Raw genomic sequence first — 72,089 nt, 5'->3', positions numbered from 1 at the left:
TATTTCTCCTACTGCTAATGGCTAGAATGTCTAAAAAAATTATCCACAATCCAGCACAAGCATATGGAGACAACTTTAATAATAATAATATAGAACCTTTTCTAATAGTCATGTTATTGAAAAAAAAGGATTTAGCACCGTTGAAGAAGATACCATAAAAGTGACATACACAAAAATAGCAAATGATATTTATAAGAAGGTTTTAACTACAACATAGCAGGAAGGCACACCAAGGAGAGAACTATTTTTCGTCGCATCTAAAATAATCGATACATATGAGCAAAGACTTATGAAATGGGAACAAAAAAAACTTGAACCATGAATAAAATTATCTGACAAACATACTGGAAAAAAGAACGAAATGCTAACTGATACACTATGAGTAAAAACCAATAACTTTCAATATCCAATTATTCTCATACATGCTAAACATAATTGGTGTAGTTTGTGTAATTATAGCAGCTGTAATTTCATTGTATATATGTTAATTCTCTTGTTGCCAAGGTCCATGAATTTGGAGAAATTCCTTATATGAAGTTTTTAAGACCTCACTATTTAGCTTTACACTATTTTCAGTTCAGAATGAATAATGAATGTGATGAACCCCCAGATAAACAATAAAAGTAAAAAATGAACAATAAAAGTGGCATGTAAACAAAAAAAAATATTGACCGCAAACTATAATTGATTGAGTTACAGATTTTCTTCTAGTTAACCTCAAAGCCATGCTCCATAAAGTAATGATCTACCTAAGATCCAACATGGAAGCTATTTCCATGGCTGCTCTAAAATTAATTTACCAGCTCAACAAACTATTGATATATAAGAGCAGTCATAGCTTTTGGTTCATTAATTGCAAACTGCCTAAATAACATAACAATACAAACACATTATTTTAAATCCCTAACTCTCATCTGCTGGGGAGATGAAAAATCAAGTAAAATATTTCTCTCATAGCTACGAGTGGTCTGATTTTATGAGATTCTTTTATGCAAAGAGACAAAGAAAATAGGCTATGTGAATATAGAACAATTGATGCACAACTGAAACAATCATTGTAATGTATATTTGAAAATATAGTCATTCATTTGTCATGCATTAATTCCAAATAAACCATAAAAGAATGTTAGAAAAACAAACAAAAATATTTTAGAAATACAAACGTTGGACAATAAAACATCTAATAATTTGAAAACCAAATATATTAAAAAAAATAAAGGAAAATATAACTAAAAATAGGAACCATCATTTTTTGCTTGTAGAACACCAAAACCAACATAAGGACTCCACATGCCCTATCAGTACAAAGTTCAAACAGTGGAATAAGGACAAATGTGCTAAAATATTTTAGATGTAAAAAATCGCTAATAAAAAGAGCAGACTCATATTAACACAAACAACTCATTAATAAACAAATAACTCTGAAATCTGCTAGAAACTTAGAACAAAATTAACCTATCTTAAAATTAATTGACTAATAAATACAACGCTCTAAACTGATTCATTATTTCCAAGTAGTTATGTATTATGATAATTAAGCAAACGTGTCACATGAACATGAGACCTGAGAATATCGCCTACATGTAAAATCTTCATAACAATAGGAAAACTATAGACTAAAGATTGCCTAGATGATGTATGCAGTTTCAACTTACAAAAGAGCTAATAATTGAATAGACCAGAGATAATAATAATAAGGCATAAAAAGGATCGATCTCATTGCACGTGTCTCATGTTCTTATTTTCAATTTTTGATGCATATTATCATGAGGGTTAGCAAAGAGGTTGAAGACCAACAAACACGAAATTTTAAAATTCATTTTCAAGGAACACCTTTGCACAACCTAAATAACTAATAAACAAACAAATTTTTTTTATTCAAGAGGCTGGTTCAACTGGATCCATCTATTTTAACAATTAACAACACAAAATTCTTCTTTGATCTAACACTTCTATTATCGTACGGGGCAATCGAAATAAATTGCAAACAATAAAAAAATTACAACTCATATCAAACTCATCAAAATCAGAAGTTAAGAAGGCAATGGATGAAAGATTATACCTCGTGATGCACTTTCTTCACGAACCTTTTGCTCCAACCAGCTTTCGAACTCACTCACATAAGAAAATTTAAAAATCAGTACAAAAGAAAGAAATGGAATGATAACAAAGAAAATCTCAATTAAAAAATGGAGGCTAGAAATGAGAAATACTATATGAGAAGTGAACAGGGAATTGGCGTGTCCCTTGATGACAAGTAGAGAAAGAGCCTTTGCCTGAAAAAAATAACAAATACATGAAAGACTAATAAAAAAAAGCAAAGACATAATTCTAATTTAAAGAGTCAAAACTCAAAATAATTAGAAATCTAATTTTAAGAGTCAAAACTCAAAACTTCCCATCTAATTTTGAATTAGACCAATCTTATTATTCTTGGCAACATTCTGTAGATGCCCAACCTTGATAGAGTAGGTCTAGGAGAACTGGGCGAATACTGAGCTCATTATCAGCTCACCCCCAAATTTTACCTCCAGGAAGCTACAGATTCGGGGTTAAGGGGGCTTTGAATTTTTTTTAGTAAAACTTGAGTTGAAGTTTTAAAATGTAGCAGACAACGTAATAAAATCCAAAAAATACTTACACATAAGTATATGGTATGTGAGTTTCTTATTAAAAAAGCATAAAAAATAACAAATGAAAATGTTATACTGCATAATCATACATTTATACTGCACAATCATGTTATATAGTTGTCAATATTATGAAATATTAAAACATGCAACAAAAAAATAGGCATACAAAATGATTAAAAGAAAAAGTAAGATCTAGGAGAGCAAAAATTGTATAACTCCAAAGCTAAATTACATCTTTAAAAGTGCACAAATTTAAAGAGGGAAATAGAATTGAAAAGCTACATACCTGCAAAAATTGTAAAATAATGAATGCGATTAAAGATCCAAGAACTGATAGAGTTTGGTTGCTGAAACGAAAAAATGTATTAATCGTTGGTTTGCAGGTTGGTTAGTCCAAATTCATGGATCTACAGTGAAAGAATGAGCTTACAGGGCAACAACCCAAATGATAAATTCTAAGCATTTGAAACATCTAATTCAGTTCAAGTTGAAAACCCTAGAATCTGCAACTGATGTGAAGATCAATCACTACAAATATCAATATTATAAAGAACAAAAGAAAAGGGAAGGAAACAAATCGAAAAGCAATAGAATTAGAAAAACGGAGAAAGTAAAAAAAACTCACCGGAGGCAAATGAACTCATCATATCCAAGCCTGAAACATGATTAAGGAGAACAAAAAACAACCATAAACTACAGATCATGTATAAAAAAAGAACAGATCTTAAGATGCAAACAAACCAAATCACAAAACAAAAAAGATAGGAAAGTAAAAGATTAGTTTCCCGACATAGCCAAATTTCATTGAGGATAACGAAAAACACCAAATTGGAAAGAATAAGAAATTGAAATAAGAGATGAATAGAAGATGAGGCTGATAGAGAAGAATAATAAGGCGGTAGTCCGAAATAAGGAGGGGAATCTAAAATTTCAAGTAAATAGCTCAAATTTACCTCCGCGTCATCCGTTTGAAACCAGACACCTAACCATACAAAATCATCAAATGTGAAGATCAATCACTACAAAGAGCAGTATTATAAAGAACAAAAGAAAAGAGAAGGAAACAAATCGAAAAGTAATAAAATCAGAAAAACGGAGAGAGTAAAAGAAACTCACCGGAGGCAAATGAACTCATCATATCCGAGCCTAAAAATGATGAAGGAGAACGAAAAACAACTGTAAACTACAAATCACGTATAAAAAAAGGATAGATCTTAAGATGCGAATAAAACCAAATCACAAAATCATTAAACAAAAAAGACAGGAAAGTAAAGATTAGTTACTTGACGGAGCCAAATTCCATTGAGGATAATGAAAAACACCAAATTAGAAAGAAAAATAAATTGAAATAAGAGATGGATTGAAGAGGAGGCTAATAGAAAAAAAGAATAATAAGATGGTAGTCCCAAATGAGGAAGGGAATCGAACGATAGAAGTAACCCTAAAGCAGCCGATGAAAATTACCAAAGTGGACATTAAAGGGATGACATCGTATTATTATGTCCATGGGAAGTACACAAATGAACATTGTAATTATTCTTGGACTCTATAAATAGGTGGGTAAAATAGGAAGACATTGACAAAAAACACTGTGTTGAATCAATTGGAATTGCACTGTCCCTCAAGAGATTCATCTTTATATAAGAATATAAATATCGGGTGAGCATTCTAAAGAGGTAGCATCAAAATCACCAATATTCTTCGAACCCCTCTCTAACAAGCTATTTCTCCTTTTCAAGTCACTTAGAGGATACTAAAAGGAAATACATATTGTCGGACATAAAGTGGTTTCATAAATTTGCTTAATTTAGTATTTAAAAGAAAAAAAATTAAGTATTAATGTTTTTCCTTTAAGTTAAAAATCTTATTTATTTTGATAAATTAAAATATATACCTCAAAATATAAGCTAGACATTAAGAATAAAGTCTTATTTTTTTAAACTAGATTTATATACTTGAAATATTTTTATATGTCATTTTTTGAATAAAAAAAATAAAATTATTTTTGTAACATTCATGGAGCACCAATGGGCTTTTTACCCAATGGTCTGCAGAAGCCCAATGTTTATTATTAATGAAGTCGGCCCACCACTCCACTAGCTCTATATATTAGATGTCAAACCCTAACCCTAAATTTTGCATTCTGTACCTTCTTCTCCATTACCGCTGTTCGTGTAGAGCTTGGGAGCGACAGACACCGCCGCCATGGGTAAAGTTCACGGATCTCTGGCTCGTGCTGGTAAGGTGAGAGGGCAAACTCCCAAAGTGGCTAAGCAAGATAAGAAGAAGAAGCCACGCGGCCGCGCACACAAGAGGATGCAATACAACCGCCGTTTTGTCACAGCAGGTAATGCCCTTTATTCTGATTGATTGCTAGTTTTAGATCCATAACTTAGTTTCATTAGGAGCGAATCAGTTTTTATATTTTCGATTTTTCTGTTACCGATTAGCAAAGGAAATTTGATTCCTGATCCTCTAATTGGATTGTGCCTCTAGACTTCTATATTATAACCAAACAGTACTATATGGTGTAGTCAATCTTCAGCCTTTGGAATGAAGTTAGCGGTTTCTTCTCCGATTGTTACACATTTGTTGAAGTAGGAATAAACGAATCTTACTTAACGGCTGAGGAGGATAATAGACTTTTGTTGGTTTATTTTGGATTTCTCTCTAGTTTTTTCTGATGTAAATCGGAGCTGAGCATAATTTGGATAGTGATGTAAAAATGGGATTGCGCAATGTTTTTCTAATTTTGAATGCTTTGCGTCCAGGTTTTAATTTGAGTTTTGAAAAGTTGCTCATATATGAAATAGAATTTTTGCATTCTTTGAGTGATTTGATTTATAAATAACTTTTGGACAGTTGTTTGATTGTATTCTTTCTCTTGTTTGTGATATGCAGTTGTGGGATTTGGCAAGAAGAGAGGACCCAACTCCTCTGAGAAGTAAACTGTGACAGAATGATAAGTTGTTAGTTAGTTTAGGCGAAGGATTATGTTTTGTGTTTGAATGTTTGAAGAATTCTCATACTATGTCGAGTTTTTATTATATTAAGCCTCAAAACTATTTGTGATGATTCTCATTTTTGTTATTTAGAATTATTCAACTTTTTCCCTTAATTTGTTTTTGTCATGTGTTCCAACTAATACTTCAATGTTTTGCTTGCGTAATGGATTGGCTTTAATCGAATCTCTAACCTTCCTATAAAGGCAAGTTGTACACAAATGTGTTCATGTTTTTCTTTAGGCTTTATCATATTTTGCATCGGAAGATTCGTCTATACATAAAAACATAACATGATTGTTTCTTATTGCATACTTTAGGTAAAGTATTGTGAACATTTAGTTCTTCTAAGGAAGAAAATGTCATTATTACCTCTGATTGTGGCTACTTCACTAATTCAAGAATTTGATCTTTGATCTGGGATATTGATAATTGATTTGATCCTAACTAGCACTATCAGAAAGATTGAAAATTCGATACCAAACTATACCAATGTTCAAATCTACAGATCTATCTGCTTCTGTGGTTCATGGTTGCTATTATTACCTTTCATGCATAGCACATTTAAATGATATTTACAAGTTTGGATTTGCTTATATTCATCAGTCATCATGCATGTTTCCCTATAATGTCTTGGATTCTATCCCATACTCCAGAGGAAAACTAGTAGCTAATGGTGCACCATATGTAAGTGCTTCTTCGGTTACTCTGTTTTCATACATGAGATGCTTCCTCGTTGGGGCGAAAGGACTGCATGCAATGTCCCAACGAAGTACCGATTGAGGAAAAATCTTCTGCTCCCATCAGGCACAGCGGGTATGCTTCTCTAATATTATCTTCAACCAGCATATTGGCAGCAACGCTTTAAGTCACTGGGGAAAAGGGTTCCAAGAAGCATTGTAACATGGACATTGTGTCCACAAGCGTGCATTTTTCCTGTAACTCAAACTTTTCTTTGCTAAACATGGCCAATAATTAGTAATTGAACCTAGAGACTACGTTGACAAACAAATATATTTCATTAGAAAGAACTAAAAATGAAAAATGAAAGAACAAATTTGCTAGAGCATTTATATCTTCTCTTAAATGGGGGTTGTCCGATCCTAACATAGCCAACATCAGTTGCTTACTATTATAGACATTTTGGTTTTATTAAATTTGTAATTACGCTTTTTGTATTGGTGTTAACAACTTTCTTTTTCTTTTTCTCTTCACTCTACATTCTCCACCGTGACTAACAATGGCACTGCCGCTGTCATGGCCAGGAATGCCTATTGTTGGAGTTTAAATTATTAAAGTTGCATGACATAAGCTTGTTAAGACCTATTCGGCTAGATCCCTATCTTTCATAGGAGATCTGAATTCCGACTTCATAATCTAAAACGAGAGAAAGTGCTAAGCTCATAGCGATCAAATTGTTGCTCTTCAACATCCCGTTTCCGATGAAGACTTGGTTGAAGCTTTTCTTGATGGTCACGAGCCAACCCATAGGTCGTTTATTCGTGCTTTTGAAGCACGTTTGAGATCTATTTTCATTTTACGATTTATTGTCTTACTACTTAGTGAGAAACGACAATTAGCTTGGAAAAATGTTACTACCAGTTTTGCCCCTTCTATTAATTGTTCTACTTGGAGTCTTGGTTGACATCGAGAAGGAAATTTTGGCCAATAGTTCACCCGCCCGTAGGCTACATCATCTTCTCCTTTTGATATCAGTTCCTTAACCTGCCATAATTGGAAAGATATACGACACATAGCCTGACAATGCCTTTATCCAAAGTTCAATTGTAACACTCGTAACCATATACGTCATTCCTCTAACCTTGATCCCACTTCAAGCTCCGCCATCTAACTATTGATTTGGGAAATCTCTATGTTCGTTCTGAGTATGATGGTCGGAGGAGGTTATTATACGTAATGACGATTCTATTCCTATTTCTCAAATTGGTCAATCTCAATTTCCAGTATCTCAGTCTTCATTCAAGTTTATTGATGTTCTTCGTGTTCCACAAACAACCAATAATATTTTGTTTATGTCTTCTTTAACTTGCTCTAATTCTATCTCCATTAAATTTTTCGCTAATTTCTTTGTTTTGAGGGATTTGAAGACAAAAAAGGAGATTCACTGAAGAAAGAATAACAATGGCCTCGTATATTTTGTCGCTTACATCGACATTCCCTCACCATGTTAACCTTTAACGTTTCTGTCCATTATGGCATGCTAGTTTTGAGCATGCTAATTTCCTTAATGTTAAAAGAACTCTTTCTATGAATAATATTGCATTTGATAAGAAAAATAAAATTTCAACTTTATATGATTCTTATTGCATTAGCAAGGCTCATCGTTTATCGTATCCCAAGTTCAAGTTTTCAGCTAATGGTGAATTGGATTTAGTTTATTATGATGTATGCACCTATTGCTTCAATTGATAACTATCATACTACATTCTGTTTTATGATCATTATAACAAGTTTTTATAGTTGTATTTTGTTCGATTTAAGTCTGAAGTGTTGAGTGTATTCATAAAATTTCAAACCTTTACAGAAAAATATTTTGGTCAATCAATAAAGTCCTTTCAAGACGATTAGGGAAGCGAATACCAAGCTTTAACTTCTTATTTAATTACCAACAATATTGATCAACAAGTCTCTTGCTTGTACACTCCCGAAAAAATAGGTGTGCCGAGCGTAAACATCTACATGTTAAAATAGGAGTGCCCCTTCTTCATCATTTGCATCTTCCGACTAAATTTTAGATTTATAACTTTGGTTGCCTTATATATATTATATTCTTAATCATTTGCTTGTTCCATTACGGAATGTTCTCCATATGAAAGATTGTTTGATGCTAAATCCGATCATAATTTATTAGGTATATATTTTTTTCTTATGTTATTTTTGATGGGAAAAACGGACTAACAAGGGTAACAACAATAATGCGGAATTAACCTTCGTTATTAATCCTTCCCGACTTGAATGAATCTATGAGGAAACTAATTAGTAGAGCAACAACCAAACACAAATGAAGCAACAACGATAGTAAAATGGCAGCCACACAAACACAAAGAACAAGCACGATTTTTACGTGGAAAACCCCCTCAATGCAAGGAGTAAAAACCACGGGGATCGTAGTCCTCTTAAACCTTCCACTATATCAAATAATAATGGGCAATACACAAGTTTATCCCTAGATAACACTAGAGGCATACACAATCAACATACAATCTTGGAATTTTCCCTCAAGAAGTATGGAATCAATCACAACACAAAAGAAAAGAAGAACCTCAAAGAAGTCACAAATCTGTCTACGATCAGCCCCTGGTACGAATTGGTCTTCCAAACCTCCGAACGACGATCGCTCCAGTGAAAATAAGCGATCAGGTGTTAGGAAGCTCCTGTCCAAATTCCACGACGATCCAACGGTTCAATCTCCAGCTATGGGCAATTTCGTGTGGCTGGGCGAAATGGAAGAAGAATGGATTTTCACTTTCCCCTTTCTTTTGTGGTGGCCGAAAATTAGGTTACCAAAACTCTCTTAAACTTACCCTTATATACTCCTAGGGTTAAAGCATGGGTCTAACCCTAATTGGGCTCCTCATGGGTCAGAAAAACTCAACAAATCTCCCCCTTTCTGACTATGAGGAGGAATCCGCCATCCCGGCGATAGAGCAACACACCTTTAGCTTCTCCCTTGCTAAAGCCTTTGTCAACATATCGGAACCATTATCATCGGTATGAACTTTATCGAGTTCAAACATCCCTTCTTCAAGAGCATCTCTAATCCAATGATACCTCACATCAATATGTTTTGTTTGAGCATGGTAAGTAGAGTTTCTAGCAAGATGAATCGCGCTTTGACTATCACAAAGAATCACATACCGTTGCTGTTTAAAACCAAGCTCTTGCACAAACCTTTTCAGCCATAAAATCTCTTTACATGCTTCCGTTGCTGCTATATACTCTGCATCTATAGTAGAAAGTGCAACACATTTCTGCAATCTTGATTGCCATGACACAGCTCCCCCTGCAAAAGTCATCAAATAACCAGAAGTAGACCTCAGGTTATCCTTATCTCCTGCCATATCAGAATCCGTGTACCCAACAAGCACTGACTTCCCATTTCCAAATGTAAGACCCAATTTGGAAGTACCCCTTAGATATCTGAATATCCACTTAACTGCTTCCCACCCGGATTTGACATATAACGGCTAACAACACCTACTACATGAGCTATATCAGGCCGTGTACACACCATAGCATACATCAAACTTCCTACTGCTGAGGCATATGGAACTCTATCCATCTCTTCCTTCTCTTTATCCGTAGAAGGGCAATCTTTTCCAGTGAGCTTAAAGTTGGTAGTAAGAGGAGAACTTACCACTTTAGCTTTATCCATGTTGAATCTGCAAAGCACCTTTTCAATGTACTTCTCCTGTGACATATGTAATTTCTTGGCAGCTCTATCCCTGCTAATCTTAATGCCAAGAATCTGTTTTGCTGGCCCCAAGTCTTTCATAGAAAAAGACTTGTTTAATTCTTTCTTCAACTGGGCAATTCTTCCAGCATTCTTGCCAACAATTAACATGTCATCAACATAAAGCAACAAAATAACAAAGTCATCAGGGCCAAACCTCTGAACAAAAACACAGTGATCTGAAGTAGTTTTCTGGTAGCCTTGCTCCCCCATAACTGACTCAAACTTCTTGTACCACTGTCTTGGTGCTTGCTTCAAACCATATAGACTTTTCTGAAGTCTACACACATACCCCTCTTTTCCTTTCACCTAAAACCCTTCAGGCTGCTCCATGTAAATCTCCTTATCTAAGTCACCATGGAGAAATGCAGTCTTGACATCCATCTGCTCAACCTCCAAATCAAGACTAGCTGCTAAACCAAGAACAACTCTGATAGATGCCATTTTCACAACTGGAGAAAATATCTCATCAAAGTCAATACCTTTCTTTTGACTGAATCCCTTGACCACCAATCTAGTTTTGTACCGTGGCTGTGAAGAGTTCTCTTCTTGCTTCTTTCTGAACACCCACCTATTCTTCAAAGCTCTCTTGCCCTTAGGCAACTTCACCAACTCAAAAGTATTATTCTCATACAAGGACTTCATCTCATCTTGCATGGCATCAATCCACTCTTTCTTGTGCTCATCTTCCACAGCTTCTGCATAACTCTCGGGTTCTCCCCCATCAGTCAACAACACATACTCATCTGCAGGATACTTGGTGGAAGGATGACGATCTCTGATAGACCGCCTAAGTGGAACAAATGGTGGAACATCTGGTACTGGTAACTCCTCATGGATAATCTCATCCATCTCTTCCTGTTGTGGAGCATCAACATCATCAATACCCTGTTGGTCATCATTCTGAACACCATCTCCTACATCAACATGTCGAGGAGGAACTGGATCCAAGTCAATAAGGCCATCTGTTTGCTAAGGAGCTATCTCAACCCTATCAAGAAGATCATCAATATGTTGAGGAACTAACTCTGCCTTTTCAACATCTTTCAAAGTCTGATCTTACACAAAGATAACATCTTGACTTCTGACAATTTTGTTCTGAATTGGATCATACAACTTGTAACCCAACTCATCTTGTCCATAGCTAATGAACACACACTGCCTAGTCTTCACATCAAGCTTAGATCTTTCATCTTTGGGAATATACACAAAAGCCTTGCATCCAAAGACACGTAAATGATCATAAGAAACATCTTTGCCACTCCATACCCTGTCAGGAACATCAAATTGCAAAGGAACACTAGGTGTAAGATTTAGTACATGTACCACAGTACTCAAAGCTTCACCCCAAAATGATCTAGGCAACCCTGCATGAGACAAAATGCATCTGACTCTTTCAACTAGAGTCTTGTTGGTCCATTCTGCTAAGCCATTCAACTGTGGAGTCTTTGGAGGAGTCTTTTGGTGCCGAATACCCTACTCTCTACAATAAGCATCAAAGGGGCCTATATACTCACCTCCATTATCTGAACGGATACACTTGAGCTTCTTCCCAGTCTGTGTCTCAACTAATGCTTGAAACTGCTTGAAAGCATCTAACACTTGATCTTTTATCTTCAAGGTGTACATCCACATCTTCCTTGAATAATCATCGATGAATGTAACAAAATAGAGAGAACCACCAATTGTCCTAGTTGACATAGGACCACACACATCGGAATGAACCAGATCAAGTATCTTCTCCTTCTTGTGAGGAGGATGACTCTTAAATAAACTCTGGTCTGTTTACCAGCCAAGCAGTCAGAACATTTCTTTAATTGTATATTCTCCAACCTAGATAGCTTCTTCTTCTTTGACAAAATAGACATGCCCTTTTCACTCATATGGACAAGTCTTTTATGCCACAAGTCAACCACATCATAATTCTCCACCGCATTAACAATGCTCTTGGAGATCTTTGGAAGTGCCATGTACAACTTAGAGTGCTTACTGTTGGTCCCTTATAACGTAACAAGTTAGTTCCAAAGGGGGGGGATAGGAACTATTTAAAATTTTGTACGTTGAGGCTGACTTCTTTTTCTTTGAAAAGGGTTTACACAACGCGCTGAGTGATCTTAAGACACTAGCTTAGTCAACTGGTGACTAAGTCAGCTTCTTTCCTTGAGTCAGGAGATAGCACTTGAGTCTATTCCTGAACTCAGATACTCAATGCACACAACTCAGCGTGACCTCTTTACTTAGTCAGTTTTTTTAAGCAAGCAATGTATATATATAAGGAGTTTAAGGTTAGAGAGATGTTACTCAGCAGATTTATCCAGGTTCGGCCTCTATGCCTACGTCCTGTCCTCGGAATACGTTCCGAGCTTTCGAATTCTCTACTGAGCTCTTTAAAGGTAGAGCACCAAACCTTTTACAACTAGAAGCTGAGTATAACAAGAGTACCTTCCTCTATACCTCTACTCACTCCTATTCTACCGCTGAGTACTATAACCGAGTACTCAACCTCTCATTTCTATTTCTAGAATTGATAATAAGATTGTCCTAAACAACAATTGCTAAGACACTTTAGATGATTGGGAATCACTCTAGACTTTTACACAATAATCTAGAAATTGGTGTAAGTATTTGCTTTGCCTTTTCTCATAGAACTTCAAGTGTGAATTTGGTCAGCGTAATGGCTAGTTGAAGATCTGCATCGAATGAAGCAACTGAAAGGCCTATTTATAGTGACACTTGAGGCATTCGGTGATTTTGAATTTCGAAATAACCGTTGGAGGGAAACGGCTTGATGTCGTTGTCACTCAGTACACGCTCAGTGCCGTTGGCCAATCAGATTCTTGCATCTTCTGTCTTCAGTCAGTGATGAGCAGCTTTTGGTCAGTCCAGCAGAATGTCTCTCCTTTTATGGCAAAGTCAACCAGACAGCTTTCTGTGTCTTCTGAACTTTACCCGAAGTGGAAATACTTTGTCTGGAAGTTGCTCTTGCTCAGCTGCTGTCTTGTACTCTTTATCGTTTAACTCAGCAGCTTCGTTCCGAAGTAGTCAAGGAAGGTCTTCTCGATCCTTCTCATGCTGAGCTGCGTTTTATCAACAACGACAGCGTTTTGCTTATACGGGCCGAGTGGTCTTGATCTGTTTTGACTTGGGCCTTTGACTTTCTTTTGGGCCTTTAGCCTTTTAATATTTGTGTCTTATAAACAAGTAACTTAACATTGAACAAACACATTAGTATAATAAATCAAAGCATTTAAACTTAGTGTGTTTAGAATATTTTTAATCATATATTTAAATAATTTTGTCAAATCAAAATCATGTGGAAAGGTGTTTCAACACTTACTTCCTCTTGCCACAACTAAAGAACCTCGAGTGAGCTTCCATTGACAATTACCAAAGCTGTTGTGGTAACCATCATCATCAAGCAAGCCTGTAGAAATCAAATTCATTCTCATATCTGAAACATGTTTCACATTGTGTAAAACCACCTCCATTCCAGTGTCAAACTTCAAACAGACTTCTCCAATACCAACAACCTTTGATTTTCCATTATTACCCATATGAACATCACCATGATCACCTGGTGTGTAGGATGAGTAAAAATCTTTACGTGATGTAACATGACATGTAGCACCACTATCAACAACCCAACTCGAATCATCATAGGCAACATTAATAACATCACAATCACCACAAATCAGAAAATTATCAGTAGTAGCATTTACCTCGGCTTTCTCATTACCCCTATCATCTTTCTTCTGATTGTTTTCAGCACCCTTCTTATTGTCTTTCTTCAGCTGTCTGCAGTATCTTTTGGTATGCCCCTTCTTGCCACAATAGTAGCACTCAACATTGGCAAACTTACCCCTGGAACTGCTGCGATGTTTCCCTCTGTTACTTGGACCTCTGCTCTGACTTCTCCCCTGTCTCTGTGTGACTAAGACATCTGACTGTGAAGAGGAACCTTGTGACTTTCTTCTAATCTCTTCATTCGACATATTTCCCTTAGCCAATTCCATGGAAATAATCCCATCTGGTGCAGAGTTAGACAATGACGTTCTAAACGTCTCCCAAGAGTCTGGTAATGTACCAAGGAGCCATAAAGCCTGTACCTCCTCTTCAAACTTGATCCCCATTCCAGAAAGCTGATTTATGATTCCCTGAAAGGCATTCAAGTGATCTAACAAAGGAGCCCCATCTCGGTACTTCAAATTCATCATCTGCTTTATCAAGAACAACTTGTTATTCCATGTCTTTCGAGCATACAACTGCTCAAACTTGTTCCACAACTCCTGTGCATTTGCTTCTCCACTAATATGATTCAAAACATTATCATCCACCCACTGTCTGATATAACCACAAACCTGACCATGCAAAATAGTCCACTCAGACTCTGACTTACCCTCAGGCCTATCTTTACTGAACACTGGCAGATAATAATCCTTCACATAAAGAAGGTCCTCCATTTTGCCTTTCCAAACATGGTAATTTGAACCATTTAAATTAACCATTCTACTTGTATTAGCCTCCATCATTCAAACAAATCCAACAACAACAATAGCCAAGCTCTGATACCAATTTGATGGGAAAAACGGACTAACAACGGTAACAACAATAATGCGGAATTAACCTTCGTTATTAATCCTTCCCGACTTGAATGAATCTATGAGGAAACTAATTAGTAGAGCAACAACCAAACACAAATGAAGCAACAACGATAGTAAAATGGCAGCCACACAAACACAAAGAACAAGCATGATTTTTACGTGGAAAACCCCCTCAACGCAAGGAGTAAAAACCACGGGGACCGTAGTCCGCTTAAACCTTCCACTATATCAAATAATAATGGGCAATACACAAGTTCATCCCTAGATAACACTAGAGGCATACACAATCAACATACAATCTTAGAATTTTCCTTAAGAAGTATGGAATCAATCACAACACAAAAGAAAAGAAGAACCTCAAAGAAGTCACAAATCTGTCTACGATCTGCCCCTGATACGAACTGGTCTTCCAAGCCGCCGAACGACGATCGCTCTAGTGAAAATAAGCGAACAGGTGTTAGGAAGCTCCTGTCCAAATTTCACGACGATCCAACGGTTTAATCTTCGGTTATGGGCAATTTCGTTTGGCTGGGCGAAATGGAAGAAGAATAGATTTTCACTTTCCCCTTTCTTTTGTGGTGGCCGAAAATTAGGTTACCAAAACTCTCTTAAACTTACTCTTATATACTCCTAGGGTTAAAGCATGGGCCTAACCCTAATTGGGCTCCTCATGGGTCAGAAAATCCCAACAATTTTTGGCTTCGCCTATATCTAAACAAATTGCATCATCGTTCTCGAAAATGTATTTTTCTCGAGTACAATCAAATTTATAAGGGTTACCGTTGCTTTAATTGCCTTCGTAATATTTTTTTTATCTCACATCATGGTTCAATCATGACGATGATCAGACGTCGTATTAGAGCCTGTAAAACAGTAAGCAAGTCAGACGGGGCCGGAGTCCGGCAAACCCGCTCTGATGCCAAGTCAGTTTATGATCATGGATCGAATGGAAGAGAATGGTCTAGTTTAGAGATAATAGTTAACGCACCGAACCTTGTGCTTATACTTGTTCAGTTATAGTGCATGGTTAGGTTTAAGGTTTGTCACTTTTTTAGCAATCCTTACAAGCTTAGGATTCTGTCTTCCTTAAGGATTCTGGATCCTAGGAGGAATCATTTGTCTTGTAGGATTCTAGAAAGTCCTTTGATGTGTTGGGACTTGAAGCCTTAGTGATTGGTGATGGCCCACCGCTTGTTTGGGTTTGGGCCGCATCAATAGTTTCTACCTGGTCGGGGTCATTTGAGCCTTTGTTACGTAGGGGCATGAGCTGTAACGAGGATAGTGATAACATCACGCGTATGATATCGTTTGGCTTGATATCACTAATTAAAATATGTTTGAAAGTAAGTGAAATAAAGTGAAAACATACGGGACCACTCAGATTTGACATGTACTAATTGTAAGTCGCATGAACGAGGATGATACCTTTTGAGAGTTAAGGTGCCTACCTCATTGGCACACGTCTTTGAGGGCGACTGTATTTCCACTATTGCTCATGATTGGGAAGTATTCATTAGTCCACAATAGGGATGGCAACAAGTACTGTATCCGTGAGTACCCGACACTACCCGACCCTAATGGGAGTATCCGTATCCAATATAAAAGGGTATGAGACGGATATGGGATTAAAATCATTACTCGTTAGGGTAATGGGACGGGTATGGAAATACCCCACAGGGTACCCGGTACCCGGTACCTGTCATAAATCTTTTATATATGAAAAATATTATTATTTCTTGTATGTAAAATGTGAGATTTAAACCCCAACCTTTTGTTGTTCAACCATTAAGTGATAGAACTAAGTTACTTTATTCTTATTTATTAAGGTTTAATTTATTCAATCTTTAGATCTATGATTTATTAAATTTGTACTTTGTTAAATTTGTAATATTTTTTTGTTTTATTTATTGATTTTTAACGGGTAAGGGTATCCGTGAATTAAATGGGACGGGTATGGAATGCAAAAAATATACCCGGTAGGATAATGGAACGAGTACGAGTAATTAAAAAATAAAAGGGTAAGGATTTGAGATTGGCACTACCCGCGGGTACCCATCCGTTGCCATCCCTAATCCACAATGATACTGATTTGTTTGCCTATTATCAATATTAGTCTACGATGGGATACTGATTTGTTTGCCTGTTATCAATATGTAATGCACTATATTTTAAAATACAAATCAATAACATAATTAGAAGAGAAAAAAAAATTAATTAACAAAATATACTCTTTCCGTTTCATATTACATGTTTTTCTAGAGACTTTTTTTTTGTTTCATTATACATGTCATTTTATATGATCAGTACATTAAGTCATCTTTTTTTTCATGCTATAAAACGTGGGTTTTTGAAAATTAATTAAAATAATGGACTTATTATGGAATAAATAAATAGTAGAATCAATAAACAAAGGGCAACAATATCTTTTCTCTAATATCTTTAATTTCTATACAATTCTCTAAGCCTTTGTTTGAGAGTTTGGAGGTTAACGGAAGTGAGAGTTAAATGAGGTAATGGAAAGGGAAGATAAGTGATAGAAAAGAAAGTTAAAAATTAACATTGTTTGGGAGTTTATAGAATGTAAATAAGGTTAAATGTTTAACTTCGTTTGAGAGTTTAAATACGAAGGGAAAGGAATGTTAAATTTACTCTGCAGAGACAAAAAAATTTAAAAAAATTTACGTTACTTCCATTAACTCCCAATTTGGAGGTTAGAGTTTGGAGGTTAGAGAAAGTAAACATTTAACCCTATTAACCTTCATTTACTCTAAAAAAAATAGGGCTAAATACAAATCTAGCCCAAGTAAAAGGGTTCATTTACATATCTAACCCACTTTGTTTCATTCTCACCAAATTAGACACTTTCATCCATTTTGGATAAAATTACCCTTAGTTCTATTCGATCGATCCATCTGCTCCTGCTCTCGCTTCTTCTTCTTCTTTGATTTCTGATACCAATCGTTAGCGATTTTTGAGATTATTGAAGTATTATGTTCAATTTCCCGTAGAAATGATATGTTTTTAGCTTATACACATGCTTTTCTCGCTGGTCTTGCCTCTTTCTTCATCTGTAATGGTATCGTTTCAATTTCCTCTATTTCCACCAGCATTGTCGCATTTGTAACGAAATTTCTCGCACTTCGTCACAAATGCGATAACAATTGTCGCATTTCATCGCAAATGCGACAACTCTTATCGCAGATGCAACAACTCTTATCGCAGATGCAACAACTCTTGTCGCATTTGTGACGAATTCGTCACAAATGCGACATCACAACAATTCAATTGCTATATTTTTTTCTTTCTCATTTTTTGAGCTTTCCATCATAATCCTCTTCCACAGACACTAATTCTTCAAAGATTGAACGAAACATAATCTCTTCTCTCTATAAACCATCGTCTTTTCGTCGGTTTGGGATGGCGAAGAAGACGTTGAGAGTCCAAGGAAGAAGATGAATTGGAATAAGAGTATTCTTGTCCAAAGTGGATGAAAGTGTCTAATTCGATGAGATGGAAGCAAAGTGCGTTAGATATGTAAATTGACTCTTTTAGTTGGACTAGATTTGTAATTAGCCCCAAAAAATAACTCCTAAACAAGGTTAACCTAATATTTAACCTTCCATTACTCTTATTTACTTCCATTAACCCTCCTCCTAAACAAGAACTAAAACGACATGTAATATGAAACAGAGATAGCAATCTATATACATTCAAACCTTCATAAATTAATACTCGATAAATTAATATCTCTTTAAAATAATAATTTCTTCTGATCCCGATTTGAGCCACAATAACCTCTATAAATTAATAAAATTTCATGGTGCCAACATTATTAATTTATAAAGGTTGTGCTGTAATTAATCATCAGTTGTACTCTGTGTGAAATATAACAAAATATGGGGGTTAGGATTTGTGGTAAGGTGAAATACCTAACTCCGATAGTGGGCAAACGAGATAAGAAGAAGAAGCCATGCGGCCGCGCATACAAGAGGATGCAATACAACCGCCGTCTGCAATACAACCACTGTTTCCTCACATCACGTAATTCCTTCTTTCTTTTGTGGTTAATTACTTTTAGATCCATAACCGTAACTAATTTCCATTCGAACTGAATCAGTTTTATGTTTTCGGAGACTCTCGGATTTCATTTGATGCTATTTTAGGAAGATTAATTATATTTTAAAAATAAACATAAGTTGTTGCCGATCGGCGATCAAAATTTGATTATTGTTCTAAACTGAATTTGGCAAACTTGCTGAGATATGAATAAAATTTTAGAATTTTTGCATTGTTTGGATGATTTGATTTATAAATAGGCTTTGAGCTTTTTATCTGGTTTGTGATATGCAGTACTGAGATTTGGCAAGAAGAGAGGCCCCAACTCCGCCGAGAAGTAGACTTTGACAGAGTGATTATGTTTGGCATTACCAGTTTTGAGATTTCAAATTCACCCTATAAAAGAAGATCAAATGTTATTTATTTATTTATTTTAAATAAATTCTTAGATATAGAGCATTTTGGTAATTATCTTATTGTTTATGTAAATCGGCATAGGGGTAGACGAGGGTGTGCAAGAAGCACCTTCTGTACAAACCTCAAAATTATAAGGACCTCAAAATTTAAGACGTATTTCGTCAAATATAGATATTAGCTTAAATTGATGATAATAATAATAATATAATGAAATAAAATCTATTTGCGTCTTTTCATTAAGTACATATATGATTTAGATATTCAACCATTCAAAATTCCCAACATTATCATTCATTAATTTCTTTTTATATTTGCTTAATACAAAATTCTATTTAATATTAAAGATTTGATAAAAAAAAGTTGGGAAAATTACACAGAAATTCATCTTTGAAAAACTATTTACAACTATGTCAAGTTATAATTTTAGATTATGTCAATGTATAAAATTAGTACTTTTAATATATTTTAAGGATTAGAATTTATAAATTAAGAGTCTAGAATATATTTTCTAAGGTTTATGATTTATGAATTGAAGTCTAGAATTTTTAAATTAGGGTATAAAATCATAATATATAGAAAATAATGACATATTAAGAATTAAGTTTGCTAATATGACTTAGTTGTAATTTTGTACTTAAATATGATATTCATGTAATTTACCCAAAAAAGTTAGCACATGGGCCCCAAAAAGTTTAAGACGGCCTTATAAATCGGTGTATGGTAGGAGCAGGGGCGGAGCCAGCCCAGGGCTCGGTGGGGCTCCGCCCCCCTCTCCTCCGGCCGCCGGCTCCACCATTGAGTAGTATGATGTTGGTAGTTGACAACCCCCCTAATTTCAATACATATTAGCGTATTTGTAGCATGGTGCATTCTATGGTTACTTTATTTTTACAAAGTAAAACTTACTTTGTTTTTTCACCATTGGATGATGGTGGACTTTAACAAAGTAAGTTCATCCAATGGTGGTAAAAACAAAGTAAGACTTACTTTGTAAAAAACAAAGTAAGCATAGCCTAACCCTTTGTAGTATTATTATATTGTATTAAGATAGTTTAGTTGGTTAAGACATACTTTTTTAATACAATAGATCAAAGGTTAAACCCCATAAAACTCTTTTTATTAAACCTTATTAGTCTTAATTATTTTGATGTTCTCTTAATCCTTTTGAATTAATTTTTTTCCTAAATCAATATTTTAATTTTAAAACTCAAAAACCTTAATTTTTGAATTAAATTTTACTTTATAAACATCATAAGAAATTCATCCAAAACGATAAAGTTTTAGAAGATTGAGGCAAAAAAAAAAAAACCCAGCCCTAACATGTTGGATTTTAAAAAAATTCACCGGCATTACCTACAAGGCTAAATTTAGGCCCCCCCCCATATAAAATCTTGGCTCCGTCACTGGGTAGGAGAAAAGTAGATGGAGAAGAGATAAGTGAAGCACCACGCGTTAGAGGCAGGGGCGGAGCCAGGGGGGTAGGGGAGGGTCTCCCGACCCTCCGGCCCACCGAAAACCGCCACCAGGGGTGTTTTCCACCCCTGGTACGAAGCTTTACTCCCATGGCCGGAGCCCCTCCGGCCATGGCAGACGTTGAAGAAGAAGAGGGGTCGCGCACTCTTCTTTTGTTCTGATTTTATTTATTTTGTTTAACTTAAGTCCAAAACAACGTCGTTTTGGACTTAAATTAAACAAAAAAAGTAAAAAGAGAACAGGAAGCAGCGAAAGAAATTAAGGGATTTATATTCCATTTCCTTCTTCCACAACACCCACCACGCGAAATATCCTTTCTTCTCCCCTTTTCCTTTCTTTCTTTTTTCTTCTTCTCCCCCCCCTTTTCCTTTCTTTTTTTCTTTTCTCTTTTTCTTTGATTTAGCAACAAAATAGAACAAAAAGATCAACGAAAATTACGGATACAAAGATTCAAACAAAGATCTAGTGAATAAAAGGTTAGTTTTGCAATTTTAATCCCTCATTTATAATTAGAGTTTATTTGATCTTAATCCCTCAATTAGTTATTTTATGTTTAATTAAGTGGGTTTTATGTTTAATTAAGTGATTTTGTGTTTAATTAAGTGATTTTAATCCCTCATTTATAATTAGGGTTTATTTGATTTAAATTATCTAAATTAGTTATAAATAGCTTCAATTAGGGGTTAGGCTATGCTTACTTTGTTTTTTCTACCATTGGATGAGCTTACTTTGTCAAAGTTCATCACCATCTAATGGTGAAAAAAACAAAGTAAGACTTACTTTGTTAAAAACAAAGTAAGCATAGAAGACACCTTCAATTAGTTATTTTATGTTTAATTAAGTAGGTTTTATGTTTAATTAAGTGATTTTGTGTTTTTGCTTTTTCGATTTTTTTTAATGTATTTGTTTTTTTTCTTGCGCACAATTTAGCCCCCCTATTGAGTCCTAGCTCTCCCCCTGGTTAGAGGAAGGGTATGTTTCATTTGTAACCCTCACAACAACATCGTTTGAGGAAGATGTCCATAGATAGACAAAGACAGTTATACCCTTTGAATTGTATTGATGCAGCGTCAAATCTCTTGCCCAACATTGCTACCGGATATAGGTTTAGCGACTGAATCTGATCCGGTCATTAACTTTGGTCGCTAACTCACTGTGGTCTTCCATTATATGTCAAATGATAAATAAGGATATTGATTTTTTATGGTTATCATTTTTTTTTCTTTAATAATTCATATTTAAAGGATGAGTTGCTAATTGACCAATATAATTTTATGCAGAATATTTTTTTTTTGTTTATCAATAGAATTAATAAATTAGTGTTTAATATGTTATATTTTTCTTACAAATAATATGACGTTTTTCATTAAATCTTAAAAAACGCGGCATATACATGTTATAGTTTAAGTCTTAATTAACACATAAAAATGTTTTTATTAATACGTAAAAGTTTTAAACAAATGATAGTTTAATATAAATACCGATTTATATCAAGTTAAACAAAATAATACTTACAAATTTAGTAAAAAGAAAACCATAAAATATTGTTGAATTGATACTAACTATTTGAATTAAGAGGGTGTTTGTTTCAGCTTTTCGGATGGGCGTTTCACTCCAAATCGCAGGAAATATATCGTTTGGTTAGGTTTATATAACCGCAGCATTTAGCATTTTCTCTGGGAACTGCAGTGTTTTGGAGCTTTTCACAAAAACCTCATATTTGAAGGTTTTCATAAACAATTGTTTGTAGCGTTTAATAATTTTTTTATATAGATTATATTTATTAATTTGTGTAACACATTTTTTATTTTATAATAGGATAAGATGCAAAAATACTCCTAACGTTTATAACTAAGAGCAATTTTACCATTAACGTCTAAAATGGTGCAATTATACCCCTAATGTTGGCAGCCAAGAGGAATTTTACCTTTAACATTAAAAAGTTGGGTCAATTTGAGAAATAATTCATCAAACTGTTTTCTTGGTCATTAATATTGTCATCTACACTTCACATGTGCATCATTTTATCATCATTAGTAACAGATCACAAACATTTAATTTTTTTTGTTGATTAATTTAAATATATCCATATTAGACATTTTAAATCCGAACAGCGACAGTTCAATATAATTTTACTAAACAATAATAATTAAACAACTAACAGCCTACTGCAACTGCAAACAACTAAGAGCATCTCCAAGAGACTCTTAGTGAACTCTCTAAAAATAATATAAATAATTGACTCTTAGTGATTTAAGAGTGACTAAGATATATCATCTCCAACAATGTTCTTTATATTTACTCATTATTTATTATTTTATTATTAAGATTATTATTTATTTTTACATTACCAATAGTTAGGGCTGTAAATGAACAGAGCCGCTCATGAGCGGCTCGGTGATCGACTCGATAAAAGCTCGGCTCGACTCGGCTCGATTTGTAAACGAACCGCTCGTGAACATGATTTACTGGCTCGGTTCGTAAACGAGCCAAGCTTGAGCAGGCCAAAGCTCGGCTCGAAAGCTCGCGAGCAGGCTCGATTAGAACATTTATGAACAAATTTTATTTTTGTAGAAAACTATATAGTTTTGTGTTAGTTCACAAATATCTAAACTTAATATTATTTCATTTGCTATTAGATGAGTTCGTTCACAAACATAATAAATGAGTAATAGACGCACTATTTGTAAGCATCTTGTTTATTTATTCACGAACTTTGCTTGTGAGCTTGTTTATGTACACAATTAAAAAGTTATTTGCGAATAAACTTCAAAAATATAATTAACAATTTACTCACAAACAATTCATGGTTAGATAATTTTCTTAATGAACCAAGTCCAAAAGAGGATTTTGGGCTCGAAACAAGCTCGAAGCTCGGCTCAAGCTCGTTGAGCAAGCCAAAGCTCGGCTCGGGCTCGGCTCGTTAATTTTATAGTAAGCTCGGCTCGGGCTCGAGCTCGTTAATTTTATAGCGAGCCGAGCTTGAACAGGCCAAAGCTCGGCTCGGCTCGATTACAGCCCTACCAATAGTATAAGGAGAGAGACTCATCAATAATAAATTATTATTAAAAAATGAAGTTAGGAGGCACTAAGAGGTGGAGAGAGACTCTCTATTAATAGAGAGGATGGAGAGGCTTTTAGTGATTTGAGGAGCCACTAAGAGGCTGTTGGAGCTGATTTTTTATTCTTCCTCCTCAAATTTTAACTTAAGAGTCAACTTAAGAGGCTGTTGGAGATGCTCTAACAGCAAAACAACATCTATTAGCTAACAGGTGAACCAAACATGTCCTAAATCTTTGGAGAATGTTCAAAACCTCATTTTCAATAGAATTCAATTCAATTGATTTCAATTTGTTCAAATTTTTAAATAATAATAATAAATAAATAAATAAATAAGTTCTCTCATATTTAATAGGGTGAAGAGGGCAGTTTCTAAGGCATAGCCCCAGAATGTCTTTGGAAGTAATGATATGCTCATCATAGATCGTACCATATCTAGTAAGGTACGGTTCCTCCTTTCGGATACCACCTTGTAAGAGAGATTGTTACAAGAGGAGATGTGAGAATAGAAAAAGTACCTACAGAGGACAACGTTGCAGATCCGTTGACAAAGCCTTTAACCCAGAAAGTACATGATCGTCATCTAAGTTTTACTGGGATAAGTTGTAGAAACAATTAGCTTTAGTCCAAGTGGGAGTATGTTGGGGTTTAGTGTCCTATAGACAATTGTTCCAGGATATAAACCTAATGTAAATGAATTGTTCTTTATATCATTTGTTTTAATAAGATATGGTTTCATAACTGTATAAAGGCAACCTCCTTTAAAGAACTAAATAAGTCTAATAAAAGGAAATCCCTGAGTTTATTTAAAGTGATATAAAGTGTTCATACAATCATGAAGTGAGACGAAACATTATAATAAACTAATAAACTTAAAACTACCCCAAGTCAAGTGATATGTTTTGAATAGGGATTGACATAACACTGTTGAGACTTGCATGTAACAATGTTTTCTGTCGAGACAGAGAGCTGATCTCACAAGCTTCAGATATGCAGATATCTGGACAGTTACATGGATCCAATGAATGGAGTTCATTAGGATTGGGGACCCGACTTGAGATAACAGGATGAGTAGATTTATCCTTGTCACTTGTTCATCTCATTGGTATTAATAGGTATAAGTAATCCTAAGACTCAAAGGAATGTTAATTAGTGAGTCTGGATTATGGAATGTGATACTTTGATCCTGTTGTAACATGATCCATAACAGGGATGACTCTGGGGTGTGTACGGCAGACGTTGGGTATCACATGAAGTAATTGTAGGATAGTTATACATTGGATTGAGCATTTGTCACTCCTGATAAATGGGAGATACGTTCAAGGATCGCTTGTGGAAGACTTAACTCTAAATCCTTGCAAGGTGATAGCTTAAGACTTGAAATGCAGATTTCACTTAACCTATCTAATTGGAGTTAACTCGGCCTGTACAAGTAAAACGAACGTCTCGCTATATGTGACTTGACATTGCCCATAGTCATAAGATTCAGTTCTAGGATGTAGTTGACAAAGGATCGAATTATACTGTAACTAATACGGAAAGGTCAACGACGGAATCAACTTGTCTTCTTATAGCTCTGGGGGAATGTTTCGGATCTGCCAATCACAGTTCGCGCACTCATTCCATTATACAAAGATTAAATATAATTTTGAGAAAATTAATTTAATAGTTGTATACGGCTAGAAGCAATAAGAACCTAATGGGTCACACATAAGACTTGGAACCAAAAGAGGAATGGATGTTAATTAATAGATGGAAGCCCAATATAAAGGCCCAAATAATGAAAAGGGGAAATACATGTGAGAATTAATTTATTTTAGTCAATTATGATTAGATTATAATTGTGGATAAATTAATTATGGAATAATTAAGTTAGAAGATTTAAAGTGATTAAATTACTTCTAAATATTATTCTACCAAACAACCTAATATTATCTTTATATTTAGATATAACTTTAGATAATATTTATGAAGTTTTTATTTTAGAATAAAACTCTAAAGAAGTTATCTAAAAACCATAGATTTTTTTTTGGTAGGAAAGGAAAAAAGAAAAACAAACACAAAAATAGCCTAACCCGGGATCAGCCTGGGAAAGCTGACTCCCACCATGTCATCCAAGATAAGAGACGAAATGAACTCCGGAGGAGAAGAAAATGTAGAGAGCCCCAACATCCTGACATGACCTTCAGCTGCGAGACGGTCCGCCACCCGATTTTGCTCCCTATAAATATGGCTGAAGGTAAAAGAATCAAAGGAAGAACATAACCTTTTAATCCCTTTGATTAGATTCTGGCTATTTAAGCAGATAGCGTTATTGTCTGAGATCATTCTGACAGCTTCAAGGTTGTCATACTCCACAAGAAGATTCTTTACCCCCATATTTTTAGCTAGCCTAAGGCCAGACAAAATCTCCCAAAGTTCTGCAGAGTAGGAAGAACTCATGCCCAAATTCTGAGAGAACCAGAAACCCAACCTCCCCCATTATCTCTTAGAACCCCTCCAGCAGCAATTCTCTCATCCTTTAGGCAAGAGCCATCAGTGTTTAATTTAATCACGCCTTCGCTAGGCCTACACCAGCCTAAAAGATGGACCTCTTTCCTCTGAATAGACCTAGCTAAGGAATCCTCTTTGAAGCTTTCCACAAAAGTGCAAATCTTTTTGGAAAAGAAGTCAAGAACATTAGGAATAATGACCGTATCTCCTCCAAAAATCTCCTCATTTCTCCATTTCCAAATTTGATGACAGACAACCACAAATAAGAGAACACCATGTTTTAGATCAGCCAGTAGCTTCCCACTAACACCATCCACAAACCAGTCAAGGTTAGAATGGGAAAAGAAAGAAGAAAGCACCTTTATAGGGAGAACTTTTTTCCACACCTCTTTACTCCTCTCACAGTCTCTGAGAGCATGGCACAAGGTCTCTTCATTCCCTCTGCATCTACTGCACGCTCCAGACTCCACCAAATGTCTTCTTTTTCTATCAGAGTTTGTAAGCAATCTATTTTTAGCACCTAGCCACAGGAAACTCCTAATACGGTAAGGCACATCTAAGGCCCATATCGTCTTCCACAACCCAGGGTCTGAAGAAGCCACACTTTGATTGAAAGCCTCAAAAGCAGATTTGCAAGAAAAAGCCCCGTTGTTTGTCAAAGACCAACAGTAACTATCCTTGTCTTCCTCCTTGCTACTAATCTTCACTCCTCTAATTCTCAGGAGCGAATCCAGACTGAGGTAAGAATCAAACTTTGACCAAATCCAATCACCTTCAGAATCGACCACATCCGCAATCCTCCAGTTCCGAATATCTATAGGCAGTAAAGATACACAAACCTCTAATAAAGGTTTTTTTACCAATCCAAATATCTAAAAACCATAGATAATATTTATGAAGTTTTATTTTAGAATAAAACTCAAAAGAAGTAACCTAATTCTATCTAACTAAAGTTTAGATACAAGAGGCTATATATATCCCCTTTATAGGTGTACTTTGTTAATCCCAAAATAGAGAGAGAATTTCGACCAGTCTATTGTAGAGGAAGAAAATTGCTCCGCTCGCTTCCATTCTATTGATTTCATCTCTTTCTCTCATCCTTGATCTTGTGTTGATTAATTAGAGACAATCTATCTTGATTGTTATTACTTGGTTGAGTTCTAATATCGTTTGATTTGTGTTTTGTTTTGTGCTCGTGAACTCGGATTAAGAGTTGAGGGCACTTCGCTTGCAACGGTAGATAGTTCATCAAAAGGTATTTCCTTCTATCTCTCTTTATATGAAATAACGATTAACAGATCCTGGTTTAAAGGAAATAGGTTAAAAAATTTATATTTCCACTGCCAAACGTTTGCCTATTTTCCTTCATCATTGGTAGTCATCTGTAAATTCCACTGTAAACCTTCATCGAGGTCTGTGGTTTGCCCTGACCTTGGGAGTGGGTAGACATACCCTTACCTAAACTTTTTGCCTACCAAAAAAAAAAAAAAGGAAACTAAGGATAGTAATTAGGGATAAAAAAAATCTTTTAATATAAATATTGTAATCCTCTAATAAAAAAACTCATAAAACTAGTTTTTTTTTTTTTAATAAATTAAACGTTTGAGTTCAATCCGCTATCTCGAACCGCTTTTAACCCAACACTATTATTAAATATTTTAACTAGTAAAACCTCTAAAAGTGATTTAAAACTCTAATTTTATTTCAAACCTCTATCTGCCAAACAGGACAATAATATACAATAGTAACTAACAAGTTATTTCATTTATCTAAAATCTCAATATTTTTTTATTAATTATCTTCTTGTTTTCACTGTTTGAAGGTCTTATGCCGCTGCATTTCCTACACGGCCTCTGTACCGGCTTTGATGTTTGGATTGTTTTAAGAATTCTATTACTGTACCAATTTTTTGATATTAAGCCTTAAACTACTGACGAATTTTTGTTAATTGTTAATTAGAATTATTCGAACTTCTTTTCCTAACTTTGTATTTGCTTATTTCTTGTTATATGTGACACACAGATGGCGTGGTGCACCAAATCTATAGTTAAATACAACAATTTTTCAGTAAAAAAAAAAATACATGTTTAGTTAAATGAGATTTTATATATAAGATAATTTGCAAAATCAGACTTTTTAATTGGTATAAATCGCTCCATTTTGAAGTAAATTATTACATCAACATTCTAAAAATGACTGAGGTGTTTAGAATGTTTTTAGCACAGATCCCGTTGTGCTTCCGCAACTATATTTCATGGTTGTTATTACCTTTTATACATGGCACATTCAAATGATATTTACAACTCATCATGCAAGTTTCCCTTTAATGGTTTGGATTCTAGCTCATACTCCACAAGAAACCTAGTAGCTAATGATGCATGCAATGCTGCACCATATGGAAGTGCTTCCTCATTCACTCTGTAATCCGGTGAATGACCGGATGCGAGCAGTCCTTGAGATTCATTCTTCATCCCCACGAAGAAGAAGTATCCAGGAATCGCTTCTGCAAAAAAAGAGAAGTCTTCTGCTCCCATCAGCTGTGGCGCTTTTCTAACGTTATCTGCACCCAGCATATCTGTAGCAACACTCGTAAACTTCTTGTGCAAATCGTTGTTATTTACAGTCACCGGGAAAAAGGGTTTCTCTTCTATGTCATAGATTACAGTTGCATTGCACCTTTGCACACTAGCTTGTTTTGTGATAACCTGTCATTTGTACGCAATTCACTTATATGGCTGCAAAAGAATAGCAAATTCTAAGTACTTTTCGGAGATTTTACCTCTTCGATTCGTTGTTTAAGTTGGATGAAGCTCTCTTTGGCAAATGCCCTGAATGTGCCGCCTATAGTAACGGAATCCGGGATAACATTGAATGCACCACGTCCTTCGAATTTTGTAACTGTTACTACCTGGATCATATAATGTTCATGTTGGAAAAACTTACTGAAAGCTTATCAAGGCCAAAATCATGTTGAAAAGTGAACTAATGATCGATTTCTTACGAGAAGAGTACCTTTGAGTCCAAAGGATCAGCTTCGCGTGAAATAAGATGTTGCAAGCTAACAATCACATTTGAAGCGGCTACAATAGGGTCTATGTTGTGCTGTGGAATGGCAGCATGCCCTCCCTTTCCGCTTATCACTGCCTCGAAGAAGCCGCTGCCTGCCAAAATGGGACCAGCTCTACCGGCAACTGTACCAATTGGGTGATTAACAGAAAGATGTAATCCATATATGGCATCAATGTTCTCTAGAACTCCAGCAGCCAACATTCTCTTCGCTCCACCAAGTCCTTCCTCGCCTGGTTGAAACACAAGAACGACCGTTCCCTACCAAACCACAAGAAATAATCATAACTTTGCTCTAAACACAATGAGCAATTACTTAAGAGGAAAGAACAATAAATAAATGATAATGAAGCATAAAAGTAAACTCTTCTTTTGCAGCACTTATACTCCTCGAAAGGACATAAAAGAACCCAAAGAGCTAAGGTACTAGCCGGACATCATTGATGCTACAAGTATGAGAGAATGGATACAGGTACTAGCTGGACACCATATATGCTTATACTTCATTTTGATTCACCGTTAGAGGCAATTTACACTCTTTTGCAGTATAAAAGAATGGATACAGGAACAGCAAGGAGAAATTATCGACCGGCTACTGAAAAGTAGTTTGCAAAATGTATAGTTGCAAGAGAAACCATTTTGATATCTTAGAAGGACCCAAAAGAAGAGAGCATGTTCTACGTTAAAAAAGAATGCTGAATGTTTTAGACAGACTTGTCGGAGAAGTTCAGAGTCCTTCGCTATCATGAGGTCTTTATAAAGGAATGAATCCAATATCTGTTGCACTGTCAGCTACATCATTGTGAATTTTAAGATATGGAATCAAAGTGCACTCTCTTTTAGTTTTCTGCCAAGATAGAATGTTAAACATGATAGCAGGCCATTTAGAACCTTTTATCATATTTATTAGCCTCCTTAACTCAACAATGGGTTTTGCAGTTCTTCATTTACGAAAAATACAAAATTACCCTTTCATAGATATTGAATTCATTCAATGATTTCATTCACTCTAACCAAAGTTCTTCATTTCATATGAAGCCATTCAACTATCGTTACTATATCTTATGTATTTGATGCTACGAAATAACTAGATAAAAGCAATCCCAAGGAACATTAGGATTGACTCGAATATCAAATAACTTCCAGAAATGTCCATGTTGAGAATGGCTCGACAATAAAAGAATTTATTCCCGTTGTGTTAGAGACACGAAAGAGTTTTGAGTTTAGACACTAAAAGACACCAATAAATTTGGGAAACACACATGAAAAAGTGAAAATTTTCAACAACGCTGGTGGATCAGCACGCCGGTCTAGCTCAAAATGCTAACAATGCTAGCAAAGCAGCAGCTTTCACCCACAGGCACGACCAGCAGCAGCTCCACGACAGATTCAATTTTTTCCTTTTTAGTCCAAAGTTTAACATTTCTATAATTATAACTCCTAATTAGTATAGAGCTGGGTTTAGCTCCTAAAAGTGCTTGTAAAGTGTGTTTAAAGTATGAGAAAAAGTATATGAATATTGATGGGTTTTAGAAAGTCAAAAGCATAGAATTAGAGAGAGTTCTTAGACATTCAAAGGGTTCGAGTATTCCTCAATCTTAATCTTGGTTCTGAGAAATAATACCTAAATCTGATTCAATTCCTCCCAATCCAATCATATAACCCACAGGAGTTACAAATTAGATCAATCTCTGAAAACAATTCAAGAAAAAAAAAGACCTGTAACTCATGGCGACGCTCTTGAAGCATCTTAGCAGCACCAAGAAGCATTGCAACATGGCCATCGTGCCCACAAGCGTGCATTTTACCTGAAACTTTACTCTTATGCTCCCATTCCCCAGCTTCCTGTAATCAAACTCAGAAACCAGCTTAACAACAAACAAATTTAATTAATTAGAAAAAAAAGTGAAACAAACCTCCATAGCTAGAGCATCCATGTCTGCCCTAATTGCAACAAAAGGGGGTTGACCGGTCCCAACATAGCCAAAAACACCTGTAACTGCAACAGGGTGCTTATAAGGGATTCCCAAATGGTCAAGCTCTGCTCGAATTAGCTTACTGGTTTCAAATTCTTCAAAACCAAGTTCTGGGTTTTCGTGGATTCTTCTTCTGATACTAACCATGTAATCTAAGAGCTCTGGTTCCTTTGCAAGGTCAAGGAAATCGACTGGGATTTGAGATAGTTCTTGTGTGCTGAGTGAATTGGATTTTGGGGTAAATAGAAGAATAGCTAGAAAATAAGATACTAACTTGAAGAGACCCATTGATGTGTGCAGAGTCAACAATAGAGATTGAGAGAGATAGAGATTTGGCTTTGTTGAAGACGGAGGAGTATGCAAACAGAGGAGTGGGACAAAGATAGCACTTCGTTAGAAAAAAATACCAAGGATGGTGAGTGCTCAAACAATGTTGCGTTTTTTTCTGTTGGCAACATTTTATCAAGGTTCTAAATTATAAGGGGCTTGTTTGTCAAATAACTTTTAACTGATAGATGATTATATTCTATTTGCTGATTAGGTTTTTGGTTAGCTGATTTGAGTCGTTTATTACATAAACTTGTTTGGTATAACTTACAGCATCTCTCATGTTTCATACCCATAACAATTTAATATACGTCTCGCATCATCCATTTAATAAACTTCATTTTATTAAACTTTTTAACTTCAATTGTTAAACTCTACACCAATTTAATTATAAAGTATCAATCAATTAATTAGACTTCATTATATTATTTTAAAAATTAAAAATATATTATAAAAATAGTCAAAAACTTAATATCTATTGAGTGGTTGATAAATTCTCAATATATTAAACTCACTCCAATGGGAGAGAGTTTAATAGAGGAGTATAATGAGTCGTTCATTATACTCCATTAGAGATGCTCTTAGCTGATTGTTAATAATTGTTTGTGTAAAATAATAAATAATGACATGGTAAAGTGTGTTAGAGGGTAGTAAATATGTGTAAAAATGTCATTCAAAAGAGATGGAGCAATAAACTAATTGAAAATGCTCTTGAAATGAGATTTTTTTAAATTCTTTTTGAACCCAATAAGCTCTTTCAAACATTTCTCCACCAAACACCACTACTATTAGATGTTTGACTAGTTAAAAACCCCTCAAATGGCTCAAACCTCTAATTTTGCCCCAAAAAGCTCTTTACCAAACAGGATCATAAACTAATGATTTATAGGGTTAAAGCGGCAATTTTTATAATAAAAGTACTAGAAAGAATGCTTGGTGATGTGGTAATAGCATTGACAACTTTTAAGAAGTGTCATTTATGTAAGATCTAGTTTAAATGACTTGAGTTTTTAACTACTCAAGCCAATCTTAATTGGTATATATAAAAAATTGGTTTAATTGCCTACTATTGGTCCATTTTTATGATAACTGGTTATCTAATCTTGCTTATGTGTCCAAATCGTCTTTGCTAATCTGACATCGTTAATAACCTGTAAAACAAAAATGTAGGTCAAAGTCAGACAGGACTAGAGTCTGACGAACACACTCCAATATCTAAGTCGGTTTGTGATTTAGACCGGATTGAAGGGCATGGACGAGTTGTGAGATAGTACTCCACGTACCTTATCATATGTCTATACCTCTTTATATATAAGGTTTTTAGGGTTAAGCCCTTCTCTAATTAGGAATCCTTATGAGTTGAGGATATCCGCGTCGCTCAAGGAATCTAAGTTTTGGAATGAATCCTCTTTGTCATATAGGATTCTAGAAGATTTCCCAGTCTACGGAAGCTGGAGCTCTGATAATTGCTCTTGTGTAAGCTCCTTCACACGTTCAAAGGGGATGGAGCTCACGTCATCCACATGCACGTTCAAAGGAGATAGAGCTCACGCCATCCACATGATGTCATTTTGCATGATATTAGACCTGGCCATGGGTTGGGCTCGGACCGGGTCAGACGAGCTTTTCTATAAAAGTCCTCAGCCCCAGCCCAACCTAGTTCAGTCCAGCCCACTAGTAATCTAGGCGGGTCGGGCATGGCTGGGCTCGGGCTTAAAAATCAAATCTCAAGCACAGCCCATGTAAACCCACCTAAACATATATACATAATTTTTTAATTATAAAAAATAAAATTTAATACTTAAAAATAAATATTTAATATATAAATATATAAAATTTATTAATTAATATTAACAGGCAGGCTGGACCGGTCCACGCTATTTTTATTAATTCCAAGCCAGCCTAAAAAATTGACGGGCTTTAGCGGATCTGGGTCGGGATGGGCCTAACATCAATTAGCATTGTCCAAGCCCGGTCCAAGGGACACGATCCTGGACGGGTACCCGGATCCGTGGACAGGTCTACATGATATTAGATGCCCTTTCGCTACGTTTAAGTATGTGACTAAAGTATAATAAATGAAGTACTTCCGAACCTTCTAATGATAGTATTTTCTAAGTACTATTGCATTCCATGTGATCCTAATTTATACCGTAATTTAAATATGTTTTTATATCTTAATTTATAAATTATAAACACCAATTCATAAATTTCAATCTTAAAAAATATATTCTACACTCCTAATTTATAAATCTCAATCCTTAAAGTATATTAAAAATGATGATATTTTTTATTTAACATAATTGAAATAATAATTTAATATAGTTGTAAATAATTTTTGAAAATGATATTTGCATGTAAATTTTCCTTTTTTCCCCTTTTATTATGAATGTTGGGTTGGGTTTAAATGAAGGCATAACATCTATATGGCTTTTTAAATTTAAGTTTGGAAATTAGTTAGCATTTTAAACTATTAAAATCATTAATTAGATTTTTAAATTAAATAAAAATCATCAGTTGAGTTATTAAATTAAGTAAAAATCATTAATTGAATCCTTATAAAGAATCATTGGTTGGATAGTTTCAGATTCTATTCTCCAAACATATTTTGAGTTAATACAAAAATTATTATAGTTCATGTTAAATAATCACAGCTTTTCATTTTAAATAAGATGAAGATTCAATTAATGATTTTTAGTTAATTTATGAATTTTAGTTAATTTAGAGATGTAATAGATGCTTTTGATAATTTAAGGTCTCAGTTGATTTTGAAGTGTTAGTTTAAGGGCTTATATGAGTATTATGCGATTTATTTATAAAAAAAGTGGGATCCATTCAACCAGAACCGATTAACTATGTGCCACGTGGAATGATGGTGATTTCAACGGCGTGAAGAAAACGGAAAGCAGCTTCCTTCCCATTTCTGATTACAACACGCTTAAGAAAAAGCCCAATTATACCTCTCCCTTCCCCATCGGTCAGTCTCTGGTTCGAATCCAGAACCCTAATAATCTAATTCGATCTCTCTTCTCAAATACTACAACAATCTTAAAGGTCTGTGTTCTTAATCATAACTTCTTTACCATGTTTTCTTTCATTTTTGGGATTTCGGTTGGTGCCAAATTCGTTTAATCGTTTTCGCTAGATCGGTCTTGATTTTACAATTCTGGGTTTGTTTCATATAATATCGTTGAGTTCTTTTCGTGATTTAGAAGATCGGAGCAGTATTTTGATTCGAGGATAAGAATCAACCATGTTTAACCGGCTTTTTGGAAAACCCAAGCAGGAAACCAATGCTCTAACCACGTTAGACAAATTAAATGAGGTATAATTACGAACGAATTATACATCCTGTATACTTTTGGGCTATAATCTGCATACGTTATTTAATTTGGTAGTGTCCTTGTTTCTTTCTGTTTTTTTGGTTAATTTATCTGGCTATTTTGATTTATTGGTGTTATATTTTATTGCTTCTGATGTTTCTTGAGAAATTGACTTGAGAGGTTCTTGGATCCTTAGTGAAATTGTGAAAGCTTGATTAGCCTGCTTTGCACTCTCTCATATTTCGTATTCAACGATATGCATATAGCATAACAAATTTGTTGGAAGCTTATAAATTGCCTCATTCTCGATGTTCCTTTTCCTGTTCTGAACCTTATTCTCTGTTGTATGTTGACTAGACACTTGAAATGCTAGAGAAAAAGGAGAAAGTGCTTATAAAAAAGGCTGGTGCAGAAGTTGAGAAGGCTAGGGAATTCACTCGAGCAAAGAATAAAAGAGGTATTGTGCATTTTCTGTTTGCAATTTCCCAGTCTTTCATGCTGCTTGAATAGTTTGCAGTATTTCATCTTATTTTCAGCATTGTAAATACAAGTTCGATTGCTTTTTTAGATTGTATGCTATGAACTTCTCTATGGTGCATGCATCAGAGTTGATTAACAGATTATGGCATTTTGTTGTTAACATTGAATCACACTCTTGTTTTCTATTTTGAAGAAAAATAGATTATGAAGCCTAAACCCAGACATAAATTGTCTCACAGTAACAATAGACAATGGTTACTTTGAGTTTTCCACTTCAAATAGTTTATTCAGTTAATAGATTTGATTACTTAAATTTTATGCACACAAATGATAAACAAAATTTGAAGTGTAGAATTGATGTTCTTTACCGGTTGGACATTGATTAACACCATTTTCGATACCCTATTTTTGCAGCGGCTATTCAATGTTTGAAGAGGAAGAGGCTATATGAACAGCAAATAGAACAGCTAGGAAATTTCCAATTGCGCATTCATGATCAGGTGAGATTTGCTTATACAACTATTATTTATGATATATTTGTCTGTATTATTTTATGCTGATTAGGAATTCATGCCATAAATTATGTTGCAGATGATAATGTTAGAAGGTGCAAAAGCAACCACAGAAACTGTCGATGCATTGAGGACTGGAGCATCTGCAATGAAGGCAATGCAAAAAGCCACGTACGTAGCATTCGTTCCATCGTTTTACCAGAATCGTCACTTGCATGATTTACATCTTGTATTGGTTGTAACATGTTGAATCTCTAATTGTTTTTGGACATAAAAAAGTTAAAGGGCTACTTCTCCTGGCAATATTTCAAGTATTGCTTTCTGAATGATGGTGGACATGTGAACAACCTGTTTTATTGCTCATTTCTTTACCTTGTTGGATTTAGAGATATGTGCAACATGAGTTTCGTTCTTTCATAAGTTGTCGAGCCAATATAGTTTGTGTTGTTACCGTAAACTGTTGTTGTCTTGTGCAGTAATATTGATGATGTGGACAAGACCATGGATGAGATCAATGAGCAGACTGAAAACATGAAACAGATCCAAGAGGCACTTTCAACACCCATTGGTGCTGCAGCTGATTTTGATGAGGTATTAGCTGTACTTTGATTAACATATATTCTTGTTTGTTGCATAAGCGTTCATTTGAGTCAGTGATCAAATATACGTATAGGAGATATCTAAATAATGTTTACTTGTCAGGATGAATTGGAGGCGGAACTTGAAGAATTAGAAGGTGCTGAATTGGAAGAACAGCTTCTTCAGCCTGCAACCACAGCTCCTGCAGCTCCGGTGCAGGTACCATCAGGCAGGCAACCAGCTCGTCCTGTTCCTCAAAAGCGCACAGCTGAGGAAGATGAACTTGCTGCCTTACAGGCTGAGATGGCACTTTAAGCAGGTTTACATTTTTCTTTTTCGGTGCTCTTTGTACTCTAAATTTGTGTGTATTAATGAATTTCTGAAGAAATTAATTAACTGATGAACCATTACTAAGAAAATCAATTGATCCTGGACTCGTCTATTTCCATTAAATGTTGTCCAGTTCTCCAAGTTTCTACTGCTTCGTGCTTACTTTGAAGCACATGTAGGCTTAATTTTTTGGTTGTATAATTTCAGGTGTCGTGTCGTATATTTCAGAAGAGCTTATTTAAGGACTTGTCACATTGTATTATGGAAATTCTGCTACTCCTTTAGTCCTTTCCCGTGTCGTGAGTGCATTGTTCATGGTCAACAAACGGTGTACATAAAAGATTGCAATCTAAATGAACAGTTACCTTCTAAAACTTGTAATCTCATTTTGGATCTTTGATTCCAGTGTTATATCCTATTCTGTCTTCCCTACCTCTTAGAATATCTTTTGTTTAAAAAGTGTGGTTCCTCAGCCAATTTGACCTTTCATATCAATGTCTCATTGTTATCGAAAAGTTATCTAGTGGATACTTATGTTGCAAATAAATATATGTATCATCTCCTGGGTGCTAGTATTGATTCAATTTCACAATTATGAGAAATAGTGTTTATTCTGTTGTTTTGTGTTTCAAAAGCTGATGTGTGCCAATTTGGAGTCAAGTCCCTTCTTTGATCATTCTATTTTCAATTGTATGGTTTCATACATACTGCTTTCGATTGTTTTTGGTGTTAGTAAATTACGGTTGATCAAATTGTGAAACTTTGCGTGATTGTTATGGAAGTAGTATGTATTAGACATAAAAACAAAGTGTTCTTTATGTTACTACAACTTTGTGTTTTAGTATTGAGAATAGGTAGTTGAGCTAACTACTCTTTCTGTTTCTTCTTTTCTCCTTCCGATCTTCTACTAGAAATTACCTATAAGTTTGTACTTCTGTGGTTGACAATAAATGAGAAAAGTATTACTATAAGTTGTATTACTATAAGTTATCTGTACTAATTAAGATTGGTAACGACCAGATGCTCAACCCACTATATTAGATGTAACTAACTCATTTTAGTTTGTTACTCTTGGTAACAAACAATTTATCTCCATGATATAGAGATAAAAGGGACAAAAACCCACCCAGAGAGTGGGCGTCAGGCATGCCCCAGATGCTGCTGCTGCGTCTTCTGTGTAACACATGCGCCAGATTCGGTGCATCTGGCGCCTGTGAAAGCAGAAAACTCTGCTTTAGCCCATGGGTCTCAGCATTCTTGGTATTTGTTTTTAAACGTGTAAAATTATATATAAAAAGTAATGACCTATTCAGAATTATGTTTGATAATCTGATTTAGTTGTAATTTTATAATTAATTATAATAATAACGGTTTTAAACAGGTACATACACTCAACTTAAAAATGGGGTATAAAATTTTATTAACAGATGATCACTTATGAAAATTGCCTATAATAAAATAAATCCAAAAACTAAAATTGTTTATAATCATAATTATATTATACTATGGTGTTTAAACATTCATTTTCTTTCTCTTAATTAAACACTTTCCCTTAACTAAACACTTACATGATTTTTTAAAGCTGCTTAGAATATCATTTTTACAAGCTCGAGGGTTGGTGTTTAAACATTCATTTTCTTTCTCTTAGCTAAACACTTGCATGATGTTTTTGAAGTTGGTTAGAGTATCATTTTTACAAGTTTGAGGTTTACTTGCTATTGAAGTAGTAAATGTTCTAAATGACCTTGCTATAATGTTAATGTGGACAAAGTTAAGTAGCCATGAATGTAATTGATCCATTTAAGCAAAGATATATTCAAATATATGAATATCACAATAATTAAGTACAAAATTACAACTAAGTCACATCACCCAATTTAATTCCTAATATGTCATTATTTTTTATATATTATGATTTTATACCATAATTTAAAAATTTTAGATTCTAATTTATAAATCATAAACAGTAAAAAATATATTCTAGACTTTTAATTCTTAAAATATATTAAAAGTACTGAGTTTGTTTGACATAATTCAAAATCATTACTTGTAGATAGTTTCTTAAAAGTGAATTTATATGTAGATTTCCCACAAGGATAATGTATGAAACACTGTCACATTCATAAAATGTCGGTGGAAGAGATGTGTATGTTGAGATGGATGTGTGGTCATACGAGAAATGATCGAGTGCGTAATGAAATAATTAGGACAAAAGTAGGGGTTACATCTATTGAGAATAAAATGAGGGAAAACCGACTAAGGTGGTTTGGCCATGTAAGACGAAGAGCGCTTGATGCGCCGGTTAGGAGGACTGAAGAGTGGCAAATGGATGTAGTGGTGAGGGGTAGGGGAAGATCTAAGCAAACTTGGAGGAATGTGATCGAGTGATATGCGTTTATAGGGGATTGAGGAAAATATGGTAGGGGATAGGTCAGAGTGGAGGGAGAGAATTTGTGTTGCTGACACGACTTGATTTTACGGTTTTATATGATGGTTCATGTTAGCCGATCCGAATCATTTCGGGATTAAGGCTTTGCTGTTGTTGTTGTTTGGAACAAATTGGTTTCATAGTTATTTGATTGATATATAAGATATTTTAAACAAGTTGATTGAAAAACTAAGACCATGTTTGATAAACATAGTTCAGTTGTTAGGTGATTATTTTTTTTATTTAGTTGATTTGAATAGTTATTTGTATAAACTTGTTTGGTAAAACTTATCCGATTTTTAATAGCTATTTGTGTAAAATTACAAATAACAATATTGATATCGTATAACTGTTATTTTCTTTTTCAATAATTTATATTCTTAATCAACTTCTAAAAAAATATCATGTACACGTGTTATAATTTAGATTTTTATAATACATAAAATATATATTTAAGAGAAAAGTACAAAAATAAACTTTGAGGTTTGGCCAATTTGCAAAGGCAATCTTCGTGGTTTAAAAGATTGCAAATAGAAGTTTGTATTTTTTTGCGGTTTACAAATTCAGTTTTGAAAAGTTGTTGTCGTGACTATTTATCCCTAAAGGGAGTGATTTGGAACAATTAAAAATACTAATGCAAAATTTACAAAGTACAAACTCATGTTTGCAAAACATACAAACTAAGAGGATTGTTTTGCAAATAGGGAAAATCACAAGGTTTATTTGTATATTTTTTCCTATATTTAAATAATGAAATTATTCTTAGGTTTTTACAAGTAAGATATTCCTTTATGATTCAATCAAGAACTTTAGACTTGGATTGCTAATAGTATCTTCGGTATTATATAATATATTATATAGAGGAAAGTACAAAAATAAATCGTTTCAACCATTTTCAAACACAGTCCCGTGTTTCAAAGCTTGACAAACAAAAGTATTATGGTTCATTCCATTAGCAAGACAGTCCAAATCGACTAACAGTGTTAAAAAACTGACGTGACAGTCAAAGTCAAATAATCACGAAGTATTTTTGACTTTCTATTTATTTATTTAGAATAGCGAAAATAAATCCCGGAGTGGTGAATGACTCTCTTGTTGAGGCAGAGCTCTTACTAATTCTATTACTAATGTAATTACATTGATGAACATCTCCCTTTCTGTTCTCGAAGGCAAAGTGCTTAGTTACGGGGGTAGGTTCGTCAATCAAATCTCGACGAAAGAGCTTGTATCTAAAGAAAAGCTCAACTGTCCTTCGGTTTACTTCTGAAAATAAAGCCCGGAGTGGTGAATGACGAAAATAAAACCTGATGGGACGAATGCTATAATGACGAATGCCTAGAGCGGCGGATGTCTAAAATAACGAATGAAAAGTGAAATTTTCACAAAGTAAAGACACTTTGAAAAATAAATGAAGCCTAGAATGACGAATGCCTAGGGTGGCAATGCCTAGAATGGCGAATGGAAAATGAATGAATGTATAGAATGGCGAATGGAAAATGAATAATTTTTTTTTTTTTCAAAAACAAAGTAAGAATACTTTGAAAAAACATTTGCTTAAACATATAAGGCGTATGCAAAAAGCAACGAATGTGGATATAGGGTTGTCTACCTATTTGTATATATCCTCAACTAAAAACTTAAAACATGCAAAACACTTCAAGATAAAAAAATACTTATATTAAGTATTAGAGGAAAAACAAGACAAGTCCATACTCGCCAAAAATATAAAGAAAAAACCAAGCATATACTTGGCCAAAAAATTACTAAGATACATACGCAATTATTACAAGAACTTTGCAAAACTAAAATTTTACAACTCAGCAGGAAGAGATTCGTGTTAAACTGGATGCTTAGAGAATCATGAAATTTTGATGACGTATCCCACTCCTACTGGCATGAGGAAATGTGTTTAAACAGAAGAGCATTAAATGCAAGGCACGCCTAAAAGTTGAACAAGCCTAAAAAGCGTTTTAGACTTTTAGGCATTGTTTGGATGAAGTGTAATTAAAGTAAGGTAATGTAAGGTGAAGTAAGTGGGGTGTATAAAATAACTTGTTGTGTTTGAATGGAAGGTAAGGTAAATGATGATTTAGTAATGTAATTATATATAAAATTACTCTCATATCCTTTCATTTGTATAAATAAAATAGAAGACATAGGTTAATGTTGGAAGAAAAAGATCATAACCATGCTTCTCCTCCAATTTGGGATGTAAGGAAAATTAGTCAAAATTTACTTCACCTACCATACTCTTCAAAGAACGCTCCTCCTTTCAATACTTATTATTCTCCTATGATATTACTGACTTTATCATCGGAGTTCCCACAACCGAACCCAACAGTGTCTCACAACGACAAAATCTCTAGCAGATTCATTCCTATAAAAAGTGTTATTATAAAAAAGGAAGTGTTGTTATAATACCCAATCACTATCTTACACCTCATCGGTTTTCTACTCGCCCTCGTTTCCCTCTCCTCAAATTCTCCCTCTTTAAGCTCTCAAAATGCATCAATGGCTATTGAAATTAAACAATTGATTTTTTCAATGAACTATCTGTCCAAAATTAATAAAAAAGGGATCATTGTATATGTTCTAATTCGACTTCTCAGAATCAACTTTGGAACTGTTTTTCTGATTCGAAGAAGGGACTGCTTCTCGTGCTTCCATACCCTCGTTGCATGGATCTACGCTCTAAAAACAGAACATCTTAATTTCTACTTTCAAAGTATTTATGGTTTTGAAAGTAGAAATTAAAATGTTTTGTTTTTAGAGTGTAGATCCATGCAACGAGAGTAGAGAAGTAGGAGAAGTAATCCCCTCTTCGAATCAGACAAATCGTTCCAAACTTGATTATAAGAAGTCAAATTGGAACATATATAATGATCTCTTTTCTATTAATTTTATACAGATTTTTCAACATCCTCAAAATCAATTGTTTAATTTTAATAGCCATTGTTGCAAATTGAGAGTTAAATGAGGGTGATATAGAAATAGTGAGGTGTAAGATAGTGATTGGCAAGGAAAAAACAAAAAGAAAGATAAAAATACCCTTAAAACCATTTAACTTTAACCGACACGTTTAACTTTTTTTAACAACGTTAATCAGTTTGGATTGAATCTCAATACTCCTGTTTATAAAGTTTTGAAACAGGTCTGTGTTTGAAAATGGTCAAAACCACATAATTTATTTTTGTACTTTGCTCTATTATATACCAAATATTCTAATATATATCTATTAATTTATAATTTATCATTTTACTAAAATAAACACCTGATGTTTTTATATTATTCTTAAACTTTCCAATAATATTCATTAGTTAATATAATTTCTAAAAACATAATAGTAAATTTAGATTTATTAATTGACATTTACCAATGAAGTGTAGGTAGATGAATATATTTATGACGTTAATAATTCATTTTTTAAAGAAACAAAACAACATTTGTTTGAGTAAATACTAGTAATTAGGAATTAAAATATTGAAAAAATTCATAAAACCAGCCTTTTAAAATTAGAGATTTGAATCCAAAAAAACTATTTAAAACCTATTTTCATCGAAGTCAAAATTTCTAATAATGGTCAAACTTCTATTTTTACCCTAAACCTCTCTTTGTAAATGATGCCTAAAACAATTTTCTGCATTTTGGTAAAACACTTAACATTTTAGATGCTTTGATATATTTTCTTATGAGTAATTTATATGTTACACATTTAATTGTTGTCTTGATAACATAATAAATATAAATATTTGAAAGGTCCTATGTTACATTTTGAAAGGTTGTAGTGGTTTTGCTTGGCATTTCGTACCATGCACTTCCTAGAAAAACAAAACTGGCAAACCTAAAACTTATCCCATTTAAATAAATAGTTAATCCAAGAAATATATCACTGCCAGAAACCAGATTTTAAAGATTGAAAGTGCTGTCAGAGTCAGCAAATCATTCAACTTACTTGCCTAATGATATAAAAGCATCAGATTATTGAACCGCAATAGATGTTAAAGATAATGACTTTCAAAACTCAAGCTCAAGACGTATGTATAATTTTCACGTTTTGGAGTAAATATGTCAGTTAACTAGTGTATATCATATATCTGAAAGGAACACATATCAACTCTACAACCTACCATATTAATTGCCTTCCAGAATCTGATTGCTAAGTGCGCTTACTGGTAGAGGCTCCAAATAGTCAAAATCATCCGTGATTCCTATCTGCATTTACAATCAAAACGCAGCATCAGTGAATACAAATTTAGCACACATGAGATGTGAAATTAGTCAAAATCATAGATATACCTCTCTGTACATGTTTTCAAGCTGCTCTTTGGCCTGAGGAAATGTGTTTGAACACCATTGTCGCAAAGTGAAGATGTTATCTGTGTGGTTTTTGCCATATCAAGTAAGATTTTTAAGTGAGTTGAAAATTTCAAGACAAATACCCACACCAAAGAGAAACTAGTAATGTCTAAAAAAGTTCAAACCTGTCCATCTGTTTGCTGCTGCATGCGCAACTTCAATTGCTTTCCCTGCCAAGATATAAAACAACTAATATGTCTAAGCTTGAAATTGATGCTCATCAATACACATTATGGCGTTCTTTAGAAGAAGGAAAAAAAAGGTTTCTGAGGCAGGACAAAGCTTATGCGATATTATAAAAATGAGAATCTCTTAACTCATTTCTTCGATGGCAGCAGGATCATTGTCTGCATATTGTCCCATCTCCTCCTGATCAGTTGAACTGTTAGAAACTACAATAATTTGTTAAGAAGGACTTGATGCGAAATAAAGACCAGGTTATACCTTCAGCTCATCATGCTTGTTTTTAATGGCTTTTAGCGCAGATAAAGCCTCCTCTCTTTCATCCTAAGTAAAAGCACATGATTATATATGATTAGCCTAAAATAATTCATCCTACAAAAGTAGGAAATTTTCACTAAGAACAAGGATTTAATATCCTTACAGAGTCTTCACGCCCCTTCTTTAGTTGAGTAGACTGATCAAGAAGTTCTGCATGCCGCTTTCTACTGCTTTGTAGATCAGTTTCAAGTTTGTTGTATATATTCCTCAACTGTTAAACAAACAGTTTAGATTTAGACCAAAGATTACATCAATGAAATGAAATGAACAAGTGGATTCCCAAAATTCACCTGATTTCCAGCACAGCTAGGAAGACTCCAGAAATATACCTGAAAATTAAAGTTATGAGAGATTCAATACTATGTTGCACGGAAACTGAAACGGAAACGATACTGGGAAACGTAATTTCTAAAAAACATAGGAAACGGAAACGTGGGGGAAACGTGTAAATATTAAAAATATAGGGGCATATTTATAAATATTAAAAATATAGGGCATATTTATAAATATTAAAAATATAATAATACATTAAATAAAAACAAGATTGAAGAACAAGATGAAGAAAGTTCAAGCTCAATCAAGATTCAAGAGACAAGGATTATAGGAGAAAGAAATATGGATAAGTTCTTTAAATTGAAGGACAATGAAGTAATTATCTCTCAAATAGAAAGTTTCAATTTTCATAATCATAGATTGAATAGGAACTGGAAAATAGAAAGTTTGAATTTCCAGAATTTTAATCGAAATAGGTAGGGAAAACCATTTAAAAACTGAGAGACGCGTTTCATATTTTTGGTAATTACGGAAACATGCCCGGAAACGTTTCGTATCAGTTTCCGAGCGTTTCCGTTTCCCACATCTGCCGGAAAAACGCTTGTCATGGAGAGTTTCCGTGCATTATAAAGTTAATAGACCAACTCTTGAATGTTTAAATAACACAACTACGGCAACTTCAAGATGTAGATTCGGCAGTTGCTTGCAAACGTTACTATGAAACCATTCTATTGCTTTCAGGTTCACAAGTACACACAGTGTATTCAATGTTTCATTTAACTGTCAGCAGAAAAGGCTACTCACTGAAGTTCCAATCTTATCCTTAAAGACAAGGTCATCATCAACTAAACTCTGGATAACATCTTTCACGGACTGGCTAATTACACCTTTCTTGGGCCCTGACTTCTCAAGTTCCTTAAGCTGAAATGATAAGCAAACAAATATGAATTGATCAGTTTTTCATTCTCCAAGCTGCAGTAGCAAACTACAGTCACATCTGTGACAACCTACCAACTTGGGGTTTACAAATTTTACGAACTGAAATTCCTTTGGATTTAGTCTTTTGTTGTAGATATATATATGAACCAAAGGCATGAACAGAAAGCACGATACTAGAAAGAACAAATACAGTACACAATACAAGACTTAAAAATTACAGTACACTTACAAGGAAGAAGTCCTGCGAGTCGTAAAAAATTTGAAGCATCTTCTCACGCTTCTCATCCAATGAAAGCCCTCGTTTCTTAGACTGCAGCACAATTGAATTACATTAAAGATTAGATTTTATGCAATACAGTGCAGCAACTTAATATCAGTTATCCAAATTGAACGTTTAATTTGAAAGCAGAGTGCAGAACATTGAAAAGCTGTTGCAATAATGTGAACTGTAAAGCCTCTATTGTTTTCGTCTCTATATTACATAAGATCTCTTCTAGAGAAAGAAAAGGACCAACACTAGGGAGGAAAAAAAAGATGAAAAAATAAATTTGGAATTTGGATTACAACACTAGGGAGGAAAAAAAGATGAAAAAATAAATCACATCCTATATATGATTTGGGAAAATGCGGTCAAACTCAACTATTCAGCCAATAAATACCAATTTCTTACAAAACGGGCGGTTCAAACAAGTGATTTTCGCAACTCATTGGGCTAGACATTTCTTCGAGCAACTTAAGTTCGTGGCCAATGAGAAAACTGGATTTTACTCCTTACTATTTTCTATCACAAACCGCCCAATTAAGCTTCTACTATACTCGGTTGAAGAGAAAAGAAATAATGGTAAAAATTTACATTGTTTCTATTAGATTTGTCGAGCTAATTGATGAAACTTCAATTAACAAACCCTAAACAGCGAATTCACGATGTCATTCAAATACACATAAGAACCTGAAGTTTCATTTCGAGATTAACAAAAAGAGTGGGAAGAAAATTGAATAGAAACTAATCGAAGAACAAAGCATACAACAATGAATATATCAAATCCGAGCATGATTTGATCTGCACAGGAAGAAGCTATCATAAGCAGTAAGAGAATAGGGAGACACATTTACCATTGAGAAATGATGTTTTCTTGCAAGTGGTTGAAGAAGAAGAAAAAGAAGACAATCAGTTCAGCCGTCGCTTATGTTTTCCTCTCCGACTGAGCTTCCAATTTCAAAAAGTGTAGAGGAAGACCCTCCGCTTAAGTATGTAATATTTTGGCGGGAAATATTTAAGATTACTCTATTGCCTTTCCTCGTTTGCGTATGTCACGCTGAACCAGGATGTTTAATTTGGTCATTTTGCGACCTTTAGCCAAAGCCGGATCGTAAACACAAATATGATGCCGACGAAAACTGCAACCGTATGTCGTTTAGTGGAATGGCAATAATTTAGCTAACAAACATCAAAATCAAATGGCAATGATTTTTTTTTTATTGGATCATTGTTGCGGATACATTAAACTTTTGATTTTTTGAATTTGATTTTTTTTTTTTTAATTTTCTTATACATCAAGTTATGATACTATAATATAAAACTTGATTAATAATGTTATTTATTTTATATGCGTTAGAAATTTTTATTTTTAACAATTTGAAACAGTTTTTAATATTTGTAACGTGGCCATAGAAAAAACGGTAAAATTTTTATTCCGAACTGTAAAAATATATAATTTTAAACGCAAATGAAATTAATAACACTTTTTTAATTATATTAGTTATTCACAATTAACCAATTTGACAAGTAAAAGCTTAATGCAATAAAATAAACGATAGGTTTAATGTGTACAAATAAAAAATCACAAATTTAATACACCAAAAAATAAAGATGGGTTCGATTCTATAAACTTGAGATGTACCAACTGAGCTATACTACTTTAGTAGTATAGTAATTATTAGATTAATGATGTGTTTGTATTAAGCATCGGGTTAGTATCAAATGAGTTAATTTTTACCTAATCCAAAAAATTGTGTCATAATCATATTCAGGGGCGGAGACAGGGAGGGGCCCGGGCCCTTCCGGCCGCCGGAACCACCATGGTCATGAGTAGTTTCAGTCTCCCTAATATTAGTCTATATAAACTCTATAGAGTAATAATTCATTATTTAAAAATAGATAAGATGGTTGAAAACACTTATTTTTTTAAAAGGTCATAGCTTAGAATGAAGTCGATGTTAAGGGAGAGATTTCTGCCACCCGACTACGAGCAATATATCTACAGTTCCTATCGGAATTGTTCTCAAGGTGCAAGGAGTGTGCATGAGTACACCTCGGAGTTCTTGCGGATTTCGGCAAGGGCTAACTTGTCGGAAACCGAAAGCCAAAAGACTTCAAGGTATCTTGAAGGATTGAGGTACAACATCCAAGACCGGATCGGAACACAAATGGTGATTCGGGTGCAAGACGCCCGCAATTTAGCATTGGAGGCTGAATCACAGTTGAGTGTGAGGGGTCGTGAGGGCTATAGAAGAGCCAGGATTGACAATACTTATGGAGGGAGAGGAGCTCCTAAAGTGTTTGATAAGGGCAAGGGAATTGCAAGTTCAAGCGATCCCAATGCGCCAAGTGCAGGAAAGGCACCTAGTGGGGACGTGAGGCCTTTTAAGACGACACAACCCCTTAAGGGAAACAACCCCTATGCGAGACCGACCCCATTCAAATGTTTCCGATGCAATGAACCGGGTCAGCGTTCCAATGAGTGTCCCAAGAGGAGAAGTGCCAACATGGTTGAGCAGTATGACGATGATGAGGAGTACGATGATGAAGGGGATGCTTGTTGTGATCCGGTTGATGATGATTATGAGGGAGAGTATGAAGGTGGGCAAGCCATACATGTTGTGAGAAGACTCTTGATCTCGAGTAGGGTGGAAACGGACCAAAGACATCAATTGTTCTGAACTCGATGTCTAGTGCAAGGGGTGAAATGTAATGTGATTATCGATAGTGGCAGCCATGAGAACATCATTAGCGACACCGCGGCTAAGAGGTTTGAGTTGGTGATTGAAGCGCATCCTAGTCAATATAGTATGGGGTGGATCAAGGATGTAGGAGAGATAAAGGTCACTCAAAGGTGTAGGGTTCCTCTTGAGATATGGGAGTACCGGGATGAGATTTATTGTGACATTGTGGAGATGGATGCTTGCCATCTATTGTTGGGATGTCCATGGCAATTTGATAGAGATGCTACCCATTCCGGAAGAAAGAACACCTATCGTTTATGAAGGATGGCGTTCGTTATGTGCTTACACCTCTTGTAGGGGAATCCAAAGGCAAGGAGAAATCTACTTTGATCGTTTGCCCAACTCACAAGGCGTTTATTAACGAGTGTGAGGAAAGTCAAACAGTCTATGTAGTGATGGTAAAGTCTAGTACACCGTCGGAAAGAGTATGGAGTGAAGGGGAAGAAGTTCCGGAAGAAGTGGGGAATTTGCTTAATGAGTTCCGTGATGTGTTCCCATAGGAATTACCATATGGACTACCACCCCTACGGGACATCCAACACCATATCGATCTTGTGCCGGGAGCTAGTTTGCCTAGCCTTCCTCACTACCGGATGAGTCCCAAGGAGAGTGAAGTGATGAAGGAGAAAGTGGAAGAGTTGCTAAAAATGGGAGATGTTAGAGAAAGTATGAGCCCATGTGCAGTACCGGCATTGTTGACACCAAAGAAAGATGGGTCATGGAGGATGTGCGTAGATAGCCGAGCCATCAACAAGATCACCATTCGGTACAAGTTTCCGATTCCTCGGCTTGATGACATGCTTGATCAATTGAGTGGGTCCAAGGTATTTTCCAAGATTGATTTGAGGAGTGGGTACCATTAAATCCAGATCAAGGCGGGAGATGAATGGAAGACGGCATTTAAGACGCGTGATGGGTTATATGAGTGGCTAGTGATGCCATTCGGGATGACCAATGCACCGAGCACTTTCATGAGGTTGATGAACCAAGTATTGCATCCGGTGATTGGGAAGTTTGTAGTGGTCTACTTTGATGATATTCTCATCCATAGTAAGACGTTGGAAGAGCATGTGGGACACTTGAGGACCGTACTAGCTTTGCTCTGGGAGAACCAACTCTTTGCCAACACTAAGAATTGTGACTTTGTGATGGAGAGCTTGGTGTTTCTCGGGTATGTGGTCAGTGGGAGTGGTATCTGGGTTGATGAAGAGAAAGTTAGAGCTATTCGGGAGTGGCCGACTCCGAAGACCGTTGGGGATATTAGAAGCTTTCATGGGTTGGCTACTTTCTATAGACGGTTCATCCGAAATTTCAGCGCTATTGTGGCTCCTATGACCGAGTGTTTGAAGAAGGGTAGAGGCTTCAAGTGGGAAGATGAGCAAGAGAGCAGTTTTGCCTTGATAAAGGAAAAACTAAGTACCGCTCCGGTTTTAGCGTTTCCAGATTTTGATAAGCTCTTCGAGGTTGAGTGTGATGCGAGTGGAGTAGGAGTTGGGGGACTGCTGATGCAAGAGAGGAGGCCCATTGCGTATTTTAGTGAGAAGTTGTGTGACTCGAGGCAAAAATGGGCCACCTATGACAAGGAGTTCTATGCGGTAGTGCGGGCGCTCAAGACGTGGGAGCACTACCTCATTGGAAAAGAATTTATGTTGTACACTGACCACCAAGCCCTCAAGTACTTGGGAAGTCAAAAACAAATCCGGAGCTCCATGCATGCTAGATGGTCCACTTTTGTGGATAAGTTCCCTTATAAACTCCTCCACAAAGCGGGTCAACAAAATATGGTGGCGGATGCCTTAAGCCGGAAGGTAGCCCTTTTGAAAACTGTAGCCTTGGAATTAGTGGATTTTGAGCATATCAAAGGGGAGTATGATGAGGATCCGGACTTTGGGAGTGAGTGGAAGACGTGTAAGAACAGCGCCGACGGAGGCGAATATCAGTTAGTGGACGGGTTTCTCATGAGGGGTAGCCAACTGTGCCTTCCGAGTACGTCCATAAGAGAAAGGGTGATCCGAGAACTACACGGAGGGGTGTTAGGAGGACACTTTGGAAGGGACAAGACCTTTGAAGCTGTTAGTTCCCGTTACTTTTGGCCTAGGATGAGGAGAGACGTAGCATACATCGTGGAGTGATATGAGACGTGCCAAACATCTAAGGGGCATTCCACTAATATCGGACTACGCATGCATCTTCCGATACCCGAAACCATTTGGAAGGATCTCTCCATGGACTTTGTGTTGGGGCTACCAAGTACACAACGAGGGATGGATTCCATTTTCGTAGTGGTAGACCGGTTCTCAAAAATGGCTCACTTTATTCCATGTAGGAAAATGAATGACGCCACCGCCATTGCCAAACTGTTCTTCCGAGAGGTGGTGAACCTACATGGGGTTCCAAAGAGTATAGTGTCAGATAGGGACACCAAGTTCGTTAGCCATTTTTGGCGGACTCTTTGGGCCATCCTCGGGACTACCTTGAAGTTTAGTACCACAGCTCATCCCCAAATGGATGGACAAACTGAAGCGGTAAACCGGACTTTGAGCAATCTATTAAGAAGTAAATGTCGAGACAAACCCAAGATGTGGGATTATGTGCTCGCCCAAGCTAAGTTCGCCTACAACTCCGCCGTGAGTACTACTACCGGGAAGTCTCCTTTCGAGATCGTGTACACCAAGGCACCCAACCATTCACTTGATTTGGGAGAGATTCCCAAGGGGGAGAAGAAGAGTGTAGCCGTTCGCAACTTAGCCAACGACTATCATAGAATGCACCAAGAAGTCCGACATAGCATCGAGGAGAAAAATAGCAAAATTAAGGCCAAAGTTGATGAGCACCGGAGAGATATACAGTTTGAGGTTGGGGATGAGGTGATGGTGTACTTGGGCAAGGGGCGGCTCATGCACGCCCCAAGTAGCAAGTTGAGGCCGAGGAAGTATGGCCTCTACCGGATCACGAAGAAAATTAGTGCCAATGCTTACCAACTAACCCTCCCCAATTGGCTTGGGAAGATGTCTTCTTCTTTTAATGTGCAGGATTTGAGCTTGTGGAAGCCGGATGGGTCCTTACCAACCAAGGGATCCGAGACGGAGTCCGACTCTCTCGAAGAAGGGGAGAATGATGAGGGCATCTTGTCCTCAAACATGAAGACGAACCCGGATACCAAAATTGAGGCACGAGAGGAATCACTGGAGGAAAGCAAGGGCAACAACGCTTAACCAGATACGTGGGGCATGTCTAGAGGCGCGTGGGGCGCAAGTAGCAGCTTCGAGCAAGAATCATCTCAGGAGGTCAAGTACGCGGGGCGTACGCCTAGGACGCCACGCGTAGATTCCAAACCACAGGGCCACCCAGTTCAGGAGCTCAACTACGGGAGTAACTCCGAAGGCGCCACGCGTAGAGCCCAGCCTACGGAACCTCAAAGTTCAGGAGCTCAACTACGCGGGGCGTAGTTCCGAAGGCGCCACGCATAAGGAGCATCATCGAGCGTCCCCAAGTTCAGAGACTCCAACACGCGGGGCGTAATTCCAGGCACGCGGGGCGTACTAGGCTGGAGGCTGCTTCTCCTCCAAGTTCTCACCATGAAGGGGGGACCATTTCTACTTTTGATAATTACTACTTTGCCATCACTCCTTATTTACTAGACTACCATTATTCCCTAGCCTCCCCATTTTACCCTTGTTGTCATGCTTGCTAAGAAACCCTATTCAAGGGCTTTTAGTCCTTACTCACATGTTTGGAGGTAGTATTTAAACCTCTCTTTTTGTAATGTTTCACAATTTTTTATAATATTGAATTTGAAAGCCTCCATTGGAGCACCAAGGTTCATCCTTGTGGGTTTACTCTGTTGGTCCCTAGTAATTAGTTCCAAGGGGGGGGGGGGGGGTTAGGAACTAATGTAACTTTTTCGCTTTTAATTATGCTGACTTAATGTTATTTTAAGAGTTTGATAACTCAGCGTATTGGTCAGCACGGGCGTTTAATTAGTCAGACAGTTTTAGTTCTATGCTGACTAAGACTGCTTGACTTGAGAGTTGGGAATTGACACTTGAAAGGTCAGCTTCCAACTTAGCACTCAGATTTACTCAGTTTCAGTTTTAATAATTTATAAGCTGAGTAAATACAACAAGCAACACATGCATATATATATATATATATATATATATATATATATATATATATATATATATATATATATATTGAGAGAGAGAGTTTAGAAGTTACTCAGCACGACTTATCCTGGTTCGGCCTCTCTGCCTACGTCCAGTCTCCAGTTCTTCCTGGGATTTTCAATCCAATACTGAGCTCTTTCAAGGTAGAGCACAAACCCTTTACAAGGCAGTGAGTATGCAAGAGTACATCCTCTATTCGTCTACTCGGCTCCTACTAAGTACTACAACCCAGCACTTAGATTTTTCTACCACTGAATACTTACAACCAAGTACTCAGCTCAACACTCTCAATATGCCTATTGATCACACACTTGTTCTTTTTCAACTAAAGAACACCTTAGATGATTACAAAACAATCAATCTAGCATTTACACAGAGAATAGAAAAGTTGGTGTAAGATCTTTTTGTATTTGAGTGCTTTCAGAATTTTCTCTATTGTATTTTTCTTTTGATACTTGGGCAAATGATCCAAGAACTACCATTGTCCTTTTATAGATGAAATTCTGAAGATTGGATCATTTGAGATGATTTAGCCGTTAAGTCCAAAACGGCTCTTTTAGCAGACAGCTTCTGGTCAGCTTCAGTCTGTTCCGCCATTCCCTTCTTCTGTTTTCTTCAGGCGTCAGGTTTTGTCTTCTTGCATCAGACTTGTCTTTTTGTGCCAGTTGTATTTTACCAATAATCCATTGACCCATGATTCTTGGAATTAGTCTTCTTTGTATTTTCGAGACTTCAATTATTGGTGCAGAAGATTGGCAGACTTTGTCCTTTAGTAAACGGATCCTTCATGATGTCCTGACTGTCACTCAGCTTCATTCGTTATCTTCGAATGTTCAACTTCCATGCTAAGTTCCTTCTTAGTCAGCTTCGTTATGTTTGTATAAGTCTGAAGGAGTCTTCTAATTTAGTCAGCTTCGTTCTGGCAACTTTGAAGGAAGCTTCTGATGCTCAGTTCCACTCTACTCAGCTTCTGGCTTGTGCTGACTTTTGACCTGTCTAACTTTATATATATTTTTGCACTCAATTTTGAACAAACACATTAGTACAATTAAATCAAAGCATTTAAATTTAATTGCCTCTTAATCATGGATGATTTTGTCAAATCAAAATCTTGTGGAAAGGTGTTTCAACAAACTCCCCCATTTTGATGTTGGCAAAATACATAATTATGGAACTCAGTTATAAGTTACCCCATGATTGATATATTTTTGAAATGACTCCCCCGTAAGGGTTGCACATATTGTCTTAACTTAATTCTAAACCTTCCAAGATTTAATTGAATTAACCTTAAGGCAATTGTGTATACTGACTTGGTTTAATGTTATATTTTTCAGGATCTGAGCTAATTTGATTTAAGTCAGTTTTCAAAAATATTAGAAGTATGTTATTACTCAGTTTATTTCATAAGTATTTTAGTGTTAATGTATACTGAGTATATTTTACTTCTTAATTTGTTTGTTCAATTTTATCGACCAGATTCAGGAAATAGTACTTGACATAGATTAAGCAAAAAGATAAAGCAAACACATATATGAAATATTCAATGCTAAGTTCTAAACATTGACTAGACTATATCTAGTTCTTCTTCTTCTTCTGAGCTTGGTGGTCAGCTTGAGCTATTCCTTTACCTTTGTCTTTATTTCCTGAGGCATTACCTGCAAGCTGAGTTCCTCCTTGACTTGTCTCCCCCGTTTTGCCATCATCGGGTTTATAAATGAATGTGTCAGTGCGAGCATGAGAGGAGAGGTGAGTTGAGTAAGCTGGAGCCTCTTAGTACTTTCTCGCAAGCCATCAATTATAGGAACACTGTCATCTTGGACATGGCGAGGAACCCGAAGAGAACTGCTAATCATGCTGAGCAGGCATTCATGAGATTTGCTAAGCCAGGTGAGTGAGCTGGTGAGCTGACCAAAAGATTGGTGGTACATCTTGAGCAAGGCAGAGTCATAAAATATGCGATGGGCATTGTTGATGCGCATTGCCTTCATTATTGCTTGGGAAAAGCTCAAGAGTTCACTGCTGGAGACTGGATCAACATCCATCTGTGCTTTGTTGATGTTGAGTAGGCTAATTGCTTCACTCAGTTGGTCAATTGTACACTGAGAAGAGGAAGTTACTAAGTCACGCGTACTGGTCAGCTCAGCATTAAGCTTGGTAAAGCATTCTTGAAGTTCAGCAGAGGTGGCAAACTCAGCATTGCCAGGGGCACTTGATTTGGTCAGCTCTGCAGTTAACTTAGCAAAATGGCCTTGAAGTTCAGTGGAAGTGGCATACCCTGGATTAACTTCTGATGGTTGTTGGATTTTACCTTCAAGCGAGTTGAGATGGTTCACCATTGAGAGAACCAATTCAGTCAGCTTTGTTATTTGGTCGTGCCTTGGTTGCTGAGTCTGAATGGTGGTCATAACACTTACTAGATCCTTGAGTCCTCTTAGTTCATTGAGGAGCTGAGTGATTCCAGGCAGTTGAGAGGACTCAGTATCAGAAGATCTAGCAGCATCAGCTTGAGGAGGGTTCAATTCTTGAAGCAAGGACTGAGCAGAGGCAATGATGCATCAGCCTGACTCAGTGGCATTCAAGTAGGTGAATTGAGCCGCATTAGTCTCAGAGGCTGGAATTGAGCTTGAGGGTGGAGGAGTTGGCTGTTTTCCAGATTGATCACCTTGATTGATGACTGGACTTTGGTGCAGATTACCTTCAGGAGCTGAGTTGTCAACATGCTGAGTTGGAGGTGGAGTTTGGTTAGTCAAGTTGACCTGCTCATCCTGAGTGGGTGAAGTTGAAGCAGTATTTGTTCCATCTTGAGTAGTTGGATTTGGATCTTCAAGGGTTTTGGCTTGTTCCTCATCCTGAGTAACAGAGGCTTGTTTTTCCTTTGCGGGAGACTTAGGGTCGTTTGCAAAGTATGCGAACTGTAGCTCAGACATGCCAGTAAATTGTTCTGGAAGAGGAGAGTCTGCAAGGAGATCAATAACTTGAGTTTTATGGGCTTTCTTCTTAAGCCGCTTGAACTTTTGTTCCTTGGGAGGAGAAGGGTCAGCATCAATGTTCTCCTCATCAGTATCAACTGTCTCTTCTACCATAGTTGGATGCTCATGTTGCTTAATATGATCCACAACAACAACATTTTCTTCTTCCTCAACTCTTTGCTCAACATCATCCTGAGGTTGCTCAACATCAGCATGTTCTTCCTGCTCAGTATGGACGTTTTCCTCAACATGAGTTTCTTTGTCAGCTTCCCTTTCTACTTCACATTTGTTTTCTCAGCTTGTTGCTCAGTTTCTTTCTCAGCTTCCTTTTCTAGGTCAGTTCCATGACCTTTGGACGATACAACCCAATCTAGAGGATCAGCTTCAACTGTCTTTAAGGAATTATCCTTCTTCCTTTTCATCAAGGGGGATTATAGTGTTCCCTCTTCTTCATCCTCAGGCTCTTCTGGCCTCTTTCTCTTCTCTGCCGACTCAGCTTTTTCCTTATCCTTGTCAGCTTTAACCTTTTCTTGAGACACCAGTCTCACTTTCTTTGGGACATCATGGATGTTTTTAGAGCATGTTTCAATGGCCTTTCTCTTCTTCGTCTTCTTTTCCTTAGGTGACTCAGCAGGAGCCTCCACTTCTTTCTCAGGCTCATTTTCAGCCTCAATTTCTAGCTCAGCTTCATCATTTTCCTCAGTATCTACAACTTCTTCATATCTTTTCAACGGTTGATTGTACAGCAGTTCAACCAGCAGAGCTGTTGTGATCTCACTTCCCAAAGTGTCAATTTCATTGATTGTCTCAATCTGTTTGTCCTCAATGATCTTAGTGATCAGAGAACCCAGCCCGAGTTTCTTTCCACTGCATTGAAGAGCCCCAACCAGAAAGACGGGCATGTTGAGTGGAGTGTAGGTCAACATGTGCCATATGAAGCACTGTTCAAAATTGGAGGCAGATGAGGCTGAGTTGAGTTTGGGGAAGATGAAGTTGGTCAGCATGTAGTGAGCCATCTTCTGGTCTTGCCCCATACACGTGCTGGGTATTTCGCCTTTATGGTTCTTGGGTTTACAGAACCCCTTGATCTTGTCAAACTTCTCCTTTGGTACCTTCTCTTTTGTTGTCCTAAATTCTATTCCCTCATCTGGTAAATCAAGTAAAGTAGCTAGATAGGCAGGGGTTATGGTGATTTTCTGACCTTTGACTGTAGTCTCCAAATAGTCAGCATCATCCTCATCAACAAGCATGTTGGAGTAAAATTCTCTGACCAGCCTGGGGTATGTTTTTCCGACGAGTGAGAAGAGACCGGTCCATTTGTTCTTCTTGATCCAGTCGTAGAATGGCTTCTCAGAAGTGACGAATCCTGGAGAGAACCATCTGCACTTCAGAACCTCCAGGTTGTTGACCTTTTTATGGACCTTGATCATATTCCTTTCGATTTGCCTCGAAGAACCAGCGGGGTCAGCTTGAGTGGGTTTGCCAGAGGTTTGGCCAGGCTGAGTGGTGAGGTTAGGGATTTCGTTCTTGCCGGAAGCCATTGTTACCGAGGAAGGTTTTTAAGATTTAGGGAGAGAGGAGAATTCGATTTCAGAAGATCGTAAGCGTAAAGAGTAATGAGTGGGGATCCTTCCACTACTTATAGAGTTTTAAGTCATTAATGAACTAGCCGTTTTCATCTTGGGACTTTAATCGACAAAGATTCTGCCATTTATGACAGGTTCGGCGCATGGGTATTCATTATTACTTGCGTTTTCCTAGGTATGATTTGTTACACGTGTCATTGTTTATTGGTGCAAGTGGGCATTTACTCAGTTTGCCAGAATATGAGTCGTTTATGATACTGAGTATTTAATTCTACGTAGATGGATTTCCTATCTCTTAGTAACTCAACATACGTTCATCACACAACATGTACATTCACTCAGCATAAGATGATTACTCAATATGTCTATCTACTCAGCACAGAATATTTACTCAGCATTTGTATCTACTCAGCAGAGACTATTAAGCTCAATGTGCAGTAGTTACTAGATTGATATCAGTCAGCATGACAATCACTCAACATTTATTCAAATACTTAGAATTATTGAAGAGGATTAGACATACCGATAGCTTCCCTTAGTATGTTAAATTGTTCACGAGCCAAAGGCTTGGTGAAGATATCTGCAAGCTGTTCATTTGTTGGTACATAAGTCAGCTTGATCTCACTCTTTAGTACGTGATCTCTGATGAAGTGATGCCTTATGCTGACATGCTTCATCCTGCTGTGTTGGATGGGATTCTTAGATAGATCAATGGAACTTTTATTGTCACATTTGATCTCTATTGTCTCAGTTCTTACTCCATAATCCTCAAGCTGTTGCTTTATCCATAGGACTTGAGCTACACAGCTTCCAGCAGCAACGTACTCAGCTTCAGTTGTAGACAGAGCAACTGATGACTGTTTCTTGCTGAACCAAGATACTAGACAACTTCCAAGGAAATGGCATCCTCCTGAAGTACTCTTACGTTCTAGCTTATCCCGTCCATAGTCAGCATCGGTGTATCCTATGAGTGTGAAGTCATTTGAGGCTGGATACCATAAACCTGCATCAACTGAGCTCTGCAAATATCTAAAAATTCTTTTTACAGCAATTAAGTGAGATTCCCTTAGGTCAGCTTGATATCTTGCACAATAACATACTGAGTACTGTATATCAGGTCTACTAGCAGTGAGATAAAGTAAGGAGCCTATCATACCTCGATAAAGTTTACTATCTATTGGCTTACTTTTCTCATCTTTGCATAGGACAGTATCAGTACCCATAGGGGTTGATATGGGCTTACAGTCTTCCATATCAAATTTCTTTAACATCTCCTTGGTGTACTTGGACTGACTAATGAAGATACCGTTCTTACCTTGCTTGATCTGAAGTCCAAGGAAGAAGCCGAGTTCTCCCATCATAGACATTTCGAACTCAGTCTGCATCTGTTTGCTAAACTCTTGACACAAAGATTCGTCAGTAGCACCAAATATTATGTCATCTACATAGATTTGTGCAAGTAGGGTATGTTTACCCTTTTTCTTAATGAACAAGGTTGTGTCAGCTTTTCCTCTGACATAATTCCTGGTCAGCAGGAAGTTGGTCAACCTTTCATACCAAGCTCTTGGAGCTTGCTTCAGGCCATATAAGGCCTTATTGAGTTTATAAACGTGGTTTGGAAACTTTGGATCTTCAAAACCAGGAGGTTGATTAACATATACCTCTTCGTTTATAAAACCATTAAGAAATGCACTTTTAACATCCATTTGATACAATTTAAAGTTCATGAAACTAGCATATGCACATAATATACGTATAGCTTCTAGCCTAGCAACTGGTGAAAGGTTTCACCATAATCAATGCCCTCTTGCTGACTATAGCCTTGGGCTACTAGTCGAGCTTTGTTCCTGATTACATTTCCATGCTCATCTAGTTTGTTTCAAAAAACCCACTTAGTTCCTATGGATTTCTGATTCCTAGGTTTAGGTACTAAATCCCATACCTCATTTCTCGTGAATTGGTCAAGCTCCTCTTGCATGGCATTGATCCAATACTCATCATGCTCAGCATCAGCAAAGTTCTTTGGTTCATGAACTGATACGAAAGCAACGTTGCTAAGGAACTTTCTAAGCTGATCTCTAGTCATTACTTTGTTGTTTGCATCATCAAGGATGGACTTTTCTGAATGTCCTCTTGGAATTTTTATCTCCTTGGGTAATGTTGAGTTGTTTGGAATAGGTGTTTCTACAATCTCTGCAGGGACAGATTGGTCAGCAAAGGTAATTTCAGTTTCGATTTTACCTTTGGTCAGTTCTTGTACTGATGACTCAGCATGTCCATTCTGGTCAGCAGAAGCTGGGTTCGGTTCTTCCTCTGTGTGTTGAGTTGTTCTTCCTGCAGGGTCAGTTTCATCGAAATCTACATGGACTGACTCTTCTACAACCTGGGTCCTTTTATTATAAATTCTATATGCTTTACTGTTTGTTGAGTATCCCAAAAAGATCGCTTCGTCAGCTTTGGCATCAAACTTTGCCAGATTATCCTTAGTGTTGAGTATAAAACATTTACACCCAAAGGCACGAAAGTATCCAATATTGGGCTTTCGTCCTTTCCAAAGTTCATAAGGGGTTTTCTTTAATATAGGTCTTACTAATGCCCTATTCAATATATAACATGCTGTATTGACAGCTTCTCCCCAAAAATACTTTGGAAGCCTATTTTCACTCAGCATTGTCCTAGCAATTTCTAATATTGTCCTATTCTTCCTTTCAACAACTCCATTCTGTTGAGGAGTTCTAGGGGCAGAGAAATTGTGGTCAATACCATTAGTTTCACAGAATTCATCAAACAATTGGTTTTTGAATTCTCCACCATTATCATTTCTAATGTGAGCTACTCTTAGGTCTTTGTCATTTTCAAGCCTTTTGACTAATGTGGTAAACATCTCAAATGTCTCATCTTTGCTACTCAACAAGATGACCCAAGTATACCTAAAGAAATCATCTACAATAACTAAGGAAAATTTCTTACCTCCCATGCTGAGTGGCTGGATAGGTCCGAAAAGATCCAAATGTAGTAATTCCAATGGTCTTTTGGTTGAAACAACCTTTTTGCTATGAAATGACTTTTTGATTTGTTTACCTTGCTGACAAGCATTACAAAGTTGATCTTTTTCATACTTTAATTTGGGTAATCCCTCAACTAATTGCTTTCTAGCTAGTTTGGCAAGGAGGTCCATGCTGACATGCCCAAGTCTCCTATGCCATAGTCAGGAGTTGTCCTCTTTTGACACTAAGCATATACTTTTTGAAAATTGTTTTTCCAAACTCAACATGTAAACATTTTCTACACGAGGGGCTGTTAAAATCAAATCATTTGTTTTTCCCTCGAGTATCTGACACTTAGTATCATCAAATATAACCTTCCTTCCACTCTTGCAAAGCTGAGCTACACTTAGAAGATTATATTTGAGACCTTTAACTAAGGAGACTGACTCAATTTTAGGGTTACCTCCGACAGTTCCTGAGCTAACTATCTTGCCCTTCTTATTGTCTCCAAAGCTTACACTACCTCCTCGTTTAAGCTCTAGTGTGATGAACTGAGTTTCATCACCTGTCATGTGTCTTGAGCATGCGCTGTCTATATACCAAAGTTTTGATTTCTCCATGCATGTCAAGCTGACCTGCATTTTAAACTATTCGTTTTTAGGTACCCAATTCTTTTTGGGTCCTTTCTTGTTAGTGTAAACAGGTGCAAAGTCATATTTTAACTTGTGACGACATACTTTTGTAGTATGGCCACTTTTACCACAAAAGCCACACATAGTTACCCTTTGAGGGTGATATTGAGTGTGGTCAGCATTGTTGTGCTGAGCATGCCAGCATACCTTGGTAGTATGACCTTTCTTACCACAGAAGTCACACTGGACAGTCTGTTTGTTATGCCAGCACACAGCTTTTGTGTGTCCTTTCTTCCCACAACAGCTACATTGAGTAAACTGTTTATGCTGACCAGTACCTGAGTACTCAGCATGGGGTTTTTTCTTAGTTGAACCTTTTATTTGGTTCTGTAAAGTTGTGACATCCTTTCTAAGTTTCTTTGACTCAGTTTGAACCTCCGTGACAAACTTATGTAAGATTTGCATGTTCGTATGTAAATCTGAGTTGTCCTAGAGGAGATATCGGAGGTCACTCAACTTGACCTCCTCAATCTCGTCACAGCGCCTGCTGAGTGCCTTAATCCTTTTGTTACACTTTTTAGTTAGTGTATATAAGTCACTCAGGGCATTTACCATTTCGTTTCTAAGCAAAAGTAAGGATGTTACCTCATTGTTGTTTTCCTCCTGCTCAGAATCTCCAGAGAGGTCGGCTTGCTCAGATTGAGATTGGTCAGCTCCATCATCTGCCATGAAACATATGTTGGCTGTTTCATTTTGCTCAGCTTCAGACGATGTTGACTCATCACTATCACTCCACGTGGCCACCATTACCTTTTTGCTTCCATTCTTATCTTTCTTCAGATTAGGACAGCTTGACTTAATATGCCCAGTTTGATGGCATTCATAACATGTGACAGGCTTGGAGCTGTCCTTTTTGTATCTGGTGTCACTGGACTCAGCTTTATATCTGTCTCCTCTCTTGTATGGCCGCTTACTATTTCTTTCATTTCTTCTGAACAGCTTTTTCATTTTTATAGTAAACATGGCCATTTCCTCATCATCAGTTGACTCACCTTCTGTGGAGTCAGCTTTCATCACTAGTGATTTATGTTTCTTATCCTCAGATTTTTCTTTAGCTTCAAAGTTTTTCATGGTGATTTCATGGGTCAGCAAGGAACCGCTCAGCTCATCATATTTGTATGTGGTCAGGTCCTGAGCTTCCTCTACAGCTGTCTTCTTGGCTTGCCAGCTTTTGGGAAGACTTCGTAAGATCTTCTTCACTTGTTCTTCTTCAGTGAAATTCTTACCGAGTCTTTTAAGCTCATTTATTATGTTGGTGAACCTGGCATTCATTGCTGAGATGTCCTCATTGTCAGTCATCTCGAACAGCTCATACAATCGCATGTGTTGGTTCGCTTTGGATTCCTTGACCTTGCTGGTGCCTTCATAAGTTACTTCCAGCTTTTTCCAGATCTCCTGTGCTAACTCACAACCTGAAATCTTATTGTATTCTGCAGCATCTAGAGCACAGTGAAGCATATTGATAGCCGAAGCATTATTTTGTAATTTTCTGAGGTCATCCTCTGTCCACTCAGTTTCACTCTTGATAACTTTCTCATTATCAACAGTTTTATAAGGTATATGTGGACCTTGAACTATTGCAAGCCATGCACTCATGTTTGTGGCTTGAATAAAGTTCTTCATCCTATTCTTCCAGAATGTATAATTAGATCCAAAGAATAGGGGAGGTCTAGTGATTGATAATCCCTCAAGGAGTATCTGTGTTGTTTGGTTTCCTGGGAGGAAACGAGTGCTATTCTCACCCATTTTTCGGGATCAGCTCAAGATTGTTAGATCTTTGAGTAGTGAGCTTAGGCTCTGATACCACTTGTTGGTCCCTAGTAATTAGTTCCAAGGGGGGGGGTTATGAACTAATGTAACTTTTTCACTTTTAATTATGCTGACTTAATGTTATTTTAAGAGTTTGATAACTCAGCGTGTTGGTCAGCACGGGCGTTTGATTAGTCAGACAGTTTTAGTTCTATGCTGACTAAGACTGCTTGACTTGAGAGTTGGGAATTGACACTTGAAAGGTCAGCTTCCAACTTAGCACTCAGATTTACTCAGTTTCAGTTTTAACAATTTATAAGCTGAGTAAATACAACAAGCAACACATGCACATATATATATATATATATATTGAGAGAGAGAGTTTAGAAGTTACTCAGCACGACTTATCCTGGTTCGGCCTATCTGCCTACGTCCAGTCCCCAGTTCTTCCTGGGATTTTCAATCCAATACTGAGCTCTTTCAAGGTAGAGCACAAACCCTTTACAAGGCAGTGAGTATGCAAGAGTACGTCCTCTATTCGTCTACTCGGCTCCTACTAAGTACTACAACCCAGCACTTAGATTTTTCTACCACTGAATACTTACAACCAAGTACTCAGCTCAACACTCTCAATATTCCTATTGATCACACACTTGTTCTTTTTCAACTAAAGAACACCTTAGATGATTACAAAACAATCAATCTAGCATTTACACAGAGAATAGAATAGTTGGTGTAAGATCTTTTTGTATTTGAGTGCTTTCGGAATTTTCTCTCTTGTATTTTTCTTTTGATACTTGGGCAAATGATCCAAGAACTACCATTGTCCTTTTATAGATGTGATAACAACCCAAATTATTCTTGAATAAGGAATAACGGAAAATTAATATAAATAATGGCAAACCATTATTCCTTCTAAAAGAGATATTTATGCATGATTAATGTGGAATTAATGACAATTATTGCAGGATCAATGCAGGGGTGAATATGCAAATAATGGAGAAAAGGAAGGAGTTTCTAGCATTATGCCACACCACGTGAACCATGGCGAGATACGTCATAACGAGATACGCCCGATGAGAGCGAGTAGTGGGGACCCGCCATAGCTCTCAAGGAGAGCGTACATACGCCTTGACGGATCCAATAATACCAAAAGGCGCCTTTATTACCATCCATGAATGGGAATAAATACAATTAAATGGCAATTAATAGCCATTAAAGGGGAATAAAGACTTGATTGTTCGAATACCTCAACTCTGAGGGTTTCAATGCTAAATGCTGGGATTAATGGAGAATTGATAGCAATTAAAGATGAGTAATGACACAACTCTTCACCTGCTTCCCCATTAATGCTAAAGGTTACAGAAACCTATATAAATACCCCAGCTTCCTAGGATCAAAGGTACACTTACTGATTCTCTACTTTTGTGCTTACAGTTTATTCTCAGAAATATTACTGACTTTGGCATCGGAGTGTCCTCGGCCGATCCCAACGACGCCTCACAGGGAAGTGCTCCGATCAAGGATTTTTCCCAAGTTATCAATTGGTGCGGTGAGCGTGGATCTCTAACAAACAGAAGATCACAAAATCTTGATTGTATAGAGTTTCACAAAGAACAAAACAATGGAGTCAACGGAATAGAAATCACAATCTCAAACCTTGGCTCAATCAGTGCAAACAAATCTATCCAAAGATACAGTTCTCCATATATTGGTGGGAAAGAGTTTTCTACATTAAATCTGGAATTTTATGATGAAAAAGATAAGTTTCCTCCCCTTTCTTATTCCATTATTAATTAAAGAAAATTGAGATCCCTCACTCTTATAAAGTGCTATGAATATTATTACATGTTATTATGATAAATCTAATAAACTGTGAAAGATGAAGTCATAAACACAAATCTTTCATTAAATCTTGCATGCTTACTATGCCCTCATATTTTTATGCATGACAAGTGTAATATGATATTATCATTGAATTAGTACAAACGCATGTATAAGACCCGTAATCTTGGGATTTACAAAAAAAATCATCCATTCAATGTGATTTTGTCATTTGATATTAAAATATCATAAAAGGGCTCATGTAATTGAAAATGATTTAGATCTGGTCGGTCTTTTGGATGAACATGCATATGACTATTAGAAGAAATTACAAAGAAATCATATTTGGTTTTTCTTGTACTATTCACCATCTATGTATGGTTTTTCTCATATACAATACTTTTAATATCAAAAATTCATATTTTTGAATATTGTTTTGTCAAACAGTTATTTCATTCCCTTTTTTACAAGGATGTGTTTATTCATAATAAAAACTGTTTATTTGACATTGTTAGAATTTCTTTTACCAACGTAAGAGACTTGAACATATTGAATCTATTTGTGATTATCATGTAATTGTCCCTAACAATTAAAGCCATTATGGACTGATGAATTACCAAATTGGATAAACGAAACTTTCATACCCTGAGCTAACTACAAAATAGTGTAAGCGTCAGTTTTGGATCAGAACATTAATTTATGCAAAGTTCTTAGGATATACATGAGAGTTTCTTAGAGATTGTTTGGATGATGGCATATGAAGGTATGCGAGAATAAATTTTGGGTAATTTTCCATACACCCCAAATTGGAGGATAATCATGGTACATGTCTTTTTCTTCCAAAATTACCATTTCTCTTTTATTTTATTTATACAAATAAAATGATATAAGAGTAATTTCATATATAACTATATTTGTTTAATTACATTTCATCCAAACAAGGCATTAATGATCTCTGAATGCCATTAATGCATGGATGCACAATATTAATTGCAAGTAAATAGCAACTATGTAAGATATCTTTCCTAATATAGAATGTCATAACTTTTATGATGTTTAAAATAAATATGCTATCTTGGATATTAATGTGCATTGAAATACAAAAGGACATTATTCTTAAACCATTCTCATTATGGTTATTTATTAAGAATTCATTATGATATTTATGTGCAGTAGTAATCTTTATGGTTATGACCGTTATATGTGGTATTATTAACACAAGCATGAATAAAATTCTATTATGAATTTGTTTGACATATAATATTTACTCGGTTTTATCCTTTGACTAAGTTCATTCTAGAGTCAGGGACCAACGTAAAGGAATTACTAAATTGATTCCAAGATGAACTAAAAATTCCATAAAGAGACATTGCATTATACATGATATTTGCCAACAAGGTCAATGCAAACAGTCTTTTGCTATGAAGTATGTTCCGTGGATCAAGCCACTGATCCCCAAGGTAAGTGAATATAGCTTTTATGCCTTACCACAATCTTTTAATAATGGATAGGGTATGCCCCACTTCTGGAGTTCTTTCAGTGCTAACCCACAGGTACAAGGGAATTGCTAATACTGCAACCAGTGCCAAACATTGGCATGAAAAATAAACCTCAATCCAGAGAAGTGTATATTCGAAGTCACTTCAGAAAAATTCCTTGACTACGTCATTAGCCAAAAAGGAGTTAGAGCAAATCCTGATAAAGTAAAAGCACTACGAGGCAAATGGCGAAAGGAGCGCCTAAATAAAAACCCTACGAGGAGAAAGGTGAAAAGAGCGCCTAAATTAAAGCCCCATAAAGGGTGAGAAAGATCCAGAGGTTGAACGGGCAGATCATCGTACTAGGAAGATTGTCAACAAGCATTTCAAGGTACAAAACAATTCCTAGCAGAACCACCCTTGATGAGCAGACCAATCTGAAGGGGAGACCTGCATTTGTATCAATCTGTCATGGATAAAGCTATGTGCACCGTGGTTATTCAAGAAGAAGAAGGTCAGCAGTTCTCCATCTATTATGTTAGCAAAATGTTGAAGGATGCGGAGACAAGATATTCGAAGCTAGATAAAATGGCTCCCACGGTTGTGACAACATCCATCCGCGTTAAAACCATAGCTCCAAGCATAACCTCAACATGATCGAGATCAAGATCAAGAGCCGGCTTCACCATCATGATTCAACATTGAACACACGAATGATGAGATTGAAAGGTGAGTGCATGCCGCTCTGGATAGACAAGAGAACAATGCAGAAAGATACACCATCCAGTTAACAGGAATTCGCCATTCATAGCGCGAATCATGGGGTACGAGGCGGAAAAAATGATTAAAGCTTCCAGCTTGCCATAATATAAAAGAAAAGAATCAATATAAGCGGGACATTACATATCCCGAACCCAAAGGAGGGGAGCATGTAACCGTTGGAAGAAACGCCAAAGCGTACTACAGGTTGGCCACCACACTGAAGCTTGCTAGGAGCTGGCAAACTAGATAGCTTTGTCCAGAATAACAAATAACAAGATGACAAGCAGAAGACAGATCCCAAAAATAAATTCAAAAGTGTCATTAATGTCACAGCAGATGGACCAGTGTATCAGCCACCCGTGGAAAAAGCAAAAATATCCGCTCTGGATAAAACATCCCTCCATTGCTCCTTTTGCAAAAACAGGTCCAATAATCACTCCACATGCAGATGCATTGGTAGTAACAATGGCGATTCAAGGATGAGAGATAAAATAAAGCGAGTAAAGACACGGGCAGTTCTCGCAATGTCATCACCAAAGGTGCATTCGCCAAACTAAAGGTTGATCCGATCCAAATAGAAATAACCATTGTTGACATCATTGGAGTGATGGGTCACACTATCCAGACCAAGGGCCAGAGGTTGCAGCCCTAATTTCCATCCGTCGTCTGACAATGTACATTCCCACCAGCAAAGGAGGAGTAATGATTAGCGGGAACCAAAAGGTGGCTAAAGAGACTTATACTCGGCATCACTATCAATCCGCCCATAATCCAAAGAGGACGAAGGTGAGAAATATTAACTTGTCACTACAGCTTTGGGCGACACAGAAACGCTCCTTATTGCTGATGGAAAGCGGGTGCGGATCGCCAAAGGATTAAAACTTGAGATCAAAGAGGATGTTAAAAAAGTTCTCATTGAGTCTAAAAGCGTATTTACATAGGAGAATGAGATCCCCACAGGAGTAAGCCCAGATGTGATTACTCATAAGTTAAACATCATTGAGGATGCGGTTCTATATGTGCATTAAACTGTTATAGTATCTTATATTTTATAATTTATTCTTTCTCGCCATACTTCTTATATTCATTTGCCTAGCTTTTAGTGCTGATATACGCCCAGTGGCTGGCGAATAAAAAGTTCCACAGGTGGATCAATTACCTCAAAGATAGGACAATTGATCCCATCACGGGCGGATCCCCTTTCCATAAAGATAAGAAGCACAGACCCTCAAGAGCTTTCAAATGAGCTCAACTCTCTCCTCAAAGACAAGAAAAGGATTGACCACCATCAAAAGCGGGTTAAAATCGTCTCAAACATGAGATCATTACACCCTCAACTTTCTCCTCAAAGATAGGAGAACACTCTCATGGGCGGATCCATCTTTAGATGATCACCATTCGAGAAAGAGTTAAAACATTCCTTGGACGCAAGGACTTTAAACTCTCTCTCTCCCTTCCCAAAGAAGGGTTCACAAGTCCTACGGGCGGATCGCTTCACCTCAAAGATAGGTAGCAAGTTGATCCCCTAGGCAGCTTTACTTCCTCTAGAAGGAATAGAACAGCTTCAAACCTTCACAAAGGTTCGCACAATGGAGTATGGCTGGCCACCTACTCCATATTAAATCCTACAAACTTATATATTTACTTACGCAAACGTACAAGTAAATGGCGACCATAAGGATTAAAACAATTGTACTTAAGTTTTACAAACAATCGGACAATAATCTCAGCGGCGGATCGATCTACCTCAAAGATAGGAAACAATTGATTGCCGTCAGAGACAGAGTTAAAACATTTCTCAGACGTGAGAACTTTACACTCTCAAATACTCTTCCCAAAGAAGAGTCTCAAGACCTGGCGGCGGATCGATTCACCTCAAAGATAGGAAGCAAATCGATCGCCTAAGGCAGCTTAACTTCCTCACCAGGAATAAAAGCTTCTAAACCTTCACAAAGGTTCACACATTGGGGTACGGCTGGCCACCTACCCTAAACAATCAGAGAAATCCTAAACCAGATTCTAGAAAATTACTTGCTAAAAGATATAATGCATTAGTAAAAATAGTTCTGGAAAGCAAAAGGTTCATCCAACTAATGAAGCCTCGTCTTCATCTCCAAATAATGAAGCCTCGTCTTCATCATCAAAATAATGAAGCCTCGTCTTCATCTCCAAGTAATGAAGCCTCGTCTTCATCTCCAAATAATGAAGCCTCATCTTCATCCAAGTAATGAAGCCTCGTCTTCATCTCCAAATAATGAAGCCTCGTCTTCATCCAAGTAATGAAGCCTCGTCTTCATCCAAATAATGAAGCCTCATCTTCATCCAAATAATGAAGCCTCGTCTTCATCCAAATAATGAAGCCTCGACTTCATCTCCAAATAATGAAGCCTCGTCTTCATCTCCAAACAATGAAGCCTCGTCTTCATCAAAGATAATGAAGCCTCATCTTCATCAAAGCAATGAAGTCTCGCCTTCACAAATGCAAAGTAAAAACACTTTGGAAAATGAGTAAAGGCTACAAAGGCAAATGCCTAGAGTGCCAAAATGCCCCCACAAAATGCACAAAAGTCCCTAAATGGCTGATCATTCTTACTGATCCCTAAGGGCGGATCATTCTCCTCAATATGGCAAAACTGAAGAAAAGAAATCTAAGGCGAATCATAATCCTATGCGGTAGGAACAAATGGTCCTATAAAGGGCGGGTTATTCCCTTTCTAAAAGAAATATAACTCTCAAGAAGCCCCTAGAGGCTAACAATGGATACGGTTGGCCACCTATCTATAAGGAAGCAAAAGCCCCCAAAAGTGCATCATATCCATATGTGATTTCACATAGGGCGGATCTTGTTCATAAGTTCCCGTATAAGGAAGCCCCTAAAGGCGCATCATTTCCATATATGATCCCCCATCTAGGGCGAGTCCACTTTCCTCCAAGATAGAAAAATAAAACACCATTTAGACAGCCCTAAAGAGCTTTTTATACCTTTAGGGGGGGCTTCTGATAACAACCCAAATTATTCTTGAATAAGGAATAAGGGAAAATTAATATAAATAATGGCAAACCATTATTCCTTCTAAAAGAGATATTTATGCATGATTAATGTGGAATTAATGACAATTATTGCAGGATCAATGCAGGGGTGAATATGCAAATAATGGAGAAAAGGAAGGAGTTTCTAGCATTATACCACACCACGTGGACCATGGCGAGATACGCCCGATGAGAGCGAGTAGTGGGGACCCGCCATAGCTCTCAAGGAGAGCGTACATACGCCTTAACGGATCCAAGAATACCAAAAGGCGCCTTTATTACCATCCATGAATGGGAATAAATACAATTAAATGGCAATTAATAGCCATTAAAGGGGAATAAAGACTTGACTGTTCGAATACCTCAACTCTGAGGGTTTCAATGCTAAATGCTGGGATTAATGGAGAATTGATAGCAATTAAAGATGAGTAATGACACAACTCTTCACCTGCTTCCCCATTAATGCTGAAGGTTACAGAAACCTATATAAATACCCCAGCTTCCTAGGATCAAAGGTACACTTACTGATTCTCTACTTTTGTGCTTACAGTTTATTCTCAGAAATATTACTGACTTTGGCATCGGAGTGTCCTCGGCCGATCCCAACGGCGCCTCACAGGGAAGTGCTCCGATCAAGGATTTTTCCCAAGTTATCAAGATGAAATTCTGAAGATTGGATCATTTGAGATGATTTAGCCGTTAAGTCCAAAACGGCTCTTTTAGCAGACAGCTTCTGGTCAGCTTCAGTCTGTTCCGCCATTCCCTTCTTCTGTTTTCTTCAGGCGTCAGGTTTTGTCTTCTTGCATCAGACTTGTCTTTTTGTGTCAGTTGTCTTTTACCAATAATCCATTGACCCATGATTCTTGGAATTAGTCTTCTTTGTATTTTCGAGACTTCAATTATTGGTGCAGAAGATTGGCAGACTTTGTCCTTTAGTAAACGGATCCTTCATGCTGTCCTGACTGTCACTCAGCTTCATTCGTTATCTTCGAATGTTCAACTTCCATGCTAAGTTCCTTCTTAGTCAGCTTCGTTATGTTTGTATAAGTCTGAAGGAGTCTTCTAATTTAGTCAGCTTCGTTCTGGCAACTTTGAAGGAAACTTCTGATGCTCAGTTCCACTCTACTCAGCTTCTGGCTTGTGCTGACTTTTGACCTGTCTAACTTTATATATATATTTGCACTCAATTTTGAACAAACACATTAGTACAATTAAATCAAAGCATTTAAATTTAATTGTCTCTTAATCATGGATGATTTTGTCAAATCAAAATCTTGTGGAAAGGTGTTTCAACATACTCAACCTTCTAGTTAAGCTAGAGAAGTTTGTAATCTTTGTTGGTTTACGATTAAAACCATCACCCGACTTCAATCTACATCACAATGATATATGTAGATGGAAGAACATTAATTGTCCCAAATATCTTGTTCTCTTCCATATTTTTTGGTATCCACTTAATTAAAGTTTCTATTTATTGATACTGTTTGCTGTTAGAAAATATTGTTTTTCTGTATTAACCATACAAACACAAACAAAAGTATAAAAATGAGCAACCAAACACATTAACCATATAAACACAAACAAAAGTATAAAAATGAGCAACCAAACACTCTAATACTGTGTGTCAGATGTATTGAATATTTACTATTAACTAATTTACTAAATAAGAACCTAATTTAAAAGATAAATAAATGATCGGCCAATTAGATTTATCCAACTAAAAAATTAAGGCTTAACACACACAAATAAAATAAAATATCTGCCTAGTTTATAGCTAAAAATAATTGTAACTTGAAAAACCAACTAGATAACCAAAAACTACAAAGTAAATAAAGTAGCTCCATATAAGATGCTGCCTGATAAGAAAAGATGGTGATAGACTCCGAAACCAAAAGGCAAGAAATTGGGTATTTTGCAGGTATACGGCACTGTTCTATATATAGTGCTTGTGGAATATATTCCAGATAACAAATTCCATTGTTCTTCAGGAATATTGCTGATATAAATCCATTAAATACCAGAGTGAATATATACCAATTTCATCTACTTCTTCCACACAATCATTCTTCCACCCAAAAAACACAAACTTCCTTTCAACACAAAATGCAAAAATCACTACTAAAAATGGAGTCTTTCCGCAACACTCCCCCCCAACAACCCCCTCCTCCACCAACACAAATCACCAAAAACATCAAACAACAAATCCTACTCCAGATCCCAGAATGCACAGTCCATCTCATGGATAATAAAGGAGAACCTCTAGAACTAGCCCGGGGTAAGTTCACGCTTATCCAAATCCTGGATAAGAATATCCCATACCCGGTTGCAACCATAATCAAAGTTGGGGATGATCTTCAATGGCCTTTAACGAGAGATGAACCGGTTTTGAAACTTGACCGCTTTCACTATTTGTTTTCTTTGCTTATAAAAGATGGTCATCCTCTTAACTATGGGCTGGCTTTTCCTCAAATGTATGGGCTTAATTTGGGGCCGCTTGACTCGTTGCTGAAGGAGAATTCGTGTTTTTCTGGGGTTAGTTCG

General features: G+C 36.4%; 5 protein-coding genes across 9 annotated transcripts in view; 3 read left to right on the top strand and 2 right to left on the bottom strand.

Annotated features, from left to right (window-relative positions):
- Window positions 1-4,761: 4,761 nt before the first annotated feature.
- On the top strand, window positions 4,762-5,751 carry LOC136202091 (small ribosomal subunit protein eS30z/eS30y/eS30x). Its single transcript, XM_065992562.1, has 2 exons — window positions 4,762-4,980; window positions 5,535-5,751. The coding sequence occupies exons 1-2, from the start codon at window positions 4,839-4,841 to the stop codon at window positions 5,579-5,581; spliced, it is 189 nt and encodes a 62-aa protein (XP_065848634.1). The 5' UTR covers window positions 4,762-4,838; the 3' UTR covers window positions 5,582-5,751.
- Window positions 5,752-28,327: 22,576 nt separating this feature from the next.
- On the bottom strand, window positions 28,328-31,678 carry LOC136203434 (IAA-amino acid hydrolase ILR1-like 4). The gene is made up of 5 exons (XM_065994590.1): window positions 31,192-31,678; window positions 30,995-31,120; window positions 29,222-29,536; window positions 28,989-29,117; window positions 28,328-28,914 (listed from the first exon to the last, which is right to left on the bottom strand). The coding sequence occupies exons 1-5, from the start codon at window positions 31,537-31,539 to the stop codon at window positions 28,507-28,509; spliced, it is 1,326 nt and encodes a 441-aa protein (XP_065850662.1). The 5' UTR covers window positions 31,540-31,678; the 3' UTR covers window positions 28,328-28,506.
- A 2,798-nt stretch (window positions 31,679-34,476) lies between these two features.
- On the top strand, window positions 34,477-37,420 carry LOC136202830 (vacuolar protein sorting-associated protein 32 homolog 2). 2 transcript variants are annotated; one of them, XM_065993748.1, is made up of 8 exons: window positions 34,477-34,632; window positions 34,791-34,903; window positions 35,259-35,358; window positions 35,796-35,881; window positions 35,973-36,064; window positions 36,370-36,484; window positions 36,596-36,791; window positions 37,010-37,420. In XM_065993748.1, the coding sequence occupies exons 2-7, from the start codon at window positions 34,832-34,834 to the stop codon at window positions 36,785-36,787; spliced, it is 657 nt and encodes a 218-aa protein (XP_065849820.1). In that variant the 5' UTR covers window positions 34,477-34,632; window positions 34,791-34,831; the 3' UTR covers window positions 36,788-36,791; window positions 37,010-37,420. The 2 variants fall into 2 exon arrangements, with proteins under 2 accessions (XP_065849820.1, XP_065849821.1); XM_065993749.1 differs by having other exon boundaries at window positions 34,479-34,632; window positions 34,794-34,903.
- Window positions 37,421-40,945: 3,525 nt separating this feature from the next.
- On the bottom strand, window positions 40,946-46,693 carry LOC136203030 (meiotic nuclear division protein 1 homolog). Of its 3 annotated transcripts, none has more exons than XM_065994064.1 (11): window positions 46,413-46,693; window positions 45,529-45,609; window positions 45,165-45,281; window positions 44,378-44,416; window positions 44,191-44,298; window positions 44,031-44,093; window positions 43,904-43,955; window positions 43,712-43,756; window positions 43,527-43,606; window positions 43,358-43,442; window positions 40,946-41,120 (listed from the first exon to the last, which is right to left on the bottom strand). In XM_065994064.1, exons 1-10 carry the CDS (start codon window positions 46,413-46,415, stop codon window positions 43,362-43,364), a joined length of 669 nt encoding a protein of 222 aa, XP_065850136.1. In that variant the 5' UTR covers window positions 46,416-46,693; the 3' UTR covers window positions 40,946-41,120; window positions 43,358-43,361. The 3 variants fall into 3 exon arrangements, with proteins under 3 accessions (XP_065850136.1, XP_065850137.1, XP_065850135.1); XM_065994065.1 differs by having other exon boundaries at window positions 40,946-41,117; XM_065994063.1 differs by lacking the exon at window positions 40,946-41,120 and having other exon boundaries at window positions 43,204-43,442.
- Window positions 46,694-71,426: 24,733 nt separating this feature from the next.
- Window positions 71,427-72,089, top strand: part of LOC136202107 (senescence/dehydration-associated protein At4g35985, chloroplastic-like) — a 3,467-nt gene continuing 2,804 nt past the window's right edge. The window contains exon 1 of one of the 2 annotated variants that reach the window (XM_065992581.1): window positions 71,427-72,089. This exon is cut by the window's right edge and continues 141 nt beyond it. In XM_065992581.1, the coding sequence (XP_065848653.1) occupies window positions 71,652-72,089 (438 nt within the window). In that variant the 5' untranslated portion in view covers window positions 71,427-71,651. The other variant, XM_065992580.1, reaches the window with a different exon arrangement.

The sequence above is a fragment of the Euphorbia lathyris genome, chromosome 8, assembly GCF_963576675.1.
Source record: "Euphorbia lathyris chromosome 8, ddEupLath1.1, whole genome shotgun sequence".
Classification (NCBI taxonomy): Eukaryota; Viridiplantae; Streptophyta; class Magnoliopsida; order Malpighiales; family Euphorbiaceae; genus Euphorbia; species Euphorbia lathyris.
This window is presented reverse-complemented; position numbering and strand designations above follow the sequence as displayed.

Bases quoted from the DNA above. Each gene is read 5' to 3' on its own strand.
- LOC136202091 (XM_065992562.1), top strand. From the start codon at position 4,839: ATGGGTAAAGTTCACGGATCTCTGGCTCGTGCTGGTAAGGTGAGAGGG. The intron at 4,981-5,534 runs GTAATGCCCTTT...TGTGATATGCAG, and splicing joins CCGCCGTTTTGTCACAGCAG to TTGTGGGATTTGGCAAGAAG.
- LOC136203434 (XM_065994590.1), bottom strand. From the start codon at position 31,539: ATGGGTCTCTTCAAGTTAGTATCTTATTTTCTAGCTATTCTTCTATTT. The intron at 29,537-30,994 runs GTCTTTTTTTTT...GTGGTTTGGTAG, and splicing joins AGCGTCGCCATGAGTTACAG to GGAACGGTCGTTCTTGTGTT. The intron at 29,118-29,221 runs GTACTCTTCTCG...TATATGATCCAG, and splicing joins CTGATCCTTTGGACTCAAAG to GTAGTAACAGTTACAAAATT.
- LOC136202830 (XM_065993748.1), top strand. From the start codon at position 34,832: ATGTTTAACCGGCTTTTTGGAAAACCCAAGCAGGAAACCAATGCTCTA. The intron at 36,065-36,369 runs GTACGTAGCATT...TGTCTTGTGCAG, and splicing joins AAGGCAATGCAAAAAGCCAC to TAATATTGATGATGTGGACA. The intron at 36,485-36,595 runs GTATTAGCTGTA...TTTACTTGTCAG, and splicing joins CTGCAGCTGATTTTGATGAG to GATGAATTGGAGGCGGAACT.
- LOC136203030 (XM_065994064.1), bottom strand. The intron at 45,282-45,528 runs GTAAGTGTACTG...TTATCATTTCAG, and splicing joins ACTCGCAGGACTTCTTCCTT to CTTAAGGAACTTGAGAAGTC. The intron at 43,443-43,526 runs GTATATCTATGA...TTGTAAATGCAG, and splicing joins TTGAAAACATGTACAGAGAG to ATAGGAATCACGGATGATTT.